Below are 71,611 nucleotides of genomic sequence, written 5' to 3'. Positions count from 1 at the left end.
TCGGTAGCACAGATTGTAACCCATTTCAATATATCATACAACATATTATTAGTAACATGAACGTTCTGCTAATGCCAATCTGGTGTCCTGCCCACACACTACATGTGACGAGAAAAAACAAGAGAGCATAAAATTAATCACAAGGCCTGAAAATGTCACGTCTGAAGTGACGAAGTTGAGCTTCACGATTGTTTTCTTGCCTTATCCAAAGTCAACATGTTGGTGTTCACTTTGGATTATGCTGCATTATTGGAGCATAACCTCGACTAGAGAGGTCCTTTCTGCATGAAATCTTCAGGACTTGAGATGAATCTGGTGACCTGCCTGCACACCAAATTTAATGCACCTTTAAAAACCAAAATTATGACAAAAAAAAAACCAAAATGACAGAGTTGAATTTGGCAAGAACACAGGGTTTAAACTCAACATCATAACTGGGCAGAGGAGTTCCGAATGAGGCACAGTTGCTTCAGTGAAAACAATAGAACACGGCTCTTATAGCCAGAATTTGATACTTAAAAATGCAACTTCATGAACTCATCTACGAGTGCTACAAGCTCAGTAACTTTCTTCTAGGTGACGGTTCTAGCAGAACTAAAAGCCAGTTGTTGCTGTTTCGGAGCTGAAGCACCACCGCTGTCTTGCTCCTCCTTGGGCGGTGTTGTGGAGCTTCGTTCAGCCTGAAGATGCTTCCTCAAATTTGAAGCAAATCTTAGAGATAAGTCATCACAGTCTGATGAGATTCTGGGTGTTTATTCCTCCAGAAGGGCTGGATCTGACCAGATCGTCCAACTCAATCAAGTCGATGATAAACATTTATCTCCAGCATGTTTTCTGGGGATCTTGCAGGCAGCTGTTGAGATATTTACTCTGCTGCTCAGAGCAAAATGAGCAGAGGACGTAGAATCGTAACTTTAAATGAAATAAACAACTTTCACTGCATTCAGAGTTTTAACTGAGGACTCCGGTTTTCAGTGACTTTCTTTGTGTAGTCTGCTACGTCCTGTGGAGTCCTTGTTTATCAGTGAGACCAGAATGAAGCTTTTCCTCTTGTAAAAACCTTTAACAATAAGTCTCGTAAAACCCAACAGCTCCGTGCACAGACCTGCACATTCCTGAGCGCAGAGACAAACTCCAGATGGAGCAGTTTTTTTGACGGCATAGCTGCGAGAGTCCAGGACTCTGATTGGTCTGCAGGTGTCTGATAAGGCTTGCCATGATAAAACCGCCAAGACCAACAAACTGCAGCTGACCGCGGGAACAACAGCGCTGCGTCAGGCTCGTATCGACTGTAATGATGCTAAATCACCTCAGATATCCTCTGTGTTTGTTTGGATTTGAGTTATTTTTTGGAAGAAATGTAGGTTTTCTTTACTTCAGTGAACTTCTGTCGGTACTGTCATGTGATTGTATTAAAATCTGAGATCTGAAAAACACTCTGCTGGAGATTCATGACTTCCTGTTGCTTCTCCAGAAAAGTTTGTGGACTATGACACTTCACCTGACTTTATGTCATCAGGAGGGAGGAGCAGAGGACTGGGTTTGTATTTGTAGGGGAACGTCTCCTTTAAGACATTCTGACTGAAAGCAAAGAGTTAAAACCGGGCTTAAGAGTGAAGAGCCTCGGGCTGTTGCTCAACTGCCGCTTATAAGCGTCCAAAAAAAAATAAAAAATTCATCTCTGGTAACCTTCACGTCTTGATGGCATTTGATCTGAGGACAGCAGCTTTACTCCTGGACCGTGGCTTTAAGGACGGACCAGTAGAAGACAGTTACGCAGCTTTGATTGGATGTTTTTTACTCCTCAGCATCTGTATCTGTTCAGTGACAGCTCAGATGTTTGGAGGCGTGCCAGCTCCTTTGTTCAGCCCACAGTCTTTCCCTTTCTCCTCCTTTTTAATCATTTCTTTGAATCTGACACTCAGACTCGGATACTGACCACATCTGAGAGGTTCCTGTCTTGTAGAACTGCTCTCTCTCACACTGGATTTGTCTGTTCCAGCTGTTTTGTCCACTTGCTCCTCTGAGACAAGCAGCGTATTGTCTTTCTCTTCACATTCTTTCAGACTTCAGCAGGAGGGATGGAGCCACACACACACACACTCACACACACAGGGGGTGTGGTCTCCTCTATTCGACCTATGGTAAACACTTCATAGATGTAGAGCAGTTAGAGAGGACACAAGATTTTAACATCTTTGTTGAGGTGTTATGATCCGCCTCCAACAACGTCATATTTCGTGACCTCATCGCTCATGTATGTCAGGCTGAGTGGGCACTACCTGTTTAACTGAAGGTTCAAAAGAATATTTTTGCTTTAATTACAGCAAAAAAGTTCCCGATGACAGGTTTTCTGTACTTAATCAGCTTTAGTGTACTTAGTATTAAGTAAATGCAGTCACTGCCAGGATTCTTATACTCAGTATCGAGTGTTTTGTCTTTCATATCAAGCTCTGTACTCTGCTTCCACTTGATACAAGTACAAACAACAGTTAGCATTGTACCTTTAAGGCCTTTAAACTGCCAACTTAAGAGCCATGTTGAATTCATTGGAACTTGAGACCCTCTTGACCCGAGGAGGCCGCGGGCTCGGGGGGGCGACGAGTTCCCCTTCCTGAAAATGTTACAACATCCATTGAAAGGAAACAGTTTCATTTAGGACAGAAATCATTTGAGCAACTCACATGACTCACTGACTGTTTTCACTGAAAGAGGAGGAAGACGATGAGTCCTCCTGGACATCTATCAGATTCATTCCACATTCCTGTTTGGATGACTAAGGAAAGTGGTTTTGAGTGTTTTGTGGTGTTTGGCGAACAAGTGTTTCTGATTCCATTCTCAACCTTTACTTCTACTACTTTGTTTAAACAGTCATACAAACGCAGGTTGTAACTGTTTTGGTAAGCCTGGTTTATTCATTGGAGTACACAGTTGATGGAAAAACGTCCTGAGCTGCTTTAGACTCTGTAGTGGACGTTGTGTAAGTGTGTGGCAGCAACACACACAAAAGAAACATAAAGGACTGTTGGCAAGGCCCCAAGCAAAAACAACAATCTTCTTCTGACACCTGAACAAAATAACCAAATGAATTCATTTCCTAAAATAAACAGATGTTTTCATTTTCCTCACAAGAACCTCACCTAACTCATGTTGGTAAAGACAGACTTTTTTCTCTTACACCGTAACCATAAAGAAGATTCAGTGTATCCAAGTCCTGATGTATCTTTCCTCCTAAAACTATTAAAAACACAGTGAGACACACTATTGCACTAAGTCACATGTTCCTTCATCACCGTGAAGGGAAACAATAATCATTACTAAAAGTAAAAATTTGTTCTCAAAGATCAGTGTATTCAGTCCAGTCAGAAAGACAGAAAAAAACAATGTAATTTGCCGTACTATGAAGAGAAAGAAAGTACACATAAGGAAGCAAGTGTGGATTCCTTTACTCTAGACCACTCGTCATTTCACTTGTGTGAAACCAAAACTACTGACTATTGTAAAAAGTACCCAAAAGTCAAACTTAAGTAAAAGTAAAGATTTCACCACCTCCAACGTGTTAAATACAGCAGACCCTCCTGTTTGAAGCATTTGAAGCTCTGTGCTAGCTACGTGAAAAGAGTTATTTTATTTTAATCAAAAACATCATTTTTTCCTAAACCAAGTTGATTTTGGAGCCTTAACCTGACCAGGTAGCTCTGGAGTCTGAACCTAACCAAGTGGTTTTGGAGCCTGAACCTAGCCAAGAAGTGTTGGAGTCTGAACCTAACCAAGTAGTTCTGGAGTCTGAACCTAACCAAGTGGTTTTGGACCCTAAACCTAACCAAGTAGTTCTGGAGTCTGAACCTAGCCAAGAAGTGTTGGAGCCTGAACCTAACCAAGTAGTTCTGGAGTCTGAACCTAACCAAGTGGTTTTGGACCCTAAACCTAACCAAGCAGTTTTTGTTTCAACAGTTTAACAACATTGATAACAGTCCAAACTATGTAAACTGTCAGCAGGCTTTATTTTGAAAGTCTAGTCCAGTCCAAAATCCACACCAGTGGAGGAGGTCGACCATCATAGAGTGAATCTTAAGGCCACTGACTGAGCTGCTGTGTCTGACGAGTAGGGAGTGAGAACATGTGGGCTCTTTATGCCATCCATCATGTTTGTTTTGCCTTTTTCATGGGAATGTGAACAAAAAAGTGTATCCATATCGACAAGCTGATCTCTGACAGCGACTTGTAAACTTCCTGTCCTCATCTGTCAGATATTTCCTTGTTTCTCACAGCAGACCCTCCAGACAGATAATTAATTAATTTTGTTCTGAACACTCTGAACTTTGTGCTTCAATCCCTAGATGTGGAATTACTAAAAGATAAACTTGATTTGCACAGGCCACAGTCAATTACCATCTTTTTAAATAGGAAAGTTTTTCCTCTCTTTCATTCTTCTTTGTGTGCTGCATCGCTATTTTGCATATTAATCATTTTTACCTTTTTGACCTTTTTATAATCAAATTAATAACAAGGTGTGTAAAGGTTATTATCTCCGTGTGACTTCAAGCTGGGACTTGTTCCTGAAAGTCTTGCGTGGGTCCGGTGAGGACTTCAGTTGGTTTGGCTGCAGATCAGCTCTGTGTGACGTAGTTCTGTGTGAACATTCACTCGCCAGGCAGTTTATCTCGGCACACACTGTGTTACATGCACACTCGTGTTCTGCTTCATCTCTGAGAGCCTTAAAAAACTGAAGATGGGGAAAATTAACGGATGCCTCAAATGCCTCTTTATCTTCTTCAATGTGGTGTTTGCAGTAAGTGGAAATACTTTTGTTTAGTGGTGATTTATGTTTTTTTCTTTATTTCTTTCCTCTTTTTGGTTGTTTTCCATGAGTTTAGTGTTTGTGTTTGGAGAAAAAGATAAAAAAAAAAGTAAGAAAAACAGAAAAGCACATATCCACCAAAAGCAACAAACAACAAGATTCTTTTTCCTGTTGTTTTTGTTAAATGAGTTTTTATCCAGGTGGAAAAAAAAAGTTTTTTTTCATCTTTTACAAGAAAATCGGTGTGGAAAAACTGTAGTGTGCTCCAAAAAAGCAAACAATACAGATTTTCTTAAAAGAAAGAGAGGAAAAAAAAACTTCTGTAAGTCTTCAAATTTAAAGTTTTAGTACTAAAATAAAAACATGTATATAAAAAAAACCCTTAAAGACTTTGTGTTGTTTGATGAAAATGACACTAATGTGATAAAACATCAAATTAGTTGTGAATTGTATTTTTATGACGGAAAGACATTTTTTTTTGTATTGTGTATGTTCTGTAAAGAGTCACTTCCAGTAACAGAAACAGAGAGAGTGTGTGTGTGTGTGTGTGTGTGCATGCGTGTGTGCATGTGTCTGTGCATGTGTGTGTGTGTGTTTGAGGTGCATCAGAGATCATATTTCAGCCCCACCGACTGACAGAACCGCCTTTTCTTCTCCCTGACGATGTTTCCTTCCTATCTGCTGGATGTTTTCAGCTGCAAAAAAAAAAAGAAAAGATTAAATTTAAAGAGGGTGGAGTTTGAAGAGGCCACTTTTTGTTTTAAGGATGCATTGTCTTTTTGTTTTGCTGAGAAAAAAAAATGCAGATAAAATAATTTATCAGAAAACTAAATGTATAAAAAGAGAAAAAAACTGGCTTAATTTTCTTATTTATTTATTTCTTACAATAGATGAGACATGTTTAGATTGGAGGATGTAAATGATGATGAAGTGATGTTCAGCGTCTCTGAAGTTAAACAGATGTGAGCGTCTGCAGGTGTGACAAGGGCGTTCAGTGTTCAGATCTCTGTCTCCCTCTAGTGTCTCAGTGCAGGAATCACAGACAGAGTCAATAAAATCCCAGCATGCATCAGTTAATTGCTCCCACATGTGGATGTAACAGAGATTGTAAACACAGTTCTCACGCTGCGAGAAACCAAACGATTTGTTGGTTTTAAGCCCTGAAAGAGATTTTGAAGAGATTTTAAGTCTCTCTTGTTTAATACTTTTTGTCTCTTGCAGTCTGAATATTTGTCAAAGTGCGTATTTATCAAAATCCCTCTGACATAACTTTGATGACTCTTCTTAAAGTCTTAATGATGTAAATCTAACCTATCACATGTGATTTTAGTTGACCAGCTGACCCTGCCTGAGAGCAGGAGGATGTAAATGTTTATATTGCAGCTGTGAATAATTTCTGCAACCAAACTGCCCATTTTCCTTTTCCTCTGAAACGCATCACGACAGCTGTTTCACTGCGACTCTTTAAACAAGTTGCATAATATCAAACACGCTATTTAAAGTTGGGATGAGATCCTGCGCGTGTTATTCAATCATTTAATGTACAAATTTGAACCTTTTAAAGACAGAAGAAATGTGAAAAGTCCCTTTAAAGCTGCTTCACAAACTATTTGGTAAATTCTTGCTCCGTCCTGTTTGTGCTGTAATCTAACTAACGTGATGTGTCCTCAGATCTTTGGATGTCTGATGGTCTACGGGGCGCTGAAGTCCAGCGCCTACAACCACCAGGTAAACAACAACAACAACAACAACAACAGCAGTACACCATTTCATGTTCCAAATGCAGAATTAATATAAACAAGTAATGTATTCATTTCTTTTCAAGTTTCCTTTTGGGTGCTTTCTCTCACTTTTGTTACGTACATGCAAAGTTACGTTTCGTATGTAAGTAACAAGTCAAACTGTCTTTTGGTTTCACACTGGACACGAGCAGCGACATCCTGGATGAACTGGGCTTTTTTAACCCGACCATCAACTTCGACCTCTTTCGTAATTCAGACTTCATCACCTGGCTTCATCCTTTGCTGCTGTAATACTGACTGCAGCCACTAGAGGTCGTTGCCTTACAATAAACTTCAATATGAGTTTGATAAGCTGCTTTCACGGATGTACCAGCACCTCCAACTCTCACTAATTAACTTTGTATCACATTATTTCACCTTTGCATCATAATGAAGTGAACGCTGATTTGGCACAAAGTCTCCCTGGGAAATGAAGCCGGGTTGGCACTGTCTCCATTTTGTCCCGTGTTGATATCAGCTGTAACTCTGAGGAAAATGGAATGATAAGGTTTTGACATTGCTTACATAAAATTGTAAAACACAAGTGGGGAGAAAGATGTTTCCGCACTGATTGTGGCCTGTACAGTTCTATTGTTTTATGTGTCAGACTCTTCCTCTCACGTCCACTTCACTGACGGTCGCTGGTCAGAAAAACATAACCACATGAATCTACCAGATGACCGTTATGAAACATTTCTTTGCAGCCTGCCATCGCAGGAAGTGTGTTGGCAGGACATGCTGCAGATTTACTGTAACGTGACTCGCAGGGAAACTCACAAGGGAAACTGAGTCACATGTCAGCAATTAAATCAATCAAGTGTCAGTTTGGGAAAAAGCAGAGGGGGGTTTGTTTTGCTGCTTTACTCAAACATAAACCAGCTGGGATTTATATTTTACCGTAACCTTAACCTTTTAAAACCACGTACACCCGGCAGAATAAAAACTGCATCAGTCCAGATATTGTTCTTAGGTCGTTAAATCAAAACAAAAGCAGCTGTTCTGTGAAAATAATGTCTGATTGTTTCAGTCAGAACATCTCGTGTGTAATCCTGCAGAACATACAGAATACCTGTTTAGAGCTGTCGAAAACAAATGAGGTGAAGGACTGTAAGTGTTTATAAGGCGACGACCGAGCTGCCAAGACGTAGCGGAGACTTTGATTACTCTTAATGAAGAACAGATGCAGCAGTTTTTCCACTCGCTCAGTCGACTCTCGCAGCAACAGTAAGAAACAGGAAAGGTCTGTGACAAAGTTATCAGATCTGAAATCCTCTCGGCAGCGTGACAAAAAGGCGCGCAGCCTTTGAGCTCTTTGTCTCAAGAAATCAAATTGACTTTCCATCACTGCTGCCAAAAGGAAACCAGCAGTCCTTAGATTTCATGCCCTCCGTTGGCCATTTTGTGGAGTGCAGCTGTACGTTGATGCAAACACTGGCGGTGCTCTGTGCAGCATTGGAACGTGTAAAAGAAAACGTTTTATGTTGCCAGCAAATCCTATGAAAACACCTCAACCAAGAATGGACTCTTCCTCTGTGAAGACATTCACTGGCAGTTCAGCGAATAAAATCCTTTGAAAACGTATTCTGTCTAAAAATATTCAAGGTCTTACAACATTTTATGAAGATGAATCATTCTTCATTTTAAATAACACATCTTCACAGCTTTAGTTGTACAGTATATGCCATGCAGCACAGTCTACTGCCCTCACGCTAGCTAGCTACAAGCCCCCAGGGAGAGCGCCAGGCTTTGAAGCCAGTTTCCGTCCAGGCTAAACAGTGCACTCACCAGAAATGACTTATTTCACTGTCGGAATTTGGGCTGTTCAGTCCAATTAAATTCAGAAAGTCTAGATGAGCCGCACGGTTACATTATTTTATCTCTATTAAAGTTAGCCAGCTCGGTCGGAGGAAGTCTCTAGTGCGTAGAGCTTCATAGGAATGAACGAGGCTCCACCTCAGATGTGTCCAGATGTAATATAACGTCCTTGGCTAGCTAGTGTTAGCTAATATAAGTAATGTTAACATTAGCTGCAGTTTTTATGTGAACTGCTGTGTGACCAGCCAGCGTTTCCTGCTCGTTCAGGGTTATAAATGTTAAAATGTGTGATTTCTTAAATTGTTCACAGGCTCGTTCTTGTAGCTTGTAGGTCTAATATCAGTTTATTAACATTTGCATCGTCACCTGAATTGCAGCTCTGATCGCTGGCTGGAGACCTTCGTTTCTAAGCTAAGCTACTCTGGTTAGTTAAATGAGCCATTTGAGATGCATGAACATGAAAGATATCTCTTATTTGGCATTAAACGACATTTCGGTTTATGAACTAAAGTAAACTTAAGTTTCAAGAAAGATGTTCTTAAAAACTGGAAAAAGCTGTCTCTAAATTTTCTTTTCTCAAACTAAATTTGAACTGTTTAGTTACAGTTTAAAATGAAAGCTTTGCAGTAATTCAGTGTTGATGTTTGTGATGTTGCGGAGCAGCTGTCGGTGGTCGGGAGTCCGAATATGGCGTGGGGTTGGGTGTTTGCCCTCGGTATCCTTGGCATCTCCTGCCTGGGAATCTACGCAGGCAGCTCTGAGAAAGTAATCTTCCTCAAAATAGTAAGTACCAGAGTCCACGTCAAACAGAGGAATTAACTGCACATGAGGGTTTTTTATTTTTTATTTTTTTTGTTTGCTTATTCTGTTGCAAATCAAGACAGGACAAGGTGTGTGTGATCAACCCGACCACTAGAATACATTTTGGACATGTGCATTGTGCAAACATGAACTGCCGGTATTTAATTCTGCCACTGGTCACGTTGTCTGTGAATATTGCTCATATTGTTTTCATGTACAGTTTGCAGGATTCATGGCGGTTGGAATGGTCATCATGATGATCTTTGGCATCATTATCGTTGTTGAACGGAACAAGGTCATCTATCTAGCTACCATCTATTGATCTATCAAATGTTCATCTCCGTATCTTCAGCCTAATATTCCTTCTCAGTATTTTGTCTGTGGGGCAATCTTTCTCTCTGTTTTGTCAAGATAAATAAATGAGAGTAATGGCATCATGATTTCAGATTATATTCTCTCCTTTGATTACTTTGACGACTTTCTTGATGCCAAAAATGCTAAATTGTCTATCTGAATGCTAATGACTCATCTATCACTGCTTACTCTTCTCTCTATGCTAATGTTTTTCGCTTCCATTAATCAGCATGCTCTTTTCGGTATGCTTAAGTTTTCAACTCTATCTTGACGCTACCATTGTTTACCCTTCTTTCTATGCTAACGTTTGTTTTAGCAAATTTTCACACTAACACTCTCATCTTGACCCTATTGCTTACTCTTTCTAAGCTAAAGTTTTTAAATCTCTTGATGCTAACCTTATCATTTCACTCACTCTTTTTGCTGACAGTTTTTGCTCCTACTTGATGCTAACACTTCTAACTCTGCTCGGTAGCCATATGCTAACATTTTTGGTCTAGCTTGACGCTACTACTGTCTGTCTTTCTACTGTTATACTAGTTCTTATTTATTTATTATCCCTTTCTCAGTGTACCTTATCCTACCATGATGCTAACATATTCTGTCTATTGTTAGCCACCGTAGTGCTAACATGTTCTCTCATTGTCTTGTCGACATTTCTTTCTTGATGATGACAATGTTTTTTTTTCTCCCCTTGCAGCTGATGTCAAGCGTTAAAAACGCCTCCCCTGAGATCATAGAGCCTGTGATGAGAGACCCGGAAATGAGAGAGCTGCTTAACGCGATACAGTCATCTGTAATGTCTTCTTTACATTGTAGATGTCTATCTAGCTGAATGCTTACAGAAAATCTTATGCTAAACTTAGAGTTTTTATTCAAAATATAGTCATAAATCATGAGAAAATAGTAAGTTAAAGTCTTACAAAAATATATAGAAATGAGCTAATCACACCCTCTGTGAGGATATACTAAAAAATACGTGGCAGCATTTCAGTGCCTGCTAACTGGATCTACTGTTAGCTCAGTTAGCTGTGCAGTTAGCATACCAGAAATAGCACTGGCACAGGAGTTTTTGGACCAGGATGGGCAGGGGCTAGCTGGTTAGCATGCTAACGTCAGTAGATCTCTCTGTAATACAATACAAAGATAGCCTAACATTATAACTGTTATTTCTTCACATGTTGTTATAGTTTTAGTGGATTTTTAAACTGTTTTCACCAAAAAATCTTACATATTGCACCTTTAATACTATTGATATCTAGTACAGTACCAGTGCAGGTCCTCTCCAGCCCTTTTCCAGCATTTAAAACTAGTTCTGGTGTGATCACAGATCCATTGCTGTGGAGTTGTGAGTGCCTCGGACTGGGGTGATACAATCCCCAACTCCTGCGCCTGCACTGGAGGTGGACTTTATGGAGGATATGGAAGCTCTGACTGTAAAGCCAGACCTCAGGTTTGTTCTCATAAAATCTTGCTGGTGTTAAATGGCGATGATTACCAGATTATTGGTTTTGGAAAGTTTGTAAAATTGTTGGACAGAGCACCCCCAAGAAAAGAAAAGTGGTTTCAGATGCTTCCTGACATCCTGACTCTAGTGAGCTCTCTCGTAGTTCGTTATATTTTGTGATATTTGACAGAAGATAAGCAGTGGTCTGTTTCTTTATGTGTTTAAATCAAATCAAACCTGTACAAACTGTAAAATGAACAACATTATCTGTCCTCAGATGACGCAAGTGAGGAAAAACTTGTTGAGATAAAAAAGAAAAAAATTTGCAGGGGGAGAAACAAAGAAGGACATAGAAGGAGTTATTAAAACAGAGGCGAGCAATGAACCAGGGTCTGACGATCCATCAGCATCAATATGTGTTTGTAATAAACTTATTGTACTCTTGTTTTCTTGCAGGGAACCTCAGGCCCAAGCAGGATCTATAAAGAGGTATTTAATAAATCAATCAACCCATCAAAGCTACCAGTCGGTGATGTTCCCAGATCATGACCGCATCTCTGTCTCCTCTCCTGCAGACATGCAGTGACTTCATCTTGACGTGGACCAACTTCTTTTTCCAGATCGTCATGGGCATATGCTTTGGATTTGCTGTTACCGCAGTAAGTGCTGCTTTAATTCTCTTTTGTTGGCAAAAAACACAATGAATATGTCAATATCCTCCTGGTCGCTGACTGAAGCTCATTTTAGTCAAATTTATAAAGAAACTTAAAGTTCTGTTGGTTTTCTGTCCAAAAACATCGGTCAGAAGCTCAATTCTGAGGCTATTCTATGAATACTTCTATATCAAACTTTGAGAAACTTGAGAACAGTCTCGATCAGTTCTCTTCCAGATTCAGAAGAGAAAGACGTGTGATGCTCCTGAGTCTAACAGAAAAGTCTTAATCTTAACTTTACTTTACAAGATTGTTTAGCAAGTCACTAGAAGGTCTTACATTTGTAAAGATGTTGTTCATTTCAAATGTATTTGGTTTTTCATGTGCAGCCAGCTGATGGCAGGGATGACTGAGTAACAACTGTTCTGCATCTGTTCAACCAACTAAATGATCTATATCCGTGTACATACTTGGGATGGGCAGGGTTAAATCTGGAAGAGGGTTGTACTTGTGACGGACATCTTCATTCATTCGAGGACCACAAAACAGCCTCAGAATCGAGTTTTGACTTTAAGAACTATCTTTAGAACAAGTTCTTTATTAACTTGAATGAATAAACTTCAGTCAGCTACCAGATTCTTGCAGATGATACTGATACTTATAAAACGTACATTATCTGTAGCTGATACTCATTTCAGCCTATTATTGTTCAACCCTTCTGCTTTTAGTAGAAGTAAAACAAAAGAAAAGTCTTTGGTCGGTCATGTTAATACATTTTAATAATTTGTTCACTCGACTCTAGTTGTTCTGATTGACCAATCAGTGGTCTGCAGGATTCTAACTCCATCATTCAGAGTCCGATCAGTGTGCTCTGTATCTCAACAGAAGGGTGATGATTACAAGGGATGCCACAGAGTGGTTCTTTTGGTACCACCCTCAACATTTGGTAATGAAAATGGAAAAATAACCAGTCTAATGTATAATGAACTGAACTCTTCGTGGAAACGAGGCTGCGTTATCAGCATTAACCCTTAAAACTATAATCCTTCGTACCAAACTAGAGGATGAATCTTCATTTATCGGATGCAAAGTTGTAATAATTTGATCCAATGGCCACAACATTTACCTCCTCTGTTTAATTATCCAGGACATCTCTTTATTAGTTGGAGTATCTCAGTAAAAGGCCTCCAGTCAGCAGCTGTACACAGATGGTCACCTCTGTGATGTTTGTCACTTCTGATGTGGATTTGAGGTGTCTGAGATCTCGTTTGTCTTCCTGTCTCTGTAGCTGATGGGCCTGCTGGTCTCCATCCTGATGATCCACCAGGTCAGACGTTACGACAGCGCCGGAGGAGCGTCCTTCCCTATGAAGAGCTACTGAGGGGACCCTCCGACCCCTGACCCCTGACCTTTAACCTGTGCAAAATAACAGGAGGTCACAGCGGTCAATACATGGCCTCTGCATTTCAAAGAGAGTGTCAGGGAAAATGGAAGGTGAGGTCGCGCTGCAGGAGGATTTGACTTAGGAGTAAAGGTGCTGTCTCCCTCCAGCTTTCTATCAGAGAAAATACTGCAAACATTTATTTTTTTGTGAGTCATTGTATATCTTATGTGTTATTTGATTGTAAGCGGAATGACAGTAGTCTTATGTAAAAGAGACATATTGTAGAAAAGAAGCTCAGCCTTCACCACATCTGACTACAGCTCGATTAACCTGACAAGGTCACGGCAGCAGAGTTATCATTTTAAAACCGAAAGAGTAACAGTTTTTAAAAAATACAAATTTTCCAATTTTTAGAACCAGTTGCGCCAGGAAACACACATAAGTTCATCAATGTGTCTGGAAACTAAATTGCCAGGATAAATGGTGACAGGTAGAGTTGCAGCAGGAACATTTCTGTTGAAATGTCATGTTTCTTTTAGCTTCATTTGAACTTTTTTCTGTTTAGGGTTAGGCTCGAAAACCACCTGGTTAGTGTTCACAAAGATCATGTTTTGGCTTAAAATACCTGTTTTGGCTGCCACAAAGACATATATAAGATAAAGATTTAGATTCATTGTTTCTGGGCTTGGTCGGTAACCTGGGCATTATTTCTGAAACAATCACCAACATTAAATTGAAATATTTTCTGACCTTCCTCGGGTTAAAAAGATTATGTCAGATAAAAACTTCAGCTGTCACTTGTTGCTGTGTTTGTAGAAAATGTAAGACATTGAACTTGTATATTTGCCAAAGCTATGTGTACGTCTACGTTAACACTTCAGTCGTGTAAAAACAGATCACTTCACAGATCCTCTGGGACCCATGAGAGTTTAAATGTATCTGTCGAGGGCATTTAACAGAGAAAAACACCTTTATAAAAAAAATGATTTAAAAGGAAATTAAATACTGTTTTATTGTGAAATCTGCACTCATCGCATTTCAAAATAAAGTCGACTGAATACGTTCAAGGTGTCGCTGTCTTGTGTTTGTTGTGATCAGTTTTTTTCTTACGTTCAGTCCATGACCCGACCACAACGTGAAGGGTTGAAGGAGGCCGATCCACAGGGCTAACAGGAGGTAAAGTGGGGCGATAAATGAGTTTGAAGGGTTGGGAGTACGTTACAGGATGAGATAGGATGGATTTGAGTGATGGTGGCGGAACAAAGCTAATGTGGATAAAAGGTATTTTTTTGAAAGCATATTTTTCTTTGTATTTTGGCCCGATCGGTCGGTTGATCAGTCTGTTACCCCCAGACAACTAGAGAGCCAACATATTAAAACACAACCTTCTCGGTGAAGGTGATAAATAAATACAATCACAACCATCTTCTTAGCATTTCCTATAAATTGGTCTGAACAGTTGGTCTTTTCCTGGAAATGAAGGTGTCTTCTAAACATTTTGTTTGTGTTTTCCTAAGTTGCAGTGCGATGATTCATCAGGTTCAACTGGACGCCAAATATCTGATCTGATATTCATCATTGTTCTAAATCTGATTGTCAGCCAGATAAATTAATTTAAAAATATGCTGCTTAGGCTTTGATGTTGCATGTAATCTGCAAAGTAATGAGTAACTAAATGTATCAAGTAAACGTAGTGGAGTGAAAAGTCTAAGAGTCATAGTGGAAGTATGCATGGAAATACTCAAGTAAAGTACAAATACCTCAAATGTGTACTTATTTACAATACTTGAGTAAATGTACAGTCATTTCTGGGTGTCCACTTACTTTTGGCCGTATACTGCTTCATCGCAGAGTAAACCAGCAGCCATCAGATGGCAGCAGAGACCAGAGAACAGCTGACAGGGCTGATGTGGAACCTTCATGTATCATCTGAACAGCTGAGTTAGAGTCAGACTCCACTTCCACTTCACTGATTCACTGAAAGCTCATGTTTGTCATTGTGTTTGTGGCAAAACTCCACAAATCTAAACCCTGATGGAGGATCTCTGAGCACAGGATTCATGTTAGCGGTTAGCATCTCTTATCTTTTTTCACTCCCACTGCTGTCAGGTGAGCCGAACGCACCTCTCTGTTCAGTCACCGCTGCTTTATTCATTCAGTTCATCAAACAAGACCACAACAAACACAAAGAGAGATGGTTTCAGGTGGTGACAGCGTGCTCTTTTAGAAGCAGCGAGGGAAAACACAAGCTGAGCAGGTGACAAAGATTAAAGTCTTGGACCTTTTCCCTGACAGATGAGTCCTCGCTTCAGTATTTTTTCTCGTACACCTGCTTCACAGCTTTACCTTGATCTTGGATATTTTCTCTCTATCTGAACGTCTTTTTTAAAACGCAGTCTTACAGGACGATAATCCAAAAGTACAGTTTGGGGGATCAAGAAATTTCAGTTTGGGCGTCCTCATGATAAAACATCCAGGTATTAAAACCATCCACATGCTTATAGAAGAAATAAATGAAACTCAAATCAGCAAGAGGCCGCAGACTTAATAAAAACACAGAGAGCTGCTCGTGTTTGGGATTGTGTCTGTCGCTGTACGTTGCACCGCCTGCCTTCAGATGGAGATTAATGGACATCAAGTCGACTGCTGCTCAGAGTGAAGTGAGCAGGACAGTTCGGTTCAGGTACGGATCAACAACGATGACAACGCAGTGTTTTCAGACCATTCGTATGAACACATTCACACGAGGAAACCGTTGTGAGAGGTTCCATCCCTTATTAAGATGGAATCACACCGATACCCGTCAACATGTTTGTCTGTGAATTTGAACTCACGATCGCAGTTTAGAAAATCTTTGCACAAACGGACGAGGTGTGAACAACAGCAGCTACGCTTTACAAACATAAAACTGACTAACAACCAGAAAAGACTCCCAACACAAGCCATGTTATTTAAAGAGAGGCAGAACATTACATCAAATTCAATTTCTTTTCTATTATCGATTATACTTGATAGATGATATTCATCACCCAGACAATCATCAGCACATGAAGTACAAAATCTTTTATTCCTCTCCAGATATTTGTATCAGAAAAGTGTTTTTATCTGCTCTCAACTTGGATAAACTTTTATGTCATCCTGTTTGGACGATGCAAGTGAGCTGATTCCTCTCTCATGGCTGAAGCTGGTGCAAATTGCAGCAGCGAGGATCTTATATGATGTATAATGCATGTCAGTGTGATGGCAGCCGAACAATTAGAGTCAATGAATGCTGGCAGCAGCAGCAGCAGAGAGATTGCCACTGCAAATTCCTTCATCCTGCAGACTGTCTACAAACGTACAGTAGTAAGTGAGGAATGTAGCAGAACGAGCTTCAGACCAGGAGACTAAAACAGACCGTCTTATCTTAAAGGATGTGAGTGACAGTGAAAGTCAGAGGAGAATGAAGGCAGAATTCCATCTTCTTTAGTTTCAGGATCCTTCCACGCTGGCTCGCTGCCAGGCTGTCCAAGCTTAGTGAGAACAGAGCGAAGTCATCGTCGATGTTGTTGGTAAAACCTGTGATTTTCCTGCTCGGTGACATATCTTCTGTAAGAGAGGCCGGATCAGAGTGCACCGCCAGCATACCTGGAGTTTGTCTTCAGACAGGTAGATATTATATGTTAAATCATAATCTGACATCAGTGTTGTCTTCTCCTGGTTTAAAAGCTCATTACAGTAAAGTATTTTCTGAACCTACCCAATTGTTCTATTTGTTCTAATTCTTGTCTTCACACACTTGGTCATTATATCCACATTACTGATGGTTATTGATGCGTCATCCCTACACTATTGTACCGACAGCCAACAAGGCAGCCAAACAATTTCCCCAGGGATTAAAAAGTATTCTGAATCTGAATCTGAATCTGAATCTGAAACGACTGACTGCAATTTGAGTCGCACCACTGGATTTTTTTAAGAACGCCTGGGAACATTTCCAGCTGTTTTGGCGACTAAAACATCGGACTTTCTCCATCCACGACCTCAGCAACCAAAACATGTATTTGAGGCGAAACCATGATGTTTTTTTTAAACCCTAACCAGAACATAAACACAGCGCTGTGACAAGAGAGAAACAACCGAAGCAAACAGACAGAATTCAAGGAAACGTTTAACTTGCACTTACGTACTTAAATAAAATCAATTCTCTCAATTGGGTTGAAAAATATCACAATATCAGTTTGAGGCTGTATCGCCCAGCCCAAAAAACAAACAGTTAATCAATCTTCCAGCATTTTAATTGCCAAACAAGCAAAAAACTAAGCAAAACACTTGAACACATTTCAACATGCATTACAGGTCTTTTCTATAAGATGAAATCAGCAACAATCCCTGAAAATCATGCAAAATCATGGATTGACAACCAAAAACCCAACTTGTTAATCGCAAGAAAATGTCACAGTCGTTGAATTCTTTTAGAAAACAATGGCAGGGTAATTATTAAATCAGTTCTATAAACCCTGAAGAGTTACATACAGCAGGTTTCCATTGCACAAAAACATCTGTTTAACAAAATATGAGTCAAATCTGCCCTTAGCTTCAAAGAAAAAGACAATTTATCAATGACATACATTTCCTTTGTTGTTCACTGTATTACATCAAACACAAACAGAATCCTTGTATTGAAAGTGCCCTCTTTGGAGCCAAAACGCGCGCTGAAGTGCCCTCTTCAGTGGCGGGAACGCGCTGTATTTTCTCCCCTGCCCTTCAAAAATTCTGTGCACGCCACTGGTCAGTTGTTGTTCTGCCTTCATGTGTTATATTTTGCTTGTTATTTCCTCCCTTTGTGTGATTTCCCACCATTTCTTTTGTGTTCACCTGTGTCGTATTAGTTAATCAGCCCTTGTGTATATAGTCTGTGTGCTGCCTGCTTGTCTTTGTCAGTTTATCTGTTCCTGTGTTCCTTCTCCCGTGATTTGTTTCTGGCTTTTTCTCTGAGTTTGTACTTGTACTTTGTTGGTTTGAAGCATTTTATGGTTTTGGATTTTGGCTTTGTTATTAAAAGCTTGCCTTTTGTTCAGCACTTGTCTGCCTGCGTTTGGCGTTTTGGTTCTTTTCTGTGCACCTTGACAAATACTTGGTTCAGTTTAAGAAAACAAGCTTTGGGTAAAAAACTCCAGGGGGGAAAGGATAACTTCTATCTGCTTATTTCAAGTTGCTAAGCTATGACCCAACAAAAACACGATCAGTCAGTTTCAGTAATGTTCCTGGAACAACGTTAATTATGATGTTCTGGGAACAAGGTCAACGCCTCAATATCAGGTCAATCGTATAGAGAAAACAAGCTGAAACCTATTCAGCCAGACTAAACAATGCATGTTTTAAATCGCCATTAGAAGAGGAAACAGTCTGAGGGTGTTGAACAAGTTCCAATCCACATTCCTGGGTGGCAGCATCGCCCAAAACTGAAATACCACAGTTGATGTTGAACTGCCCTTCTTCGGCCCATAAATTTGTATGAAGGCTGCGTCACACAAGATCAAATCAAAACATCAGTGTGACTCACTTTAGAAATGATCAAAGGGGCAGAGTTTATGCCATCATCATTAAGACCGGGACTGAAGAACGGGTACAGTTTCTCAGCGAAGGAGAAGCCAGCAAATGTGTAAAGAAGATCCATTGCATTTACGTCATAGAAGGAGACCAGACCCTCGTCATAATCCACAAACACTCCCACCTTCTCAAGCTTCGAGTTTACAGTGAGAGGTAGAGGAGAGCCAACCAGAGCGGCGTACTCTTCTCCATTCTTCAGCCACACAGTCCAGTGGCCGTTATCTGGGCACATCGGGATTATTCCCTTCCTTTTGATCGACTCTTTGGCCACTCCCAAAGTCCATCGAGTCTTGTCTTTAACGTCGGCCTCGAAGTAGAATTTTCCAGAGGAGAAGCTCTGTTTGGCTAAGACACAACAACTAGGATTAAATCTCTTAGATGTGTCTTTGACGGTCTTCTTTTTAACACCATGATATACTTGTTTGCCATCGTCAGACAGGACGAGAGCAGCATGCGCTGTATCAGGATCCAGAGTCAGATCCACTGCAAACTGCTGGGCCCTGTGCAGCTCGGCCAAGTGCTGCAGCTTCTTGATCTGTTTGCCAAGAGTCTCCTCCAGTTGATCCATTGCGGTCTTTACAGTCCCCTCATATGACGGCAGATCCACGCTGACCTCTGTCCACTCTCTGGTGGGTATTGAGGCATCCAAGGACGCAAAGTTTTGGATTAAGTGGAGGTGGTCTTTTGAGCGTGAGAGCTGCTCCAGCTCGGCTCGAGTCTTCATCAGCGCAGAAATTTCCTTCTCCAACTTTTCAATGACACTTTTGACCTCTTGCTCCGTCTCTTCCCGCGTCTCTTCAATCGTCCCGATGAGGTCGGCCTGCGCACTTTGCAAAGACTCCATCAAAGCGGTGAAGACCTGAACACCATCGGCCATTTCCTTCTCTGCAGCTTCCTTACTGAGCTTTAAAGCTTGTTTGATATCCAGAATCTTCAGTTGTCTGTCCTGGATCATTCGATGGATTTCGATCTCTCTCCTCCCCAGCTCGGCCCTCTTTCTCTCAAATTGTTCTTTCAGCGGGACGACTTCGTGTGACTTGTGGTCTAAAACAGGGCAGAGCATGCAGACGCAGGTCTGGTCGGTCTTGCAGAACAGCTCCAGAGGTTTATCGTGGATCGTACACATCCTGCCCTCCAGGTTCTCCACAGGATCAGTCAGCTGATGTTTTTTCAGGCGTGAGGCGGTCAGATGAGGCTGCAGGTGAGTCTCACAGTAGGACGCCAGACACACCAGGCAGGACTTCACAGCTTTCATTTTAGTGTCGCTGCAGACGTCACAGGGAACGTCTCCTGGTTTGGCGGCCCGGCTGCTGCTTCGTCCGGCTGACTTCCTGAACTGACTCGCCATCTCCGATATGAAAGTGTTGACTCGCAGGTCAAGCTTTTTATAGAAGGATTCTTTGCACGAGGGGCACTGACAGTGGACGCTGCTGTCCCAGTGCTGCTTGATGCACTTTTTGCAGAAGTTGTGTCCACATGGTAAAGTGACTGGAACATTGAACACATCCAGACAGATTCCGCAGAGAAGCTGGTCCTCAGTCAGCAGACAGCTGGCAGCCGACATGGTGACTCTCTAAAACCAACAAATTAAAGCATTACAACACCGTCACATCAATACTTATATCAAACATAATCTAATATGTCTGCTGCAACATTTTAAAGCTGGATAATCATTCAGTTTAGCATGTTCACTATTTCAGTGTGAGTACAAAATAAAACAGGATTCTCAGAGACGTGTCCACATTGTCAGTTGATTATTTTACTTGCATGCCCTTGTTTTAGAACAAAAGGTAACCCGATGTTTACTACGACTGGCTGCATCCGAATCACTTCAATAAATGCAATCAAAAGACCTCCCTAATAAATGTGTTTTTTAAATTGTATTTTAGGTTAATTTGTTTGTTGAGTCTGTGGATAAAAAGACCAGTAAAACGATCAGCTGAATAAAGAGATAGAAATGTTATTATGCAGATTTTAATAACATTGTACCTGTTAGATTTTTTTTTTCTGTGGATGAAAATACATTTTTGCACTCCTGTGGATGTTATGCACCAAAGGGAACATTGTCTGTATTTAGTCTGTCTGTATTTCCGCCTAATGTTGTATGTTTTATTAAAGATTGATATATAATTTACGATTAAATAGCCTTATTTCACCACAATATTCAATAGTCTCCTGATTTCACTTAAAAATTGGTCGAACAGGCAGAATTCACCCTGTCTCAACAGTTAATGTATGATGTCAATTGCACTGGATATTTACATAGTTCCTTCAAAATATTACTTTTTCTTTTTCATTCATCAAATCATTCACTTGTTTACAAGGAAAAAACAAACCTGAATTGTTCTTTATGACTTTGCGGTTTAGTAATCCATACATAAAAGGCCTAAAACCAATAAAATACCAACGTTACTCACCGATTTTCAATGAAGATGTCCGAACGGAGTTGATTCTTTCTCAGAAATAAGTCTTTCCTTGTTGTGCAGGACGACAGCTCTGTCACGACAATGAAGAATGTCTTGAGTGTTGCTGCGCCTTTCTCTCTGCAGGCAAACCAGTTTAGGGTGTTGCTGCCGGGAAGCTTGTCATATTTGCTTCCTCTTCTGTTCTGGTTCAGGTCCAAGTTCAGTGAAAAATGCTCCTGTTTGATTTGTGGTTTTAGTCTGTCTCAAGATTTGTCTCTCAAAGAGGTCCCACACAGACATTTTTTTGTTATTTTACACTATTTCTAACCTGTATTTTTAAATGGTGCCATTAGTAAGTGTGAGCTACACAAAGCACACAAACACAGACACACAAAACAACAAACTTTTCCCAGTACTGGTATGAAATGGTAGCGGACCATTCAGATTACAAACACCCTCAAACAATGACATTTCATTTCATAACAAACAAAAGGAAACTCACTGCTAAAAAGTAAGCAGGCAGGGCTTCACACACACACACACACACACACACACACACACACACACACACACACCTTGCTGTAGTCATTTTGGACTGTCGGTCTCGTTCATGAATGGAATTAATAACCTCTCTGTGTGCTTGTGTGTGTGTGTGTGTGTGTGTGCTGACCCATATTTTTCTAATGGCTTCTCTAATATGTTGTGAATTTATAACGACATCGACACCTCTAATATATTCTTAATGACCTCTGTAATGTATTTTGTGTGCGAGTGTGTAATAGGTTTTAAATGGATGAGCTCCCTCACACTGAACTCGTACCGTAGGCTACTGGCCATCGAACCGCTATGCTAGCTCTCACACATCAGAGCTAATGAGCGAGGGTGAGACGGAGAGAGAAGAATCACTGAGTGTATCGTTTGTGACTGTTTGGGTTTGTTTGGCCTCTTCAGGCTCCCATCAGTGTTATTACTATGATAGATTTCTGTCCTTTTTATCCTCCTACGTCAATATAAAACACCAATACTGCTGACGTACATTGAGACAGAGGTTGGGAATATGCTTATGTTTCTGTCTGGCCTCCTACAACTAGTTGCTAGTTAGCTTAGCTTAGCACAGAGAATGGAAACGGATACAGTCTGTAAACAGCAGTAAGGTTGTGTGTATTTAAACATTCATTTAATTCAATTAATGAAACTAACGCTTAGTCCTTTTGTTGATGATAACAAATAATGTGAATTACTTTTCAAGTCCTACAGAAATAAAATTTTTTACTGTGGTAATATTATCTTTTTTATCGTTTATTATCTAAACAAAAAAGAAACATGTTACCGTTATGGATCCTATTGCTTTTCCTATAGGCCGTGCCCTTCTCTGCCTCTGATTGGCTTGTGTCTATCGTTTATATATGATCAAAGCTTCAAACTCGTTGTCTTAGTACTCGATGATAATTACATCCAACAGGTATTTTGACAGGAGAAGGCAAAAAAAAGGATGAAGTTCAACTGACAAGTGCCTTCCTCCCCTTGATAAAGCAGAAAAAAATAAAATAATTTGCGGCCGTTGTTGTCTACTGGACAACAAGAGGTAGGTTAATCACACCACAATTCAGACATGAATAAGCTAGCATGCTATTTCCTAACTATGTTCAGGGGTGATCTGGTAAAGATGTCAGCCAGCCACAGAGCTGATACAGCTGATCTGAGCTGCAGTTTCCCCGGTAAACACCCCAACCTCTTCAAGAGGCAGTCAAGAGGAAATTGAATAGGTCGGTGTGTTTACTGGGAAAACTACAGCTCATACACCGCTGTATCACAACTTCTAGTGAATGAGACGTAACCAGAGCTACTTAGTTTAGTGTAGAGAATGCAACCACTCAGATACTGAATTGCAAAATTTACACCTAATTCTGTGACAGATAAAAGTGTGCATATCGTTTCTGCTCTACCAGGAACCAGGCCTTCATTTTAATCTCACCTACTCAGCTGTAAAGTGTTGTGGCTGTGTGTTGTGCTGGTTGTGATGATGTCACACTGACAAAACTATGCACAGAGAATGTGAATCACTGGACTTATTGGTGATGCGTGCAGGAATCAGGCGAGACAAGATTGGCAGGCAGATTAAAGATCGTATCAGGTTAGTTTGGCGAAGCCTGAAGACAAAACTTTAGACTTACACGTTGATCTACATTCCAGCTCTCGCCAGCGGTCATGAACTTCGTATTGCGACTTCAAGAATGAGACACTGGATCTACTGTAAACAACCCCGATCAGTTTTTTCTCACAGGGCTTCAGTGGCTTATAATTAGGAGCAGGACGAGGAGCTTGAAATAGAACAAATAAACAGCCTTTCTTTGTGCACAGTAATCATAATTCAAGTGTTTTTCTACTGAAATATTGGACTGGCTGCTGAGATTTTACAACCTCAGCTCAGTATACTTGCAGGAAACACTCGTTCAGCTCCTTCACAAATAACTCGTACTACTTCAGTTTGTTGTCGAGACTTCACACATGAGCAAACATCAGCTTTTTTCTTTGTGACTCGTAGTTTCTACTTGTCCGTGTCAAACAGGAGGGATCGGCGGATGTGTTTTCTAAAACACTTCTATGATATGAAGCTTCTCCTCAGCATCAGGAGGAGCCAGTGAAAGTGGTCTTGGCTCATTAGGACCCCCCCCTCATGCCTCTCTGCGGACTCCAAGCACATCCAGCTCAGGGGGAGACCCCGGGCAGACCCAGAACACACTGGGGGATTATACATCCCATTTGTCCTGGGAGAGCCTCGGGATCCCCCACGAGGAGCTTAAGGAGGTGCCGAGGGAGACGGGTGACCAGGCTGAGCTGCCACCGCGACTCTGAGCTGGATAAGTAGCAGGAAATGTTTGGATGAATGGATTAAACTGCTGCAGCTGGTGTGGAGTTATTTTAACTGCCATTACCACATTAAATCCTCCTAATTTAATCACAAATATGTTCTTCCCTATGACACATAAGTGCATAATGTAAGTTAAACCAATCTGGGTGTTATCTCCTGGTCCATTCAGAGCCACCAGGAGCACCAGGACCTGCCAACTGCATTCAGGAAAATACACTGTGTTTCACCGAGGAGGAGGAAGAGGAAGAGGAAGAGGAAGAGGAGGAGGAGGAGAAGAAGAGGAGAAGAGGAAGAGGAGGAGGAGGAGGAGGAGGAGGAGGAGGAGGAGGAGGAGAAGAAGAGGAAGAGGAGGAGGAGGAGGAGGAGGAGGAGAAGAAGAGGAGAAGAGGAGGAGGAGTGCTGGTGTGCGTCCCTGTGTGTGTAACAGTGATGCGCAGGTCAGAACGGGTCATAGAAATGATTATTCTGATTAATATCTGGTGGGATGTGGGTTAAAAATGAATAACATTACCTGCAATGATGCTCCAGCTGCAGAAACAACAAGTGTCTCTCTTTATTAAAGCCGCTGAGTGATTTATTCATATTAAAACACGTGTTAAATAACTCTGTAGTCCATCACTGTTAAAGAGGGTTTGCTCAGTAACAACTGTCTCTGCTCATGCAGTAAAAAAAGAAAAGAACAGTTCTGGTATCCCTGCTCACTTTATCCAATCAGGACAGAGAAACCCATTAAGAGGCGGTCCTGGTTCCTGATCCGTGATCATGTGATGACGTAGAGGAGGAGACAGCTAACAGCAGGATGAGCAGGAAGTCAGCTAAAATAATGACAACACTGAGAAAACACATGACCAGCGACACAGAAGCTTCATTTAATTGATTATTTAAATCACCTGACTCGTTCTCTCTCTCTATATATATATATAAAGGTAATATTCTGGCAGCAGGGGGCGCAAAAATACTATAAGATACGAGAAAAAAAAAAAAAAAAGACTATATGAGATTTGCTTTTGGCCTTTTAATGTTTAGCTAAGTTGATTTAAATGTACAAAAAAATAACGTGACCTTTGGATATGGTTAAAAATTGTTTTAATACAAATAACCAGGCTTAAAATTGACGAATATCTTGCTTTTTGTGATTTTTATTGATATTTGGTGCATTTTTCTTATTTATTTTTCTTATTATTTCTTTTACAGTGTAGTGAAGGGAAGTTACTCCTAACTCCTCATAGTAATGAAATAAACACATGAGGTTTAAGTATAAGTCTGCTTTAATCAAATTAATGGTGATGGTGAACAGAATTAGACATAACATATTATATAGATTTAAAAACAGAAGTTAAACAGTGATATTCATCAGCTACACACACACACACACACACACACACACACACACACACACTCTGCCTCCATGACGACGGTTTTCACAGCTTGTGTTTCTGAAACTGATCTGAGGTCTGAATGTGTTCTTGTCGTATCACAGAACACCTGCGACGTTCTCTGACTGTAATCGAGGGCCGTCATTGGTTGATTGACAGACCTCATTCATCTCTGTGATTGTTTCACCCCGTCATTTAAAACCATTACCTCGCCCTCAGAGTGTGTCTGTGTGTGTGTGTGTGTGTGTTTTGTCAGAAAGCAAAACTCGCCTTGAGGTATTAACCAAGTCAGGCCTCATTTCACACAGACACACACACACACACACACACACACACACACACACACACACACACACACACCTTTCCTCCCCTTTCAGCTCTCACTCCTTTCTTTCATTTCTTCTTTCTGTCAAGCGTGAAATCTGTTCAATCTTTTTTCTTAGTCTGACTGTACAGTGAGAGCAAACACACACACACACACACACACACACACACACACACACACACTGACACTACACTTGTCATGAACTCGATTTAGTCGTTCTGAACGTGAACAGATTTAAAGTTTGGCGGCTGTGTGACTGGTCGGACGACAGGAAGAGAGAGAGAGTTGTGTGTTGTCGTCCTCTGTTGCCTCAGTAACACCTGAACAGCTTCTGGTGCTGAAGTGACGTCATCATCGACCGGGTCGGGTCGGGACGGCTCCAGCTGTGTGGAGCTCCGGCTCAGATCGTCTGGGATGGAAACACTAATGAACAGTTTCTGGTGTTGAAGTGTCCGACTCCACTCAGAGTATCTGATCCACGTGGTCCTCCAGCGATCGTCGTCATGAAGAACACGTCACTGAAACGACTGATGTCGTCTTTATTCTTGTTCTCACAGGGTCTTACTCTCTCTTTTTGTTTCTGATATTCACAATTTAAACATGTTAAAAGTTCGCAGCCCGTTCGGCCAGTAGCCTACAAACAAAAACTGTCTTCTCTTATTCCAGAATGTTGGTATTCTCTGATTAACTGGTGACAAAATTGCAAAAATCTCCAATCGCAGATGCTTCTTTGCACTTTCATCCGTTCAAAGACTCCTCACTGGTGCAGACTGGAGCTTCTATGCCCGCCCTAGAGCCTGCAACAACCAATGAGTGACCCACTCTCTCTTCTTTCTCCTCTCTCCTGAGCCAATCACACGCCAGCTTCCTGATGACTGATGCATCATGCAGCCAGTGGGATTGTAAATCCAGTCATATATAGTTTATATATATATATACGTTTCAGAAATGTTCTGTGGATTATGAGACTTCACTGTGACTTTACATCATCATGGAGAGAGGAGAGGACGAGCGGGTTTCACTCTTTGGGTGAACTGCTCCTTTAAAACATAACAGGCTCTTATAAATGTGCTGCTGTTGTTTTGACCTCTTACATGTTGGACAAATTAGAAATGATGAACGACGTCAGACGACCTGAGTATTCTCCTCAGCATTCAGACTGCTGATAAAACCCTCTATGAGTTGTGTCCTTGTGTGTGTTTCTGCCTGTGTGTATTGTTTGTATATGTGTGTGTGTGTGTGTGTGTGTGTGTGTGTGTGTGTGTGTGTAGTTGTGAGTATCGCTCACAGAAAGAACTACTATTTATTTCCCCCACGGGAGTCATGAGAGCTTCATCTGAGCTTTTGTTCACATGAACCTGAGTGGGAGAGTGTGTGTGTGTGTGTGTGTGTGTGTTGTGTGTGTGTGTGTTGTGTGTGTGTGTGTGTGTGTGTGTGTTGTGTGTGTGTGTGTGTGCTAGCAGTCTATGTTTAGCCGACAATTTTCATGACCAGGTGTTCCTGTTACCGTGGCAACCCTCGGAGACAAGAGGTCAGGTAGAACTGGATCGGAGCGTCTCTCCGTTTCCCTCTCGCTGATTCTTTTTTTCCATTTTTATTTATTTATTTGTTTGTTTTGTTTTTTTTTTCGTGGGGAGTTTTTCACTTTAACCCTTCGCAGGCTGTCGGACACGACACGCTGCTGGTTGGATGATTTTAAATGCAGGTGTCACCTGTTTGTTGTTTTTTTTGCATCCTGAAGGTTAAAATCATTTGTTCTATTAGAACCTGATTGATTTCTCTCAGACGGTGAGATTTCCTGAGAAGAGAACGCATTTTCTCCAGCAGCAGGTGAGTGTGATGGATCTGCATCGTCCCTCCACACATCCAGATGTTTCCTGCTGTCCGTCAACACCTGCAGGAACATTTGACCTGTGAGTGACCACCGATAGTTTCCTATTAAATCCAGATGTTTGTGGGAAGTCTCTGCTCGACAGAACTGTGAGCACAGCGGACGATAATGACGCCAATCAGCACTGTGAGCTTCAGGTGTTGTTGATGTGCTACTGAGGGACAAAACTGCTGAACAGACTTCAGTTTATGGTGTTAATTGTCCTCATAGACACCTGAACATGCTGGAGGCTGACTCAGGTACAGTTAGCAGCAGGTCACATTCTCTGCTTTGCTTTCATTCCACTTTCTCCAAACGGATCATGTGAGGACAGCAGCACACATGTGGAGTCAGATTAATGACTCTTATTCTGCTGTCACAGCGGGAACACAACACCAGAACAGACTCACAATCAAAGCAAACACAGAACACAAGCAGTAAAAACACAGAGGGGAGAAATATGCGACAACAACAAGCTCGTTCTCGTCTGAACTAATGAAGGAAGTCGAGGCTTCGTCACTGAAGAAAGACGAGCTGCAGGTCGGTTGATCCGATCGTCCTCACCAACCGAATCTACTGTTCGGCGCTCTCAACACGACGATGCCTGAAAACGCACAACGCTATTTGAGATTTTATGTTTTGGAGGCTGTTAAGTTTGGTTTGTAGACCTCAGCAGAGTTATATTATACATGAAGAGATCAATAATGTTGAAGGATATGTTTCTGATGTGAAGCAGACACAGTTACAGAGAAGTTTCATTGTGCCGCTTCATAGAAAAACACGCGATCAATAACGGAAATCTGCCGCCTGCAGAGTCCCCGCTATAAACAAACAGCGGAAGGAGAAGTAGTGTGTGTGTGTGTGTGTGTGTGTGTGTGTGTGTGTGTGTGTGTGGGTGTGTGTTATTAATTGGCCCTGGGGTGAAAGTTAGAGCACCTTTCTCAAAGTCTCCGTAAAGAAAACTTTGATTAATGCCGCTAAGAGACGGAGACTAACTAAATCCTTTATTGATCCCCGAGGATAAAATTCATCCAATCAGGGATTCATCAGATCTTATCGATACTGATTCATTACCGGTGTCGTCCTAACGAAAACCTCATCAGTTTATTTAAAGCTTCCATCTATTTCCTGGCTGTTTGTGTTTCAGAGAAAAGCTCCTGCGCAAGTTTTACAAAGTTCACTCGAGTATATTTACTCAGACAGGCCCACAGTTGTGAGGTATTTGTACTGAAGTGCATCAAATGTATGATACTTTTTACTTAATTTATTTAATTACTTTAACTTTCCAAACCAAACCTATGAGAATTTAATGCTTTGTTACAGATTAAACGCCCCTCAGACGCTCACAAGTGTTTCTAGTTTCCATCATAATAACTTGAAGGCACATCGCTGGAACATTTTTTACACAAAGACAGAAAGAAATTCATGTAGAACATTTGCTGAATTTACCAAAAGGTCCAAATAATGCAGAATGAGTCAGAGACAGAGTTTCACAGAGTTTAAAAAGTGTCTCCAACTCAACAACTCACTAAATTGAGCGTTTTTTAAAGGAAGTCTGGGGACTTTCTCCACGGGGACAAAGAAGGAGCCTATATTGTTACTGTTTAGTGTCTTTGTAACATGTGACATGTTTAGATCAATAACATCATTCTTCTTTCATAAATGGAGTGTAAATGGTGAAATCAGTGTAAACAGTGTGTTCAAAAAGCTGATCAATGTTGGCAGGTAAGACTTTAGCACTTTAGACACAGAAGCAGACAGGCTGGTACAGACATGCTGCCACAAACTGACACTTTTTACAAGGAGACAAACAACTTCAGCTGAAAGATTTAATGCTGAATTTACAACAAGGACACAATCACTTACAATCTGTCACACACACAGTTTCATTATGTTTATAAAGTTTTACGCTACACAACAACTCCTTAAATTAGCTGATTTGTTAATGGAGTCTGGTGAAATTGTGGTTAATAGTTGGCTTCATGTATTACATTTAATGCTGAGTTTACAAGGAGGAGACAATGAGTTACAATCTGTCAGAGTTTATCTTTCACTGTTTCACAAGTTTCTCGTAATTCAACAACTCACAAAATTGAGTGTTTTTTAAAGGGAGTCTGGTGACTTTCTCCAAGAAGTAGCCTATATTGGTTAATGTGTCTTTGAAAAATGTGACATGTTTCGATCAATAACATGTTGCCTTATTTAATACATTTTGTGTAAATGGTGAACGTTGAAACATTTGAAACATAATGACATCATTCCTTGTCTCCCCTTTTGTTTCCTCCTCCTCCTGGTCTCCTCCTCTTCTCCTCCTCGTCTCTCAGGTGCTGCTCATCAGGTAATTAGTCCTGAGCCATATTTAAGAGAGGGAGGAGGAGAAGGAGCTGTGTTCTTCTTCCACAGATCAAACTGTCCTGACTGGTGTGAGCTTGTCTCTTTTATCCTCAGTTGGTGTTTTCTTTCCTTTTGACGATGGAGATCTGGTGGTCCTTGTTTTTAATGGCTTTGTTTGTTAGTTTAATTTATGTGGTCTTCTCTTAGTTCTGGGTCCTACGGCCACCATGTTGCTGGCCCAGACTACCTCCATCCTTTTTGTTCATTTTGGCCTCCAGACCCTCAAAGTTTTGCTTAATTTTGCAATTATATGCAATAAGCATTCATTTTCTGTTGCAACCTTGTCCTCGGGTATGGCGTCCTTTTTAATATGTTGCATTTTACAAGGTGGAACCAGTTGTTCTGTATTCTGCAGATTATCTTCATACACGACTATGTCAGTATTTGAAATTGAGCAGACTCCCTTAACAAATCAGCTAAATTTAGGAGTTGTTGTGTAGTGTAAAACTTTATAACATTGTGAAACTCTGTCTCTGACAGATTGTAACTCATCGTGTCCTTAACTTCAACATTAAATGTAATACATGAAGCCAACTATTAACCACAGTTTCACCAGACTCCCTTAACAAATCAGCTACTTTAAGGAGTTGTTGTGTAGCGTAAAGCTTTATAAATATAATGAAACTGTGTCTCTGACAGATTGTAACTCATTGTGTCAAAATTTCACCATTTACACTCCATTTATGAAAGAAGAAACACGTTATTGATCTGAACATGTTACATGTTACAAAGACACTAAACAGTAACAATGTAGGCTACTTCTTTGTCCCCGTGGAGAAAGTCCCCAGACTCCCTTAACAAATGTGTCAGTTTAGTGAGTTGTTGAGTTGGAGACACTTTATAAACTCTGTGAAACTCTGTCTCTGACTCATTCTGCATTATTTGGACCTTCTTGTAATTTCAGCTGATGTTCTACATTAACATTATGTCTGTTTGTCCCAGTGATGCACATGTTAGTTCGGTTGCCACCAGACTCCCTTTAAAAATGTCTACATTCTGAGAGTTCTTGAGTCAGGAGGAATTCATAACATTTTTGAAATAGTGTCTCTGACAATTTCCTGTTCATTCAGGCCTTCTTTTCAATTCGGCATGTGTTCTACATTAAGTTCTTTCCTTCTTTGTGTAGAAAACATTGTGTGTGTTTGTCTCAGTGATGTATGTGTTTATTTGCATATAGAGTGGGGAGAGAGATTGAACTACCCGGTCTGATTGTGCTGCTAACATGGCTTCATTCACGGTGGTGTTGCAGCTGTAGCAGCATCACTGATGGAGTTTCTCCACAGTGTAATTCTGCTGGTGGAGCAGTCGTAGTATTAACAGTAGTATTACAGTAGAATTACTGTTCCTGGCAGGCGTTAAAGCCGTACGGAGACGAATGAAAGCAGATGAGAATGTTTTAATGTGTCGTTTCTCTTTTCATTTAATTCCTCCGTCGTATTAAATGTAATTTCAGTGAGATATTAAACTTCCATCTTCATGCTCTCCCTCCTCCACCTCTGCCTTCTCCATCACTTCCCCTCATGGCCGTCCTCCCTCCCTCCATCTGTCTCTCTCCAGCTAAATGCCAGCTGAAATGAATATGTTAATGCAGAGGGCTGCTGGCTCGTAGCCGTGTGATCAATGAGGCTGCTGGCTGTTGGTTCAGTTTCGCTGAGGATCTATAGGGAGTGCCGATCATTAAAACACCAGCGGGACCGGGCCTGAGCTGCTTAATGAAAAAATTATCACTCATTATGTATCGCAAAGGTAATATTATCTTAATTTAAATAATTTTTCAGTTCAGCTTTCTAAAATCTGGATCAGCTGGTTTCCTGTCGGCGCTCAGGAACAAACAAACAAAGTCTGTTTTTCTTCTATTTTTCATCAGGAAGGAGCAGCTGAGGACAACTTTCATTCTGCTCCTGGGTTATTCTTTTAATCAACTCGCTAAATGAGCAATTAATGTGCAATTAAACCTAAATCATTAACGGGGGCTCAGTTTGATGAAGCGTGAGTCAGCAGGACCCTGGAACTGACTCACCTGTTACACCTGTGCTTTCCCTGCAGCGAGACGACAAAATGTCTGCAGTGAAAAAGTCTTACTTCTTGTTTTGTCATCTGAAACCTGAAAATCAAGAGTAAAAGAGCAAATTTGACTAATCAAATCAAAACAAGTGGACTACTGTGTGGAAAGTATTATCGACATATGCTTTAACAGCGAATCGGTGCAGAGCCAGACGTTCTGGAGGAATAAAGACCCGTTTTGTGTCAGTATTTGTGCCACATACGATAAAAAAATCAGGGATTGTGGTGTGTTGTTTCCCCAGTAAAGACACCACCCTCTTCAGCTGTTCCTGTCCCTTCTGACCGGCCGGCTGCTGCTATTCTTGGATCAAACTCCTCCGTTGTATAAATGCTCACTGCGGTGTTGGTTCGATCCAAACCTCCTGCAGGAATAAACACGCAGAGTCACATCAGATTCTGCTCCGATCTAAAGCTGTTCACTGACGGGAGGAGAGTTCAGAGATTACTTTTGAACTTGTGGGATTATAAAGGTGATTTATCTTCACTCCTGTTGATCGGCCTGACTGCAGCAGTGATCCAGAGTCAAAACTAACATTTTTCGGGCACTAATGTTCACAGACGAGGAAGTGTTTTAGTTTTATTCACGTTATATTTAGTCACACTTCCGTCCTCACTCTCCGACTCTCCTGGAAGTTTTAGCGACAGACGACCAAACAAAACCAATCGTTACCTTGAATTAACCTGCAGATTTCTTTCCAACGTAACTCAACAACATATACAACAAAGGTCTGGTCGTTTTTAGACATTTTAATGCAGAAGTGATGCAAAGGAGGAAGATGACATTAAGCAAACAGTGTAAATGAAAGGGAGGATTTAAGGAGAGAAGGGGCAAAGTGAAGGAAAGTAATCAAGAAGTCAAGGAAAGACAAGAGGAAAGAATGAAATGTAGACAGAAACAAGAAGAGAAGAGGGAAGTTAAATGAAGTAGTAAAAAAAGGGGATAAGGCAGCAGGAGAGGAGAAGCATTAGTTACAGAAAGACAGAAGGAGGCAGTGAATTAGATGAGACGGCAGTTAATGAGAGGAGGAGCTGGCAAAAAGAGGAATTTTAATGGAAATGGAACCGAGCCGAGGCAAAAATGTAAAGAGGAGAACGGGGAGGGAAGATAGTGGGAGAGTTTCAGACGGCGTCATTATCGCAACTCAGCAAAGTGTTTTGCTCCCGAGAGTTAGTGTGTGTGTGTGTGTGTGTGTGTGTGTGTGTGTGTGTCTATGTAAGTGTGTGTGTGTGTGTGTGTGTGAGAGAGAGAAACTAAAATAGGTGAGACAGTTTTTTCTCGTTGCCAAAGGTCGACGGATCAACAGCTCGTCTGCTGCTCTGATAACACACTCTAAATTAGACTGCTGTGTGTGTGTGTGTGTGTGTGTGTGTGTGTGTGTATGAGTGTCTGATTGGACGACAGTGATTTATGGAGGTGAAGTTTATCGTCATTACGTTGAAGGATGAATATTCACAAAATTCTTCTTCCTCTCTCTCCTCCTCCTTCTTTGTCTAGTTTTCTTTCTTCCCACCTCGCGCTCTTTGTCTCCTCTTCCTCCTCCTCTTCTTCCTCTCCCTCATTTTCCTCCTCTTCCTCCTCCGCCTCCTCCTCATCTTCCTCCATTCTTCAGGTGGAGGGCTGTTTAACAGCGGCTGAAGGATTGAACCTCCTCTCTGCTGGAATAAACTAAAAACCAGTCAATAGGACGTTAATGGAAACACAATTTATGACTTTAATTTGACCAAACAGGGTCAAACTTGTGTGTGTGTGTGTGTGTGTTTTATTAAAGGTCGGTCAAAGATCATAAATTAAAGGCACATTTTGTGTGTTAAAGCAGCTCAAACTAAACGAGGCTTCAGACAGAAGTCATTGATTGTTGCTGACACTTCACAATAACCATCGGGAATAAATGGTCATCAAACTTTAGCCGACGGTGACACAAATAAATACATACTGAATATTAATATTAATGTGTATATGTTGTTCTTTTTTGGAACCTGGATTTTGAATTCATCCGATGTTAGTTTTCAGCTTCATTTAACAACGCTCGCTCTCTGTTCCTTTACCCGCCGTCATGTGTGTCTTGTGTTTCGGTCCTGCAGATAGTTTGCTCTCCGTGGATCATAAACGTCACTCTGAGGTCTTTGTTGTGTTCTTGGTGTCAGACATATTTTCTCTGTGAGGCAGCATCAAAGCAGCGAGAGAGAGAGAGAGAGAGAGAGAGAACCAGAGATTCAGGTCAACTAATGCTGTTTGTTTCTGGAGGAGAAATAATATCTTAACACGGCTAACGTTAATGCATCACGGTGGAGTTAGCTCACAGACAGACTCTGTGTCTCCTGCAGCTGCTTTTGTTTCAGTCGACACTGAAGTAATACAGATGTCAGAGCTTTGGGGTCTTTGTTCATCTGGTTGCTGTTTCACGATTCATTAAGTGTAATTTTTTTCCTTTGCACACTTACAGTTGAGTACAGATATCACTCTGATATGATGAGAGCTCTATTTACTGATAACAAACAATGAAATGCTCTACAAACCATTTATTGCGCAGTTGTAACTTCATAATGGCCGTCTAAATTATATTCATAGGTGAACTACAATATTTATCAAGTATTATAAACAGAAGATTAAGATAAAGATGAGATTATGCATCATGTGACATCCTTAGCACCACTAAGACGCCTCCCAGTGAAGCTGTCATCCTGCCTTTGGGTTTAATTTCTGCTGAGTTGCCTCCTGAAGAGCCAAAATCTGCCCAGCTGTGGCTCACCAGGAAATGCCTTTTTTGATCTTGGTAATGCTCCGACTGGTTCCCTCCCTCCCCTCCTCGTACACTGTAACAGCTACAACACACAAGATCTGACAAGAGAGGGAGTCACGGGTTGCCAGTCGGGAAAATTGGGTCTGAAAAATGCTGCTTTGATGACAAAATTTAGGCAGTAAGTGTGAGAGTACCGATGAAAGTTCTCATTAGCTGTGGTTGTAGCCACGTTAGCGGCTCGGTTCTAGGGATGACAGAATCGGTACATCAATCCATCACTTTGGTCCAAATGCCTCAACAACTGTTCGATGAATTGCAATGAAATTTGTCTCCAGAAGATAAACCCTACTGACTTTGGTGATTCCTTGACTTTTTTCTATTGCTACTTTTGGTTTGGTGAAATATCTCAACAACTGTGGATGATTTGGATGAAGTGCAACAAAATGTAGTGAGGACATTCATTGTCTCCAGAGAGTTAACCCCAATGACTTTGGTATTTCCCTGATTGTTCTTCTACTGCCAGCACGAGGTTGTCATTTGTGGTTCAGAGTGAAATATCTTGACAACTTTTGAAAGAATTTCAACAGATTAAATCAATACAGAGATTCGTGGTCTCCAGAGAATCAATCCTACTACCTTTGGTCTTCTCCTCATCGCATCTATCAGCACAAAAACTTTGTAAAGCTAATCATTGTTCCCAGCAAATGAACCCTAATGACTTTGTGATGCCATGACTTGACTCTGGTGAGATAACTTTTTAGATTGTTATTGAAATATCTCAACAATTTAATTGGTGCTGACATTCATGTTCTCCAGCAGATGAATCCTCCAGACATTGGAGATTTATCTGACGTTTCATCGAGTGCTGCTGTGACGTTAACATTTGTGTTTCAAAATGAAATATATCATGAAAACTGTTTTTCCTGAAATTTGCTTCAGTCATTCGTGCTCCCCAGAGGATGATATGTAGTCCCTTTGGGTATCCCTTGACCTCTAGTGCCACCAGCAGGTTTGTGTTTACACACATTCATTTACACTTCTTGGCTGAATGGGCACAAAACATGTATAGTTTGTCATGGTTTCCAGTTGATGCATCCTACAGACTGCTACAGATATTCATGCTCCCCACAGGAAACATTTTTAGTGCCCCTGGCTTTCCCTCTTGTTTCACCAGCAGGTATGTTTTTCACATAGTTACTTTGAAATCTATGTATCAGCAACATTTTTTAACAGCTATTCATGGTTCCCAGCTGATGATCCCTTATGACTTGGGTGATGCCATGACTCGACTGTGGCACCACAAAAGTATTACATTTTTGATCGTCATTGTAATATCTCAACAATTAAATTTAGAACAGACATTGACGACTCATAACATGTAATTTTGATGCCGTGATTCTCCATCTAACATCTAATACATTTAATTAACACGGTAAACATCTTACCTGCTGTAAGTTACATTTACGTTTACATTAACATTGTGAGCATCATCTTAATATTAGCATTTTGCTCAACTACACTATGCCAAAGAACGGCCTCACAGAACTGTTAGCGAGGTTTTGTTGCACCAACAAAAAATTATCTTATACCAGATTAAATCATGGTTTCATTTAACATATTGATTTAAAACTTATCTCAAAATAAAGAAAGACTTATGTCCAGATGAAGATATGTTAACAATTATTTTCCAGATTTTCAATAAACATACAAAACTTCCAACATTAACATGTGAGTTTGGTTTTCTTTGACCCTGATCAGATCGTGATGAGGAGGATAATGTCAGGATAAGGATCTTCTCCACAGATCTGCTGAAACCAGGAAAAATGTAAATGCAAACTCAACACTTTGTTTAACTTCACTCTGCTGCTTTGTTTATTAATGTTCGGTTTTACCCTCTCGTCTTCTGTTTATTCTTCAGAGCTTCACACAATGTTCCCCTTTTATTTATGACTGCTTTTATGTTTGCTGTGTCTTCTTTTTCCCCTCTGTGTTTTTATTTGATCTCCTACATGAGTGTTATTTTTTTATGCACTAGTTAAAGAGCTCAGATTTAACAAATGATGCTGAATATGCATGATTGATTGGTTTCATCTGTAATTCTCTCTCTGACTCAGTATGTCCCTTTGAAGAGGACTTATAAAACCACATCACGCTGTGTGTGTCCTCCTGTAGTTCAATCGATTTCATACCTACAGAGTGAGGACGTGCATGCAAAGTGGGGACATTTTGCCAGTTTGTCACATTTTTAAGACCTGTTGTTTTAGGGTTGACTGTTATGGTGAAATTCAGGCTTAAAGATGGAAATGTTCATTTCCAGGAAAAGGGTTGATGTAGTATCCAAGATTTCACCCATCAGAAGTGGCTACGTTAGCAAAAACAGTGTGAAAATGAGGCACACGCTTCTTTATCGTAACGTAAATATATATCTATGCAGTCTGAAGTCTTCTGGTCTCCCTTATTGAATGAGGGATACAGATTACTTCCACCTGGTGGTACTGAGAGTTGTTTCCTCTTATGTAGTCACAGAACGTACAAGCTCGTTGGCTGTTAGCTGTCTGCTGTCATCTTTGCGGTGTGTTCAAGTGCAGCTTTTTGGTGACACAACAGTCAGCTTTCGTTGCTGTTGTGGTGTGTCTGGGCCTTTATATCATTGTTCAACATTAACTGTTGGACTTTATATAAGTCACAGTCTTTGTTTTCTTTGCGATCAAACTCTGAATTAATCAGTGTGATCTTTGGAAAACTTTTCCCTCAGACTAAAGTGCTCACATGCAACCAGTTGCACAGGGCGACATATTTTAGAAAACAATTTATTTTTGTTTTGACCTTGACTACGCATCCATGATAAGCTTATACATTAAAAACACATTCTTCGTGTATGGCAAAATATTAGATTCCAATATCTTCTACCCTTGATTAGTTTAAATTTTCTTAATCTAAACTCGACATTTTCGGATGCCAGAGGGCGGCTAGTCATACGCAAGAAACATCATTAAATGCTTGAAATGAAGCTGCGGCGACACACACACACACGCATACACACACACACACACACACACACACACACACACACACATGCATACACACACTGCAAACATGAATAAAACATTTCTCCAACATTTTGTCCAGCTTGGACTGAGGACAAACAGAGGCCACTGGGAGCTCCAGTATGATGACAACAAACAAACACACACACACACACACACACACACACACACACACCAGGTTTCTGAACGCTGACTGTGTGTGTGTGTGTGTGTGTGTACCAACCGCATTCTTGTTTTTGTTGTCATTGCATGTCGTATTATTGTAATAGTTTGTGTTTGTGTGTGTGTGTCTGCCCCCTGGGGCCGGTTGCCATGGGGACAGTGATAAGGGTTCTAAATGGAACTAAATAATTCATGAGCTCTTGATAAGATGCACGACACGACACACACACACACACACACACACACACACACACACACACACACAAACACACTGCACACTCAGATACAACACACGCAATTACGAGGGAACAAGACAGACCCTCTCCAGACAAACAAACACAATGAGAAACTGAAGAACAAACAATACAAGAACACACACACACACACACACACACACACACACACACACACATACACGCAGGTCTATGAGTGTGTAAATGTTGGACAATGCAGCTTCATTACACCCACTTCAGATTTCACAGGTTTTCTATTTAAATTTGTTGACGCATCATCAATAACTGACTGACATCTGCGTTCTCTCCTATAGTTTTACATGAAATTGTGCGTTTGAGTGAAGATCAACGTGAGAACAGACATGAGATTTTATATTCGGACTCCTTGATTGGAAATGCCAAAAAACTTGAAAGAAATGAAGGAAAAGAAAAAATCGCAAAGAGGTTTTTTTGGCTCTTCCTCATGTTCATTGATCCGATCACAGTGATCGATCAGAGCGACCAGTCTGACCAATCAATCCCCGACTCGGCCGTCAGCTGACCTGCAGACAGACCCCGATAGAACCGATCAATCGGCCGACCAGTGAGGTCATCTGGCCCGGGGAGGAGGACAGCTAGCCAATGAAGGCTCGGTGCCGTCTAGGGCTCCGATCTCAACGATTGATCAGGTGATTGATCACGGACCTGAGGTGGCCAAGTTATTCTTCCTTCATCCAATCTTCTTAATCATTCTCCTCCATCCATCCATCTCTTCTTCTTCTCATCTTCTTCTTCTATCATCTGTTTCTTCTTCTATCCCTCCTCTTCCTCCGTTTCCTCTCTCCTCACCGTCTCCTCCTGCTCCTCGTCTACACAAGTGTTTTCTTCTTACTCTGTACACATTTTCTGTTTCCCCTCCACCTCTTTCATTTTCTTCTCGATGTAATAAAAAACCTTATTCTTCTCCATCTACTCCATCTCATCCGCTTTTCTCCTAATCCTCCCTCAGCAGTGATAAAACTTGTATTTCTCCGTCGTCTCCTCTTCTTTACACAGTAATAAAACCTCCTCACCCCCTCCATCTTTTAATCCCATCTCCTCAAGTTCTGCTTCACTTTCTACTGAAAATAAACTTTTCTTTCTCACCTCCTAAACCCTTCTTCTCCTCCCTCTCCCTCGGCAGTGATAAAAACAGTATTGCTCGTTCATCTCCTCTTCCTCCTCTTCCTCTGCTGACAGTGATGAAGAGTGTTTCTCTTCCTCAGACATTCATTTGTCTCAGAGGCAAACTTTTTAATTACTTTATCGTTTGGATCCGGGAAAACAAGCTGCGTTAATATGGACACACTCAAACGCTGATTGCTTTATTCACAGGTGTTCCAGCGACAGATAAGTGAAGCTGAAATCTCATCGTCGTCTGGGTTTGGATGAGGCAGGATAGGCTCACTGTCGCCTCTTGTGGCTGCTGTGGAAAACACACCTGTGGTTTTCAACAATCAGCGACCTAAATGTTATAATTCAGTGTCTTCTTGTTCTTGTTTTTCTTGTTTTATTTTGATATTATGCCCTCTTGTATCTCTTCTTGCTTTTCAGTTCCTCCTGTGTGATTTTCCCTCTCAGTGTTTCTTTGTTCATCACTTCACCTGTCCTTCCTGCTCCTCACTCACCTCACCTGTTCCTCATCCCACCATTAGTGTGTCTGTGTCCTTGACAGTTCGTTCTGTCTGTCTTGTTCCATGTTACTCTGCCTTGATCTGTTGTTCCTTGTGTCTCCTGTTTGGTATGTTTCTGGTTTTGGTTTCTTGCTTCTCTTTTTGATTTGAAATTGCTTCATCTTGCACTTTGTTTGAGCTTTTTAGTTTTAGCTTTTTGTGTATCCCGGATCCCTTGGTTTTGTATTCATTCAGCTTTTGTTCAATAAAGCTTGCTAATTGTTCATCCATTTCCTGCCTCCTGTGTGTGTCTGCATTTGGGTCCTCACATTGCTTAAACCATAACCTAACACTAACAGCAGCTGCAGTAGATGTTTCTAATCTTTAGTGAAAAGATGCAAGCAAATTACCGGGACGACTTTAAAAAAACTTGTGGACTTAGTATCAACAGTTTGCACACAAATGACACGAATTTACACACGGATTTAGTACTATTTATGATAATAGTACTCCTAAAAAAAGATTTAATAAAAGAAAAATAATCACAAAAAGAAAGAGGCAGATCTTGAGAATTGCACCTTTTAATTATGGTCTGGTTATGTTAAGCACAAAAAACAATTGGATGATGACATATAGAAATTTGAACATAAGCACCTTTTGCAGAAATGTTACGTGCAAACATTTAGTGTGTCATCTAACAAGTCAGTTTCAGAAAGCAAAAGGACTCCTGCTTTTCTTGTGTTTCTACAGTTATTTTCAAACTGGACCAGATAGTTTCTGTTAGAATAATTTCACCTGTTTGCTGCTTATTCCTAAACCCCTCACCTTGGGCGAAATAACAGGCCAGATCAATGATTTATTTCTAATACGACTTCGAAAGACCACTGTGAGCGGCAAAATATAGCCCCTACCAGCTGTCTATGTAACAATTTCTTACTCTTTATTTCTCAGCAGACTCTGAAGATGTGATTTCGTTCATCACCATGTGCAGCCTGCAGAATGTGTCTCAGGTAATTGACTCATCGCGGCCCCAGTTTTTATTCACTGAGTGATCTAATCAGTGCAAAAAAAAAAATCCAATTCAGTGTACAGGGATTGACTCGTTACTAAATTATAAAGCAATTTGAGCAACAACAAGCAAAATCAATTTCAGGCCAATATAAGAAAAGAAACCAGATTTCTTTTCAACATGTGAAACTGGACTGTGCGGATATAAAACAGGACATCTGGTTCTATGTGGTCGAAGTGAAACCAAACGGATGTCGATGCAGAGTCCTCACAAGAGTGACAAACCGCTGTACATGAGTGTGTGCGCTGCAGGGTGTTGTGTAAACAGGGAGGCTCTGTAGCGTAAATGAAGTGCCTCCCGGCTGCTCTGGGCTCAGATGGTGCGTTGGGTTCGTCCTTCTGCTGCCGCCTTCAGGGCACCGGGAGCCGGGTGGAGCTGAGCAGAAAGGAGGAGGAGGGAGGGAAGAACTACTCAGCATCTGGGACCGCTCTCTCCCTCTCTCCTTTTGTTTCAGATGCTCACTCGCTCTCTTTGTTTTAACTCTGTCAAGATCATTTCTGCTTCTTTCTGACGGTTTAAAATTCTGATATGAGAAAGATAAGAGCGACACACATAACGTCACAGAACAAGTAGTGCCAAAAACAGCGAGACGATTGACAATAAAAAGAAAAAAGAAACCTCAAAGGCTTTGAGTAGTGACTGAACCCTCAGCTGATTCAACTATATGATCAAGGAACCTTTTATTAGCAATCACAAATGTTTCCATGTCAAACAACAGGCCAGCAGTGATGAAGGTAAATGACACTCATGTTCTATTTACTGTAGAACAGACACACACCTGTCACTAACCATAGCTGTAAAAATAAGTTAGACAGGAGTGTGTCATCAACAAAGAAGCTACCATGGGATACAATTTGTACATATATAGCATTAAAGGAAATATACATTTTTTTTGTTTTTGATTAAAATTGCTGTATTTAAAAAAAACGTCTTTGTTGAAGACATTCACACAAGAGGAAAGTTTAATTAAGCTCAACTGTTTTTGTTTTTTGTGCGGTTTAACTATAGCAGAAAAACACGACAGAGCTATGTGAGTGCCTCTGTGGGCTAAATGCTAACACCTACTTATCATTCTATTATTATATAATAGTTACTGCTTAAAATGACACACACTTGCACAATTTCAACAAAGTTTGATGCACAACTGAAACTTCCACAAATGGTAAGTTGTTCAAACTTTGTATGTGCAAGTTTGTGAGCGGGTTTGTTGTTGTTTGTCGTTTTTTCAAAAACGTACCCTGGATCAAAAAATTCATAGTTATGAGATAAAATGTCAAACTTATACATTTTTTATCTAACAATTTCCATCTTCAAATGATGACTTTGTGTGTCATTTGACTTTTTTCTGATAATTTTGACTTCTCATAATCACGACTTTATCTTACAATCTCAACTTTTTATTTAATAATAAACCTTTTTATCTCATAACTGAATTTTATCTAATCATTCTGACTTTTTAATCATAATTGAGTTTTTGTCTCATACTTGTGACTTTCTAAATCATAATGAGAACCTCTTACCTTATATTTATCATTTTCAATATCAATATACGTTTGTTGTCGTTATTTAATATGTCTCAAATTCTTTAACTTTATATTTATGAACTTTAACACATTTTAGCTCTTATTTACGACAAAACATAGTATTTTGTTTGTATTCTTTTCTTAAATTGATCAATACCTGAGTTTAGTTGTGAATTTTTTTTAACATTGTGTGTTTATCTAAAACATTAGCTGTAGAAAAAACATACACCTGTCGTCTGTCATTAACATAACTGTAAAAATAATTTAAACAGGAGTGTGACATTAACAAAGAAGTTGCCATATGATACAATTTAGGAAATTATAGTATTAAAAGAAATGTAGATGTGTTTGCTGTTGTTTAAATATATATATTTTTTGCCTTGCCCAAGTTTGTTTATGGGTTTGGTGTTGATTGTACCTTGCTGATGTTTTTTTTTTTTTTTTTTTTTTTACCTCAAAGTGTTTTTTCATGAAGAGAATCACAAGAATCTAAGCTTTGTAATGATGTGGGTCCCTGAACAGGTTAATCTACAGTTAGGAGTATTATTGTAAATCATGTTAGTAGATGACAGTTTCTTTATTGTCTCTATCCTTTAATTCTCTTTCTCTCTCCCCGTCTATTGCTGCCTACATAAAGCCGACTGTATTAATGTTGTCGTCATTCACATTGATGTACTGATGTATCATTGCTCTTCATTCTGCTGACATCATTGCTATCCATTCTGCAACAACACACAGAGGCCAAAAACTTGTCTATGATCCCTTTCTTCATGAAAACATATAGTAATAAGTCTGCGAGGGGACTCAGCAGGACAGGGAATGAAGACGGACTGATGAGACTTTCAATTCCCACTACCAGGAACGAAATGATGAGGGGCAGGAACAACAGCGTGTAAATAAGCAGCACCAGAACCAAAGTTCCCACAATTCGTCGTTTTTCATCAGAGGGTACAGAGATGGAAGCAGACAGAGCTTTAACAGTCCCGACCAGGAAGAATATGAACAATGGGAAGGGAAGAAGAAAGAAGTAAGGTATAGCATTTGGAAATGCTAACATGAAAACAGGAAGGACCCAGACGACAACACAGATGGCCACAGTGCTCTTGATGGTTCGTCTGAAGCGGTACCACAGTGGGTGGGCGATAACCAAATACCTGTAATACAAGATGATCTATGATGAGCTTCATAATGTTATAGTAAAAAAATGGTCAGACACATAAATACCTACAGACATACTGGAAATCGTTACCTCTCCATTGCGACACACACCATGAAGCAAACGCTGGCCCCCATACAATGGTGGTATATCCAAATGAAGATGAGGGTTACTAGATGACTTATATCTCGAGCTGGCCAAGCAATCATGCAGCAGAGCTGAATGAGGTCTGTGATGAGAAGGTTGATGACGTAGATCGGAGCAACATGATCATCTCGCACCTGCAGGAAAACATTGGCGAGAGTGAACAAGTAGTTGTAAACATGTTGTGAACTTCCTCCAAAATATGTAAATGTTCTGCCCAGAAACTGTCAGTGGTCAGACACATTTACATTATTCATCCAACTGTCCTTTGTGCTGTCAGAAATAACTGTGGAAGCCCATTACTGCCCATTAGTTTAACATACCCTTGATAAAACAATTAATAATAATAATAATAATAACAACAACAATAATAATAATAATAATAATAATAATATTATTATCATCATTATTAATCAAAATCATTATGTTTTAGCTCATAACTTCAAGTTTCTATCTTAAAGTTATGACTTTCTGTCTCATCACTTTGACTTATTCTGTAATAATTTTGACCATTACAAGATTATGACTTTTATACAATAACCTAGTTGTTTTATCTCATAATTATGACATTTTAATCTTAAAATAGAGTTTTTTCTGTCAACCAATTACTTTTTACTTTTACAATTATGACTTTCTATAACAGTTTTTATCTCATAATTATGATATACCACGGAAACTGGTTGAATGGGCTCCCATTAGTATCAGATACAACACAGGCAGATAATGAAGGACTCTGGGTCATGATGTGCAGTACATACCAGTAAATACAGAGCATAAATCGCCACAAGGGTGAGAGGAAGTCCAATAGAAACGATAATGTATATCAGAACATCCCTGATGAAGAAAACTTCTGTGTCATCAGAGAAACTGAAGGTGACGTTGCTGTTATTAAAGCTTCCATCCAGTGAGGTGTTCATGTAGAAATCTTCCATTGTTCAGAGTGAAACCTGCTGAGAGATCAAATTGTGCAATAACTAACATTATTCATTGTTCAGTAACAAGTAATACAAAACAGAAACATTCATAATATAATGATATTAATAATGATAATAATGTTTTGGTCAGTTTCTTTTGGCTCAGTACATTTTTTGACAGTTTTTGTGTTTCCAATGATTTTCTGATTTTCAACATTTTTGTCTTTGTTACACGATCAATAACACCAAATTAATTTAAGAAATGTCTTGAACCATAATATAATGTACACCAACGGTATGCTTTTAACACATTCCACATTAACTTTCACGAACATTACTTAACCCTTTTTAATCAACATAGAAAAAAAAGTTGGCTAAATCACCTTTGAAAGTTGCGAGACGTCACCTGAAGTCGTCCTGTCACCAGCGTTTGATGTTTCGTTGTCTGCATCCAGCATAACAATGGTAAGAGTGAACAAGTACCTGTAAACATGTTGTGAACTTCCTCCGAAATATGAAAATGTTTGCGCCAACTGTGGTCGGACAGATTTACATCATGACCTAATTTCCCCTCGGGAGTAAATGAAGTTATCTATCCATCTAATAACAATCCAACTGTCCTTTGTGCTGTCAGAAATATCTTTGGATGCCCATTACAGCCAAATGGGAACAAACTAATGATGAAAAACAAGCATTAATCAAACAATTTTCAGTTTTCCATCTTAAAATTATGACTTTCTATCTCATCATTTTTACTCTCATCTCATCATCTTATCCGTGATGGTCACGGGGATGTAACTGCTTCATCCCCTTTATCAAGGATTCGCGGGGGTTGCTGGAGCCAATCCCAGTTATCTCTTTGGGCGAAGGCGAAGGCAGGTAGCTTGCTCAAGGATACTTCTGTTTTTACAATGCCTGAGTTTAGGTGTTGATCTCGTTCAATCCTTGGTAGTCGATGCAGGGTCGTAGTGTGCCATCTTTCTTTCATACAAAGAAGAACCCTACACCGAGGGGAGAAGAGAATGAACGAATGAGACCCGAAGCCTTGGAGCTGTTAATGTTCTCCTCCATCGCCTCCCTCTTGGGGCACGACAGATTGTACAGGTGGCTAAAGGGGAGAGTGGCACCAGGGAGCAGGTCTATTCCGCAGTCGTATGGGCGGTGAGGAGGCAGGGACAGGTCACGTTCTTTACAAAATACAGGAGACAAGTCGTGATAAACGGGAGGCACTAGTGACAGATCAGGGGGTTTGAGCGCGGGCGGATTTTTCGCCCCGTCTGAGGGAATCGCAGAGCGAAGCAATGAGTGTGGCAAAAGGGGCTCCAGCTGGAAATGGTAGCTGCGGTCCAGTCTATGTGGGGGTTATGAAGTCGCAGCCAGGGGAGTCCCAAGACCACCGGGGAACAGGTGGAAGGGATGACGAACAGTTGAATTACCTCCCGATGATTGCCAGAGATTATGAGGGTGATCAGTAAAGTGCGCCATGTGATCACTGCCAGCCTCTGCCCGTCTAGAGTGTTCACAGTTCTGGGGCTGTCGAGGGTTTCTACCGGGATGAGAGCTTGTGCGACCAGGGTGCTGTCAATGAAATTATCGTCTGAACCCACAAACACCTGGATGGGTATGGAATCATGAGTACACTGGAGCGACGCGGGGAGATTTATGCAAACTAAAGGGCTGGGGCAGGATGATGTTTGGCCCACCAAGGTGCCCTCTGTCAATGGCGAGCTGGACCTTTTGGCAAAGCAGGGCAGAGGGCGAGGAAGTGACCAGCCTGGCCACAGTACATACACAGCTGGAGGGCTCTTTGGCGTTGCCGTTCCTCCGGCGTGAGGCGAGACCTCCCCAGCTGCATCGGTTCCTCCCCACCAGCAGAGGGAGCGCTGGGAGCGCCAGAGGGACGTGAGGTGTTCATTGGGACTGGGGGAGTGTGCGGGGACTGACTGGGGTGGCGATAGACACTCTGCGACTGTTGGAGCTTCTCTCTCTTGTCCTCTCTCTTAAGTGATTATCAAGACGGATAGCTAAGAAATAAGTTGCTCCAGATTTGTTGACTCTTCTCTGGCTGCTAACCCATCTTATAAATTCTCTGACAGTCCACGTTTAAAGGAGCTTATGAGCGCAGGCTCGTTCCAGCCGGTCTCTGCCGCCAGAATGCGGAATTCAATGGAATACTCTGCTGCAGACTGAGACCCCTGCCCTAGTGTGAATAGTCTGCTAGCTGCCACAGAACCCTCAACTGGATGATCAAACATCTTCTTCATCTCTTCTACAAATGATGCGTGGGAGTCGAGAATACTAGAACCCCCCTCCCACAACGCGGTCCCCCACTGTGCCGCTCTACCTCCCAGGAAGTTCATAGTGTGGGATTTATCAGAGGCATAGCTAGTGGGCTGGTGGGGGCACAAATGGCTCCTTGATGGTGGATGGAGAGGGCAGGGCTGCAGGTGTAGCGGGAGTTTGACTCACAGAGCCAGAGGAGGTTGATGGAGACTCTGGTGGTTGGGTAAATAGCACGGAGACTTGCTGGCCCAGCTGGGAGACGTTGGTTGTCAGAGTTTGGAGGGCCTCCATAATCTGCTGGAGCATTTGGTCATGCCTCCCTACGAGAGCTCCTTTAGCATTCAGCGCCTGGGCGATCGATGATGGGTCCGCCGGGTCCATTTCTTGGCCTCTTGGAGTGGGAGCAGATCGGGCGGTGCGCAGGCAGTGGGGCTGGAGCGCTGCAGCCGGGCTGAAGGGACGTGTAGTGACGGGTCGCTCGGAGGAGCGCTGGGCTGGTGCGGTGCTGCAGAGGTGCAGAGGTTCGCTAGAGCAGAGTGGTGGGCACTGAGGTGGACACTGGAGACAGATTGATATTAGTCTTCATTCAGGAAACACTGGAGTTATAACACAGGGACAGAGCCATATACCACGTGTGGTTCACGAAATCATCTGGCAACAGGCGGCGCGATGACCAAGGCTTACAAGCGGGCGGTGATTGTAGATCTGCTGCCGGTGCGTGTGATGGTCCGGAGGCTGCAGCTCCGCCCAGCTCTCCAATGCACCTCTGCAGGCAGACAAACACACAAGCACAAAAACACAACACCCACACACAGACACTGCAGCCCTGTGATCATGACATTATTATTATTATTAATCAAAACCATTATTTTTTAGCTCGTAATTTCAAGTTTCTATCTTAAAATTATCACTTTCTGTCTCATCACTTTGACTTTTTCTCTAATAATTTTGACCATCACAAGAATATGACTTTTACACAATAACCTAGTTGTTGTATCTCATAATTATGACATTTTGATCTTATAATAGAGTTTTTCTGTCAACCAATGACTTTTTACTTTTACAATTATGACTTTCTATTACAGTTTTAATCTCATAATTATGACATTTTAATCTTATAATAGAGTTTTTCTGTCAACCAATGACTTTTTACTTTTACAATTATGACTTTCTATAACAGTTTTAATCTCATAATTATGATATACCACAGAAATTGGTTGAATGGGCTCCTATTGATATCAGATACAACACAGGCAGATAATGAAGGATTCTGGGTCATGATGTGCAGTACATACCAGAAAATACAGACCATAAATTGCCACAAGGGTGAGAGGAAGTCCAATAGAAACGACAATGTATGTCAGAACATCCCTGATGAAGAAAACTTCTGTGTCATCAGAGAAACTGAAGGTGACGTCGCTGTCATTAAAGCTTTCGTCCAGTGAGGTGTTCATGTAGAAATCTTCCATTGTTCAGAGTGAAACCTGCTGAGAGATCAAATTGTGCAAAACTTTTACTTCTAATATTATTCATTGTTCATTAACAAGTGATACAAAACAGAAACATTCATGATATAATGATGATAATGATAATAATGTTTTGGTCAGTTTCTTTTGGTTCAATACATTTTTCGATTGTTTTTGTGTTTCTAATGATTTTCTGATTTTCAACATTTTTGTTTTTGTTACGTGATCAATAACACCAAATTAATAAAAAATGTATCTTGAATCATGATATAATGTGCACCTACAGTCTGCTTTTAACACATTCCACATACAGTTTCACGAGCATTATTTAACAATAACAATAATTTAATCAACATAGCAAAATAAAGTTGGCTAAATTACCTTTGAAAGCTGAGAGACGTCACCTGAAGTCGTCCTTTCACCAGCATCTGATGTTTCGTCGTCTGCATCCAGGAAAACAATGGTAAGAGTGAACAAGTTCATGTAAACATGTTGTGAACTTCCTCCGAAATATGAAAATGTTTGCACCAACTGTGGTCGGACACATTTACACTATGACCTAATTTCCCCTCGGGGGTAAATAAAGTTATCTATCCATCTATTAGTAATCCAACTGTCCTTTGTGCTGTCAGAAATAACCATGGAAGCCCATTACTGCCAAATAGGAACAAACTAACGAAGAAAAACATAGCCTTAACCAAACAATTCATATTTTTTATTTTCCATCTTAAAATTATGACTTTCTATCTCATCATTTTGACTTTTCCTTGATAATTCTTTCTCTAATCATTTCCTATCGTATGCTGATCAGTATATCAGTTTAGTTGTGATCCTTATTTAACATGTTGTGTTAATCACCACTTCGTGGTCAAATAGTTCCAAACTTTCTGTTTTGATTTTGTTATTTTACTATTTAATTTTTGCTAACGTCTTAATTGTGACAACTATGATAAATTATGAGGGTTTATTTTCTCAAGTATGACCTCAAACAATTTATTTTATCCAGTATTTATCACTTTTTAGCTCATAATATGACCTCTATCTCATATTTTCGTATTTTTATCTCATAATTTTCACTTTCATCTCATAATTTTATCTCCTCTTTAAGATGTTTTATCTCTTAATTAAGACAAAACATGGGAACCTATTATTAGGGCCCGAGCAGGGAACCTGCTGCTAATTTGCAAAATGTCGCAAACCTACTTTTTCCAACTCCTTCCAGGCAAGTTCACCGATTTGCAACAAACTTTTCACACAGCATCTGTGCACTCTCCTGACAAAATATTATTAAAAGAATTTTGATTTTCCAAAGAATACTTAACTTTTTAAATAATAACTTCCTCTAGATTTGAGTCAAAACAGGAAGTATTGCACATCTCCACATTAGCATGGAGTCCCTAAGGCTCTGTGCAAAATTTTGGCCAATGACCACTAAGTGGCGCTCTTTAAATTGAAGTATTTTATATCTCCACATCAGTTTTGGTACAACTTGGTACAATTATTGTCAATGCCCTCCTGAGGATATCTTACGAAGGACTTGACGATCCACCACTAGTTGGCGCTCTGGTGGCAGTCTAATATAATATTTGGCACTGTGGCTACACCGTACCACTTGTTATTGAAGTTCATGGGGTGGTATATGACCAGCAGATGGTGCTATTTTCAATGCAAAAGCGATTTTGGCCCTTAACTCCCACATAATATGTCTCACATTTTATAACCTTATATCTATGTGTTCCTAAATTGAGCTGAATTGTGTGATGTAGGTCATGACCACTTTTGCTTTCCATTCGCAAAATTGTGAACAATTTAAAACTTTCTTTTTCGAACTCCACCTAGGCGATTTGACTGATTGTACCAAACTTTCATGTAGCATATGTGGACCCACCTGACAAAAAGTTATCAAAACAATTGTGATACTCCAAAAAATGGTGCCGCTTTTATGGCAAAATGACGAAAGTACAGCTGGAATGCCTTCTCTTTTGAGTGGACAGACTTTCTCCACCAGAGGGCAGTGCTGCCTTGCTAATGGATACAAACCTCTGTTAAACAGTCTGCAGGGTCACACAGAGGTAGTCCTCTCATTATTTGTTCTTTATGTAGATTGCAGGGATTACTTTTGCCTTCAGCGTACATTGTTTAATACCGACAGAAGCATGAACAAGCCCTGACGGCAGCATGCCTCGACGCACACGGACTGCGAGGGCCCATTCATCGCTGCTTTGTGCTTTAATTTGTAATGGTTTTTGGACAATCATAGAACATAGACTTACAGAAAACATCAACTAAATAATCTTTAATTTCATGCAATGTATGGCCTAATGGTATCGGAGTATGGTATCTGTGAATTTTTGTATTTGAGCGCAGTGATCGGCCTGATACCCGATGCCAGTATTGGTCTTGGTGCATCCCTAGTTTTAACTGTTTTTTATCATATGTAAGCTTGAGAGATAACAGGAAATGACATGGTCAGATTCAAACTCGGGGGCAGCTGTGGCGAGGACACTGCCTTTGTACGTGACTCACACTTTACCAACTGAGCTACCTTTAACTTTTTATAATTATGTTGCATCAAATAGTTCCACACCTAATATTTTCTTGACACTTTTATGACACAGTAATTACTTCTTATCTCATAATTTTGGATTTTTATCTCATACTTTAAAACTTTTATCTAATACTTTACATTTTTTAGCTCATAATATAACTTTTATCTCATAATTATGTCCTTTGTCTTAACTCTTTCAAACTTTTATCTCACATTCATTTTAGCTCTTATTTAGACAAACCATGGGAACCTATTATTTAGTTTTTCTCCCTACCATACACTGATCAATACCTGAGTTTAGTTGTGATCCTTATTTAACGTATTGTGTTAATCACCAATTAGTGGTCAAATAGTTCCAAACATTCTGTTTTTTTGAGTATATTTATGTCATAATTATGACTTAATTATGACATTTATGATACAATTCTGAGTTTTAATCAATAAAATATATAAATACATAAACAGGTTTATAACTTGGACTTTTGATGATTTTTAATAAAATAGACTCGAGTCACATGACTTGACTCGAGTCGGACTCCAGTCGCAAATTTGAGGACTTGAGACTTACTGATTAACACTGATGAAAGACTCGATTTGACTTTGACTTGGCATTCATAACTTGAGACTTGAGTTAGACTTGACACAGATGACTCGAAAGTCTTGGCTTTTCTTTCTTTCTTTTTCTTTTGCGCATCTTGAGACATTAGTTTTGTTTTTGATACTTTGCCCTGTGCCACTGTATGACGCGGTGTGTGCCAGAGTGGCACTGTGGCCGACAGGATCAGAGGAGGAGAGGCAGCATGGAGGGAGCTCCGAAAATCATCAAATTTGGATTCAAAAATTATTTCATTCCTGGGTGATTTTGGCTGCTGTCTTGGTTTAAGCGCGTGTGTGTTTCAGATATAGCCTATAGATATAGTCTTCAGTGCGCCCAAAGCCATTATTTTAGATGTAGGCGCACGCTCACAACCCAACACGCCACCATATGGGCACCCATTTGGTGCAACGCACTTGTTTTTTCGTGCACGTCCATGACAGACCTGCTTCTCCCTCAGGTGTGTCTGTGTCTCTCCTACTGTTTCTCACGGAGCTCTGCCCCGTTTGAAAGGAGAAGGAGGACCGTATGTGTAAAGACGTCGCCCCAAGATGTAGAATGTGTTTTATAGAAGACAAACACACGTTTCAGGACAGAACATGTCCTGTGATTTTCGGCCTCCTTTTATAGAGGGGGAACAATACCTGAGAGTAATATTCTCAGCTGTCAGGATGTGCAGTATTCTGCAGTTCCAGGGTTGATATTAATCTAATCTTATTCTTGTGTTCACGGGTTTAAAAAAATGCTTAAGACTTGAAGGTTAAGACTTGAGACTTGCTATGACTTGCACATATGTGACTTACTCCCATGTCTGCTTTTAACTAATAATATGACTTCTATCTCATATTTTCTAACTTTAATCTCATAATTTTTATCTCATCCTTAAGAAATTATAACTCTTATTTGTGACAGATCATGGGAACCTAATATTTGTATTTATTCCTTTCTTAAATTGATCAATACCTGAGTTTAGCTGTGATACTTAATTGGTGGAATTTGACTATTTATCTAAATATGTTGGCTTAATTGTGACATTTACGATGAAATTATTAGTTTCTATTTCATAATTTAGATTTTTTTATGTAATAATTTCAAACTTTGATTTAATATTTATAAAAAAACTTATCTCATGATAAAAACTTTGATCTTATATTGTCAAACTTTTGTCTAATATCTGTCTGTAATTCATCTCTTAATTAATTATTTTTTTTTAGCTCTTAGTTAAGACAAACCATTTGAACCTATTATTTTGTTTTTATTTCTACCGTATGCTGATCAGTACCTGAGTTTAGTTGTTATCCTTATTTAACCGGCACCAAAGGAGCAAAATGGATCAATAGCAGCTCTTCCTCACCTCAACGGGTCAGAACCAGGAGCGTTGCACAGTAAGGGCCTCTGTTGACTTTGGTTATATTAAAAGTTTTAGTGTACTTGATATGAATGAAAGTTTTGTTTTCAAAAAACAAGGCATCCATATTTCTTGTATTTCTATTACATGTACTTACTCAAAAATTCTAGCACCAGCTAAGGTCCATGTTGTGCCCGCCGTGCTTTCACTGAAATGTTCAATTCAATGCCATTCAATTCAAAATAGTTTATTTGTACCCCAGGATCAATTAAAGGCATGTTGAGTAGTTGTACACAGACACAAACAAGTCATCACATTAAGTACACAAGTCAGCATGTTAAGTACACAGACACAAACATCTCAGATAGAATCAAAGAGACTAAATAAACTAAATAAGATAATTACAGTATTTACATTATTAATGTTGCATAAAGAGTAAAGTTTTCGCTCTCTGCAGTTTTAATCAAACAAATGGGAGGAAATAGCACATTTATCAGGGACTATTTTCAGTGGCGGATCTATACACGTTTTTGTTTTTAATAGTCTTTGGACAATAATGAAACAGAGAATGACAGAAAACATAAACTAAAAACACCAGAACAGATGGATAAATGAGATAATAAAACTAACTGCAAAGCTGACAAAACTCTATTCTTGTCTTGTCTATCTTGTCTTACTCTTTCTACTGTTTCTCTCCTCATTTCTTGTCATTAAATAAAGCTTTATTTTGTGGAAACAGTCACTAAACTTCAAGCTAGCAGGAATGCTAACATGAAAAATGTCGACCCATTGTGCTGTTTAGCTTTCATTTAACTCAGAAAGTGGAAGCTAACCAGCTTTCTAACTATGTGGGTCCCTGAATAGGTTAATCTACAGTTATTAGTATTATTGTAAATCATGTTAGTAGATGACAGTTTCTGTATCGTCTCTATCCTTTATTTCTCTTTCTCTCTCTCCGTCTATCTCTGCCTACATGAAGCTGACTGTGTTAATGTTGTCATCATTCACACTGATGTACTGATAGTCTCATTGCTCTCTATTCTGCTGACAGCATTGCTGTCCATTCTGCGTGTATCGTTGCTGTCTACTGTGCTGATATCATTACTGCCTGCTCTGCTGATATCATTGCTGTCCATTCTGCAACAACACACAGAGGCCAAAAACTTGTCTATGATCCCCTTCTTCATGAAAACATATAGAAATAGGTCTGCGAGGGGACTCAGCAGGACAGGGAATGAAGCCTGATTGAGTAGACTTTCATATCCCACTGTCAGGATCGAAGTAATGTAGGGCAGGAACAACAGCATGTAAATAAGCAGCACCAGGACCAAAGTTCCCACAATTCGTCGTTTTTCATCAGAGGGTACAGAGATGGAAGCAGACAGAGCTTTAACAGTCCCGACCAGGAAGAATATCAACAATGGGAAGGGAAGAAGAAGGAAGTAAGGTATCACACTTGGAAATGCTAACATGAAAACAGGAAGGACCCAGACGACAACACAGATGACCACAGAGCTCTTGATGGTACGTCTGAAGCGGTACCACAGTGGGTGGGCGATAACCAAATACCTGTAATACAAGATGATCTATGATTAGCTTCATAATGTTATAGTAATAAAAAATAGTCAGACACATAAATACCTACAGATATACTGGAAATAGTTACCTCTCCATTGCGACACACACCATGAAGCCAACACTGACACCAACAGAATAGCAGTATATAGGAAAGATAATGGATATTAGCTGATTTTGATCTCGTGCCGGCCAAAAAATCATGCTGCAGAGCTGAAAGAGGTCTGTGATGAGAAGGTTGATGATGTAGATCGGAGCAACATGATCATCTCGCGCCTGCAGGAAAACATTGGTGAGAGAGAACAAGTAGTTGTAAACATGTTGGGAACTTCCTCCCAAATATGTAAATGTTCTGCCCAGAAACTGTCAGTGGTCAGACACATTTACATTATTCATCCAACTGTCCTTTGTGCTGTAAGAAATAACTATGGAAGCCCATTACTGCCAAATAGGAAAAAAAAACTAACAAAGAAAAATGTACTCTTGATCAAAGAATTAATAATTATGAGAAAAAAAGTCGAAATTATACATTTTTAGCTCATAATTTTGACGTTTCATCTTCAAATTATGACTTTATATCTCATCATTTTGACTTTTTCTCTAATAATTTCACAAAATTATGACTTTGACCTCATAATTTACACATCTTGTCTTATTATTCCAATTTCATTTCTCATAATTATGACATTTATCCAATAACCTAGGTGTTTTAACTATGGTGACCCTGAAGTGCAAAACACGACGGCAAATCAGAAAACACAACAACAAATCAGAAAACACAACACATTAACCACAACGGAAAAGGTAGGTACCCTCAGGCGACATGAATTGTCGCTGTTTGGACCCCCAAGTACTAATGGCTGCAGCCTGCGGGAAGGTCCAGCCCCGCCCACATTCAGTACCTTAATCGTGCTTCGTTCAGGACAGTGGGGATTTTGGACTTCTATGAAACTTGCTGCATTTATGAAACCTGCGAACTGTAGGACTTAGTAATTTTCTTTTTAACGTACATAAATGTTGTCATCTATAAAACTAAATGGAAAATCTATAATTAGATCAGCCAAAAAAAGACAAATGCATTTATATTTTGTAATATACATCGGCCTGCCTCTCTGGGTCATTAAGCATCTTCGTGACATGAAATGGCAACAGCATTTAAAGGCCTACTGCATTATCTATCAATTTAATATGGTATCTGATTGTATTAGGCAATTGTAGGCAATCCAATAAACACTACTTTATATATATATATATATTATATATACATGATTTTTGCTATTCTGAAATATCCCAATGGTGCACTTCTACAAAAGAATATCTTTCAGGCGAAACTCCATCAAGAAGTTGTAGTTTATAATGTGAATATGGTTTACATATCGCAAATCTTGTTCATAACCTAAAGCCAATGTAGGCTATATTAAAAGATTCAATATATGTTACTACCACATTCTGTATGATTCTATATGAGGCGGAGTTATGGAAATGAAGGACACATGAATGTAATTATTACACTCACTGTCTCCCCTAAAAACTCAGTTCATGTGAATAATATATCACTATTCCTACAATGACTCCTTTGAGTTGATACGCATATAGATACCGGAGCTCGGGAGCACCGGGACAGACACAGAAACAGATACACAGAGACTTGGACAAAACAGGAGAGAGCTTGAAGAAAAGTCAGCGAGGAAGTTGGACAGAGACGGCGGGCACACGGATCCTAAAATGGTATTGTGGGCGGGGCTGGACCTTCTCGATTGCACTGTCCGTCCTTTGAACCTGAAGGACACGGTTTACATGTTTTCAAAACAAGAGCGCCGCCAGTGACGACTTACGCGTTGCTATTAAAAAATATTTTAAGACAGGACATGGATATGATGATGTTTGATGTTTTATGATGATTTACCTATTTCGGCCATAAGCAGTCATATTGACCGCACATTATTTTGCGTGGTTTGCTGCTTGCATTTTCTCTCTTGTCTCTAACTTTGTTAGCGGTCTCAAGCTGCGCTTCTTTGTGAATTTACCTGTAAGTTAATAATTATATAGTTGTATAATATCGCCTGTTTGGCACCATGGGCAAACAAAAACGGGAGTTTCCCCCTCCGTGAAACAGCGAGCGGAGCTGTTCAACAGAAAGTGTTGAAGTGATGCGAGTCTGACTGTGTACCAGGGAAAGCCTAGGAAGAATGTCTGCATCCTGAGCACCGTGCACACAGGTGTGGGCACCTTTAGTGGGGCGAAGGCAACCAGTGTCTGTGATTTACTACAACAACACCAAGTACAGCGAGGACCCGGACCAGATGGCGAGGCCGTACTCTGTATAAGGCGGTACGGAAGTTGGCCAGTGGCGGTCTTTTGTAACATCCTCGACCTGGCTGGGATCAATGCCCGTATCTTATTCAAGGAGCAGCAGCAGCAGGAGAGGCCGGAGGAAAGTCCTGCAGCAGCTGTCAGAGGAGCTGAGGGCAGAATACATGGAGGGGAAAGCGGCCACGGCAGTCGGCACAAGGTGGGCAGCAGCTGAAGCAACCACCGCAGCAACAGCAGCAGCAGCAGCAGCAGCAGCAGACACGGACACTGAGGCAGTGCCGGGCCAAAAGAGCTGCAAAAGGAACCAAACGTCGGACACTTGAAATGCTACAAGTCCGTGTGTGAGGAGAGCGGAGGTAATCTGAGTAGACTGTGACCAGTGATCACAACGGCTCTTTTTTGGTTTAGATCAGCTCGTTTCCAGCTTTTTCGATTATTATATTTTTTACATTTGTATTATTAAGTGTCAAAATGAAATATTTCATGATCAAATAAGTTACTTTTAATTTTAAGAATTTTTTCTATTAAAATCTTGTGTAAATTTATGCAATAATTACGGTTTACTATGTGCGACGATATGAATATTGATGAATGTATAATTGAACTTGTTAAAATGTAAATTTTGGTGTAATTTAGTTGTTTTTTTTAAATATCATGACACAATGAATTAATTCATCACTCAGTCGGGTATTTATCAAAGTTAGAGACAAGAGACAATGAAAGCAGCAAACTGCGCAAAATAATGTGCGGTCAATATGACTGCTTATGGCCGAAATAGGTAAAACATCATAAAACTTCAAACATCATCATATCCATGTCCTGCATCAAAATATTCTTTAATAGCAACGTGTAAGTCGTCACTGGCGGCGCTCTTGTTTTGGAAACATGTAAACCGTGTCCTTCTGCTTCAAAGGACGGACCAGTCCAATCAGCGACAATTCCTGTCGCCTGAGGGTACCTACCTCTTCCTTTTTGGTTAATGTGTTGTGTTTTCTGATTTGCCGTCGCGTTTTGCGCTTCAAGGCCACCGTATTTATCTCCTAATTATGACATTTTAATCTTATAATTTAGTTTTTGTGTCATATTTAGGACTTTTTACTCCTTATGACCTTCTATCACAATTTTCATCTCATAATTATGATATACCACAAAAGTTGGTTGAATTGGCTCCCATTAAAATCATACACAACACAGGCAGATAATAAATGATTCTCAGTCATGATGTTGAGTACATACCAGAAAATACAGAGCATAAATCGCCATGAGGATGAGAGGAAGTCCAATAGAAACGATGATGTATGTCAGCACGTCCCTGATGAAATAAACTTCAACGTAATCACTGTGATCAACGTGATCAACATGATCAACGTGACCAACGTAATCAAAGCTTCCTTCCACTGTGTTGTTCATGTAGAAATCTTCCATTGTTCAGAGTGAAACCTGCTGAGAGATCAAATTGTGCAAAACTTTTATTTCTACATCTTTCATTGTTCAGTAACATCACTAAAGCTGTGTGGTGCAAGTTCACATAAATACACTGTACCAACTGTATCAAATGAAATCAAAATATATACTGTATATCATTTTGTCGTTCTTCAGTATTTGTTACATTATCTGCTAATAATGATATTTAAACAAATAACACAATGTTAACAATCTGCTGATATACACACATGCCTCTGAGTGCATGATTGTTGGGTCAGAACAGACAGTAAATACAAAACAGAAAATGTATAATATAGTGATAATAATAATGTTTTAGTCAGTTACTTTTAGTTCAGTCTAAATATTACATTTGCTTGTCTGTTTTTGTGTTTTTAATGATTTTCTAAAACAACACTGTTGTCTTTGTTACACGATCAATAACAGCAAATTGATAAAAAGAATGGCTTGAACAATAATATAATGTATTCTGTCAAAATAGTTGAGATCCATTTACTCCTGTCTAACACAAATACCAGTATATACACACTTGGAGACAGTGTCAGAAAAGTTGAGATACTTACAATCCTGCCAGACACCAGACATCATACATAGTCCTGAAATGATTCTGCAATATATCAAAGCTTTGCCTGCTGAATTATGTTTGCCATAAATCAATTTGAAAAAGTATTGAAATCTTTATATCGAGACATTAGAGGGGGATGTGAAGAGGAAATGGTGACACTGCTGTGTGCCTGTGTGAAAAGAGAAAGTGCTGCACTCAAGGCTTTATCTGTCACTCTGTCTCTGAGGAAAAGAATGAGAATTAAGTACCGTATTGACCCGAATATAGGACGAGGTTTTTTTATATGAAAATTACGTGAAAATGTGGGGTCGTCTTATAATCGGGGTCTAACCGTTGACACATGCTGATAGTTGTCTGGGTCGCTACACGACCGCAACAGCAGAGGGCGCCAGCTTATTGTAGAGACGTCACTGACACTGTGGCTGGGTTATCTGTCAATCACAGCGGAGAGGAAGTGACAGGAGATGAAAAATGGAGAGACGCGGTGATTTTACAGAGCAAAGTGGGTCAAGTGTGGCAAGTTAACAGACATCTGAGGTGGAGCTATGATGCTAATTTTAAGAGAATGGTGTTCAATGCAGTGGAGGCGCCAAACAACTGTCAGCCAACCAAGAAATATGGATTTACGGAGTGTAACGTCCGAAGGTGGCGGGTGTAGTGTCAAACTACTTGTTGAACTTGCAATTTTCTGACTTATCAACTATAAAACACTCACAGGTGGAGTCCTAAATCAACGATGAAACAGCTGGTCTTCAGGTTAAAAAATATTTATTTCACACAGCAGGATACATGCAGTGAACTCTTTCGGGATGAACTGAACTCTCTGTCTAATGCTCCAACTTATATACTCTTCTGAACTGGGGGTTTCCACGCCCCTGGATCCTCCTTCTTTTAGGCCTGATCAATATCCTCATCCTCGATTATCTTTCATTTTTAGATTATACCGGTGTATTTCCCTCCAAATAAGGCCTTAAAAATATAGCCAGACACCCCGCTCTTGGCCCCCTCCCTCCTCTGGGCCTTGGGCGTGACGTGGCAATAGTCATCTTTTGTTTATTTCATACATAGCATTTATAATTTACATATACAGCAATTGTGACTCTAGTGGCCTTCTTTAGGATTCCTTCTCCAGTGTTTTCTGCAGAGCAGGTCTCCTAGGTACTTTCTGGCCCTTACACAACACAACTGAGCACTTCTAAATAGGGTGATGGTATTGCAGCTCAGATTTTATACACTACACAGGTCCAAAAAGACCGTCTGGAAACGCTAACAGTAAGGGAAAAGCTTATCGTGGTCCTCTAAGCGGCCGCTTCCAAGAGATTGACAGGAGGGTAATTGAGTTTGTTATTGAGAAACAAATTTTGGTTATCAGAGTCTTTTTCTGAAGATTAGTCTTGAAAAGAGGGGTCGTCTTATAATCAAGGTCATCCTATATTCGGGTCAATACGGTATTATCTTTGCAAAGTAAAAGGGTGTGTAAGGTCTAACCAATGCATTGAAGTTTAGAGATCTGATGAAAATCAGTAAGAAACAGTGTTGAGCTGCGGTTATGAGAAAGTGCAAAAAGACGGGCACAGACCGTTACGGCGTGTTAGATCATTATGAAATCGTCAGCTGTCATCAAGGGACTATTAGTCATTGAACGGAGAGATGGTGGGAAAATGTCCTAATAAGGACATAAAACCAAGCCACTGTCCAAAGCAAGAGTTTATTTATTTATTTATTTATTTAAGTTGTTTGTTTCGGACATGTCAATTCATAAGCATCACATTTCATCATTGTTCAATGAGAGTGTATATAACCTGAGGAGCACGGACTGAAGTGGTTCTTCCACTCACTCAAGACTTGAAGAAACACCTGAGACGGAGAATATGAGCAGCCTAAACATCGCAGAAAGGACTTCAAGAAATCTTTAGCTTTAACAGACCAAGGAATTAAGAGCGCAACGGATTAACCATTTTTGCCAACATGCTGTGGATTACGATTTGGATATTGGAATACTTTTGTTCATTCTGCTGGCGTGAAGTTTGGATTTTGAGGTTATGAGAACTCGGCCAGCGTTGTGATTTGTCTCAAGGACTTGGACTTTTAGCAGGAAGGGAAAGGCAAGCCATGGAAAGACCTGACCCTCTCCATCTCACCTAAATTTAAGTATTTCTAACCAGGCCTCAGCTCTTTAAGGTTAATTTGTTAGCTAAAGTGTGGTGTTTTATCAATAAGGATTTTTGATAATGAATGATAGCAATCGAAATAAGTATTGCACTGTATGCTTTGCCCTTGCTAAAGTCTATGCAATAAAACCTACATAATATAGTTAAAGTTGTGGACATTGATTTTATGTCTCTTTGATTGGAAGTGAAAGTCAGGTGTTAAGTGTGTAAAATATCTTAAAGGTTCAATTTGGTAGACTGGAGTAACCTTTAAGGTTACTCCAGTCTACCAAATTGAAACAGGCCCTTAGGGTTTACCAAAAGCCCTTAAAATCCAACCTAGCACCAGACCAAGTGCCCAGATCATTTAGAGGAGAGCTGCCATAACGGGCGTGGCTGGTGGCTGTATCTGACTCAAGGGCTTCATGTCAGGTGCCAAACCAGAGAAAGCAGGTAGACGTTCGGATTCAGGCAGTTAGAAGCTAGACGAGTCTCCTCGTTACCAGCTTAGGAAATCACTATTTAAATTCCCAGTTTTTAAGCAACCTCTTGCAGGTTTAGGGATCTAACCCTTTAAACGGAGAGCTGGTCAAGTGCCTCCTGGACAGAGGTAAAACTCGGGATCTAACAACACCTACCGTCTGCTTTTAACACATTCCATATTAATGTTCATGAGCAGTTATTTTATCCATTTCAATCAACATAGAAAACAAATTAAAGTAGCCTAATTACCTTTGAAAGCTGCGAGACGTCACCTGATGTCTTCCCTTCACCAGCAACTGATGTTTTGACGCCTGCATCCAGGAAAACATTGGTAAAAGTAAACATGTACCTGTAAACATGTTGTGAACTTCCTCCCAAATATGTAAAAGCTCTGTCCAGAAACTGTGACCAGAGACATTTACATCATTCATCCAACTGCCCATTACTGCCAAATAGGATAAACTTAAGTTGAAAACCGTCGCCTTGTTCAAACAAATCATAATTATGAGATAAAAGGTTAAAAATAATAATGTTTATCTCATAATTTCAAGTTTCCATATTAAAATTATGGCTTTCTATCTCATCATTTTGACTTTTTCTCAAATAATTATGACTTTTATCCCATAACTCAGGTGTTTTAGCTCATAACTATGACTTTATCTCACAGTCTCGACTTTTTATTCAATAATCGACTTTGTATCTCATGACTATGATTTTTTTCTCAAAATTTTGACTTCTTAATCTTATAGTTTTCTTCTCATATTAATATGTCATATCTCATGTCATAATTTCAAACTTTTATCTCATATTTATGATTTTTTAATCTCATATAATAACTTTCATCTCCTAATTATGTCTTTTCTCTCAACTTTTCAAACTTTTATATCATTTTTATGAGTTTTTAGCTCTTATTTATGACAAACCATGGGAACCTATTATTTAGTTTTTATTCCTATCTTAAATGGATTATAAAAGTGGCGATATACTGTCTGATTTTTATCTCGTGTCAGCCAAACAATCATGCTGCAGAGCTGAAAGATGTCTGTGATGAGAAGGTTGATGAGGTAGATCGGAGCAACATGACCATCTCGCACCTGCAGGAAAACATTGGTGAGAGTGAACAAGTAGTTGTAAACATGTTGTGAACTTCCTCCTTTTGTTTTTATTCCTACCGTACATTGATCAATACCTGAGTTCATTTTTTATCCTTATTTAACCTGCACCAAAGGAGAAAAATGAATCAATGGCAGCTTTTGCTCACCTCAACGGGTCAGAACCAGGAGCTTTGCACTGTCAGGGCCTCTGTTGACTTTGGTTGTATTAAAAGTTTTAGTGCGCTTGATATGAATGAAGGTTTTGTTTTCAAAAAACAAGGCATCCATATTTCTTGTATTTCTATTACACGTACTTACTCAAAAATTCTAGCACCAACTAAGGTCCATGTTGTGCCAGCCGGGCTTTCACTGAAATGTTGAATTCAATGCCATTCAAAATAGTTTATTTGTACCCCAGGATCAATTAAAGGCATGTTGAGTAGCTGTACACAGACACAAACAAGTCATCACATTTAGTACACAATTCAGCATGTTAAGTACACAGACACAAACATCTCAGATAGAATGAAAGAGTCTAAATAAACCAAATAAGATAATTACAGTATTTACATTATTAATGTTGCATAAAGAGTAAAGTTTTCACTCTCTGCAGTTTTAATCAAACAAATGGGAGGAAATAGCACATTTATCAGGGACTATTTTCAGTGGCGGATCTATACACGTTTTTGTTTTTAATAGTCTTTGGACAATAATGAAACAGAGAATGACAGAAAACATAAACTAGAAACACCAGAACAGATGAATAAATGAGATAATAAAACTTACTGTATAAATGATAAAACTCTCTCACCTCTCCCGTCTTACTCTTTCTTCTGTTTCTCTCCTCATTTCTTGTCATTAAATAAAGCTTTATTTTGTGGAAACAGTCACTAAACTTCAAGCTAGCAGGAATGCTAACATGAAAAATGTCGACCCATTGTGCTGTTTAGCTTTCATTTCACTCGGAAAGTGGAAGCTAACCAGCTTTCTAACTATGTGGGTCCCTGAACAGCTTAATCTACAGTTATTAGTATTATTGTAAATCATGTTAGTAGATGACAGTTTCTGTATCGTCTCTATCCTTTATTTCTCTTTCTCTCTCTCCGTCTATCTCTGCCTACATGAAGCTGACTGTGTTAATGTTGTCATCATTCACACTGATGTACTGATAGTCTCATTGCTCTCCATTCTGCTGACAGCATTGCTGTCCATTCTGCGTGTATCGTTGCTGTCTACTGTGCTGATATCATTACTGTCCATTCTGCAACAACACACAGAGGCCAAAAACTTGTCTATGATCCCCTTCTTCATGAAAACATATAGTAATAAGTCTGCGAGGGGACTCAGCAGGACAGGCAATAAAGCCAGGCCAGAGAGATGGCTAATTCCCACTATCAGTATCAAAATAATGTAGGGCAGGAACAACAGAGTGTAAATAAGCAGCACCAGAACCAAAGTTCCCACAATTCGTCGTTTTTCATCAGAGGGTACGGAGATGGAAGCACACAGAGCTCTAACAGTCCCGACCAGGAAGAATATGAACAATGGGAAGGGAAGAAGAAAGAAGTAAGGTATCACACTTGGAAACAAGACTATGACAACAGGAAGGACCCAGGCGACAACACAGATGGCCACAGAGCTCTTGATGGTTCGTCTGAAGCGGTACCACAGTGGGTGGGCGATAACCAAATACCTGTAATACAAGATGATCTATGATGAGCTTCATAATGTTGTAGTTATAAAATGGTCAGACACATAAATACCTACAGACATACTGGAAATCGTTACCTCTCCATTGCGACACACACCATGAAGCAAACGCTGGCCCCCATACAATGGTCGTATATCCCAATGAAGATGACGGTTACAAGCAGATTTTTATCTCGTGTCAGCCAAACAATCATGCAGCAGAGCTGAAAGAGGTCTGTGATGAGAAGGTTGATGACGTAGATCGGAGCAACATGATCATTACGCACCTGCAGGAAAACATTGGTGAGAGAGAACAAGTAGTTGTAAACATGTTGGGAACTTCCTCCCAAATATGTAAATGTTCTGCCCAGAAACCATCAGTGGTCAGACACATTTACATTATTCATCCAACTGTCCTTTGTGCTGTCAGAAATACCTGTGGAAGCCCAACGAAACGAAAAAAAATACAGTTTTTATCTCATAATTATGATATACCACAGAAATGGGTTGAATGGGCTTCCACTGATATCAGATACAACACAGGCAGATAATGATGGTTTCTGGGTCATGATGTGCAGTACATACCAGTAAATACAGAGCATAAATCGCCAAGAGGGTGAGAGGAAGTCCGATAGAAACGATGATGTATGTCAGAACATCCCTGATGAAGAAAACTCCCGTGTCATCAGAGAAACTGAAGGTGACGTTGTTGGTATTAAAGCTTCCATCCAGTGAGATGGAAATGTAGACATCTTCCATTGTTCAGAGTAAAACCTGCTGAGAGATCAAACATTCATAATATAATGATAATAATGTTTTGGTCAGTTTCTTTTGGTTCAATACATTTTTTGACAGTTTTTTTGTTTCCAATGATTTTCTGATTTTCAACATTTTTGTCTTTGTTACACGATCAATGACACCAAATTAATTTAAGAAATGTCTTGAACCATAATATAATGTACACCTACAGTATGCTTTTAACACATTCAACATTAACTTTCACTAACATTATTTAACCCTTTTTGATCAACATAGAAAAAAAAGTTGGCTAAATTACCTTTGAAAGCTGCGAGACGCCACCTGAAGTTGTCCCTTCACCAGCGTCTGATGTTTCGTTGTCTGCATCCAGCATAACAATGGTAAGAGTCAACAAGTACCTGTAAACATGTTGTGAACTTCCTCCGAAATATGAAAATGTTTGCGTCAACTGTGGTCGGACACATTTACATTATGACCTAATTTCCCCTCGGGGGTAAATAAAGTTATCTATCCATCTAATAACAATCCAACTCTCCTTTGTGCTGTCAGAAATATCTTTGGATGCCCATTACAGCCAAATGGGAACAGACTAATGATGAAAAACAAGCATTAATCAAACAATTTTCAGTATTTCCATCTTAAAATTATGACTTTCTATCTCATCATTTTTACTCTCATCTCATCATCTTATCCGTGATGGTCACGGGGATGTAACTGCTTCATCCCCTTTATCAAGGATTCGCGGGGGTTGCTGGAGCCAATCCCAGTTATCTCTTTGGGCGAAGGCGAAGGCAGGTAGCTTGCTCAAGGATACTTCTTTTTTTACAATGCCTGAGTTTAGGTGTTGATCTCGTTCAATCCTCGGTAGTCGATGCAGGGTCGTAGTGTGCCATATTTCTTTCCTACAAAGAAGAACCCTACACCGAGGGGAGAAGAGGATGAATGAATGAGACCCGAAGCCTTGGAGCTGTTAATGTTCTCCTCCATCGCCTCCCTCTTGGGGCGCGACAGATTGTACAGGTGGCTAAAGGGGAGAGTGGCACCAGGGGGCAGGTCTATTCCGCAGTCGTATGGGCGGTGAGGAGGCAGGGACAGGTCACGTTCTTTACAAAACACAGGAGACAAGTCGTGATAAACGGGAGGCACTAGTGACAGATCAGGGGGTTTGGGCGCGGGCGGATTTTTCGCCCCGTCTGAGGGAATCGCAGAGCGAAGCAGTGAGTGTGGCAAAAGGGGCTCCAGCTGGAAATGGTAGCTGCAGTCCAGTCTATGTGGGGGTTATGAAGTTGCAGCCAGGGGAGTCCCAAGACCACCGGGGAACAGGGGGAAGAGATGACGAACAGTTGACTTACCTGCCGATGATTGCCAGAGATTATGAGGGTGATTGGTAAAGTGCGCCATGTGATCACTGCCAGCCTCTGCCCGTCTAGAGTGTTCACAGTTCTGGGACTGTCGAGGGTTTCTACCGGGATGAGAGCTTGTTGGACCAGGGTGCTGTCAATGAAATTATCATCAGAATCCACAAACACCTGGATGGGTATCGAATCATGAGTACACTGGAGCGACGCGGGGAGATTTATGCGGACTAAAGGGCTGGGGCAGGATGATGTTTGGCTCACCAAGGTGCCCTCTGTCAATGGCAAGCTGGACCTTTTGGCAAAGCCGGGCAGCGGGCGGGGAAGTGACCAGCCTGGCCACAGTAGATACACAGCTGGAGGGCTCTTTGGCGATGCCCTTCCTCCGGCGTGAGGCGCGACCTCCCAAGCTGTATCGATTCCTCCCCACCAGCAGAGGGAACGCTGGGAGCGCCAGAGGGACGTGAGGTGCTCATTGGGACTGGGGGAGTGTGCGGGGACTGACTGGGGGTGGCGATAGACACTCTGCGACTGTTGGAGCTTCTCTCTCTTGTCCTCTCTCTTAAGCGATTATCAAGACAGATAGCTAAGGAAATAAGTTGCTCCAGATTTGTTGACTCTTCTCTGGCTGCTAACTCATTCTCTGACAGTCCACGTTTAAAGGAGCTTATGAGCGCAGGCTCGTTCGAGCCTGTCTCTGCCGCCAGAATGCGGAATTCAATGGAATACTCTGCTGCAGAATGAGACCCCTGCCGTAGTGTGAATAGCCTGCTAGCTGCCACAGAACCCTCAACTGGATGATCAAACATCTTCTTCATCTCTTCTACAAATGATGCGTGGGAGTCGAGAATACTAGAACCCCCCTCCCACAACGCGGTCCCCCAACCAGAGCAGGTTGTAAGGTTCTTTATTGAAACCGAAGAGCAATCAGATGAGGGAGTGAGCTGAAAGCGGCTTTAGAGCGATGTGGTGGCTCCGAGTGGGAGCAGATCGGGCGGTGCGCAGGCAGCGGGGCTGGAGCGCTAGAGCAGAGTGGTGGGCACTCAGGTGGACACTGTAGACAGATTGATATTAGTCTTAATTCAGGAAACACTGGAGTTATAACACAGGGACGGAGCCATATACCACGTGTGGTTCACAAAATCATCTGGCAACAGGCGGCGCGATGACCAAGGCTTACAAGCGGGCGCTGATTGTAAATCTGCTGCCGGTGCGTGTGATGGTCCGGAGGCTGCAGCTCCGCCCAGCTCTCCAATGCACCTCTGCAGGCAGACAAACACACAAGCACAAAAACACAACACCCACACACATACACTGCAGCCCTGTGATCGTGACATTATTATTATTATTATCATTATTGTTAATCAAAATCATTATTTTCTAGCCCGTAATTTCAAGTTTCCATCTTGAAATTATCACTTTCTGTCTCATCACTTTGACTTTTTCTCTAATAATTTTGACTATCACAAGATTATGACTTTTATACAATAACCTAGTTGTTTTATCTCAAAATTATGACATTTTAATCTTATAATAGAGTTTTTCTGTCAACCAATGACTTTTTACTTTTACAATTATGACTTTCTATTACAGTTTTTATCTCATAATTATGATATACCACAGAAATGGGTTGAATGGGCTCCCATTGATATCAGATACAACACAGGCAGATAATGAAGGATTCTGGGTCATGATGTGCAGTACATACCAGAAAATACAGACCATAAATTGCCACAAGGGTGAGAGGAAGTCCAATAGAAACGACAATGTATGTCAGAACATCCCTGATGAAGAAAACTTCTGTGTCATCAGAGAAACTGAAGGTGACGTCGCTGTCATTAAAGCTTTCGTCCAGTGAGGTGTTCATGTAGAAATCTTCCATTGTTCAGAGTGAAACATGCTTAGAGATCAAATTGTGCAAAACGTTTACTTCTAATATCATTCATTGTTCATTAACAAGTGATACAAAACAGAAACATTCATAATATAATGATAATAATGATAATAATGTTTTGGTCAGTTTCTTTTGGTTCATTACATTTTTCGATTTTTCGATTTTCAACATTTTTGTTTTTGTTACATGATCAATAACACCAAATTAATAAAAAAAATAATCTTGAATCATGATATAATGTGCACCTACAGTCTGCTTTTAACACATTCCACATACAGTTTCACGAGCATTATTAAACAATAACAATAATTTAATCAACATAGCAAAATAAAGTTGGCTAAATTACCTTTGAAAGCTGAGAGACGTCACCTGAAGTCGTCCTTTCACCAGCGTCTGATGTTTCGTCGTCTGCATCCAGGAAAACAATGGTAAGAGTGAACAAGTTCATGTAAACATGTTGTGAACTTCCTCCGAAATATGAAAATGTTTGCACCAACTGTGGTTAGACACATTTACACTATGACCTAATTTCCCCTCGGGGGTAAAAAAGTTCCATCTATTAATAATCCAACTGTCCTTCGTGCTGTCAGAAATAACCATGGAAGCCCATTACTGCCAAATAGGAACAAACTAACGAAGAAAAACATAGCCTTCATCAAACAATTCATATGTTTTATTTTCCATCTTAAAATTATGACTTTCTATCTCATCATTTTGACTTTTCCTTGATAATTCTTTCTCTAATCATTTCCTATCGTATGCTGATCAGTATATCAGTTTAGTTGTGATCCTTATTTAACATGTTGTGTTAATCACCACTTAGTGGTCAAATAGTTCCAAACTTTCTGTTTTTGTTATTTTACTATTACATTTTTGCTAACGTCTTAATTGTGACAACTATGATAAATTATGAGTTTTTATTTCATAATTATGACTTCAAACAATTTATTTTATCCAGTATTTATCACTTTTTAGCTCATAATATGACCTCTATCTAATATTTTCGTATTTTTATCTAATAATTCTCACTTTTATCTCATAATTTTATCTCCTCTTTAAGATGTTTTATCTCTTAATTAAGACAAAACATGGGAACCTATTATTAGGGCCCGAGCAGGGAACCTGCTGCTAATTTGCAAAATGTCGCAAACCTACTTTTTCCAACTCCTTCCAGGCAAGTTCACCGATTTGCAACAAACTTTTCACACAGCATCTGTGCACTCTCCTGACAAAATGTTATTAAAAGAATTTTGATATTCCGAAGAATACTTAACTTTTTAAATAACAACTTCCTCTAGATTTGGGTCAAAAGAGGAAGTGTTGCACATCTCCACATTAGCGTGGAGTCCCTAAGGCTCTGTGCAAAATTTTGGCCAATGACCACTAAGTGGTGCTCTTTGAATTGAAGTATTTTATATCTCCACATCAGTTTTGGTACAACTTGGTACAATTATTGTCAATGCCCTCCTGAGGATATCTTACGAAGGACTTGACGATCCACCACTAGGTGGCGCTCTGGTGGCAGTCTAATTTAATATTTGGCACTGTGGCTACACCGTACCAATTATGTTATTGAAGTTCATGGAGTGGTATATGACCAGCAGATGGCGCTATTTTCAACGCAAAAGCGATTTTGACCCATAACTCCCACATAATATGTCGTACATTTTTAAACCTTATATCTGCGTATTCCCTAAACCGAGCTGAATTGTGTGATGTAGGCCACGACCACTTTCGCGGTAATGTTGACCGATTTGTACCAAACTTTTATGAAGCATCTGTGGACCCTCCTGACAAAAAGTTATCAAAATAAATGTGATCTTCCAAAAAAATGCCCAAAATATACAACGACAATTTCCTGCACATTGTGGTCATAACAGAGAGGCTTTCTCCACCAGAGGGCAGTGCTGCCTTGCTAATGTTTACAAACCTCTGTTAAACAGTCTGCAGGGTCACACAGAGGTAGTCCTCTCATTATTTGTTCTTTATGTAGATTGCAGGGAGTACTTCTGCCTTCAGCGTACATTGTTTAATACCGAAAGAAGCAGGCCACCAAATCATAAAGGAACGACTTCCTCAATGGAAGGTGTTGCATGAACAAGCCCTGACGGCAGCATGCCTCAACGCACACAGACTGCGAGGGCCCATTCATCGCTGCTTGCAGTTTTAATTTGTGATAGTTTTTGGACAATCATGGAACAGAGACTTACAGAAAACATCAAATTAATAGTCTTTAATTTCATGCAATGTAAGGCCTAATGGTATCGCAGCGTGGTATCTGTGAATTTTTGTATTTGAGCACAGTATAGGCCCAATACCTGATGCCAGTATTGGTCTTAGTGCATCTCTTATTTTTTACCTAATTATGTCCTTTGTCTTAACTTTTTCGAACTTTGAGCTCACATTCATTTCAGCACTTATTCAAGACAAACCACAGGAATTATTTTTTAGTTTTTTTCCTTACTATACACTGAACGTAATTTTGTTAATCACCAATTAGTGGTCAAATAGTTCCAAACATTCTGTTTTTTTGAGTATATTTATGTCATAATTATGACTTAATTATGACATTTATGATACAATTCTGAGTTTTAATCAATAAAATAAATAAATACATAAATAAACAGGTTTATAACTTGGACTTTTGATGATTTTTAATAAAACAGACTCGAGTCACATGACTTGACTCGAGTCGGACTGCAGTCGCAAATTTGAGGACTTGAGACTTACTGACTAACACTGATGAAAGACTCGATTAGACTTTGACTTGGCGTTCATAACTTGAGACTTGAGTTAGACTTGACACAGATGACTCGAAAGTCTTGGCTTTTCTTTCTTTCTTTCTTTTTCTTTTGCGCATTTTGAGACATTAGTTTTGTTTTTGATACTTTGCCCTGTGCCACTGTATGACGCGGTGCGTGCCAGAGTGGCACTGTGGCCGACAGGATCAGAGGAGGAGAGGCAGCATGGAGGGAGCTCCGAAAGTCATCAAATTTGGATTCAAAAATTATTTCATTCCTGGGTGATTTTGGCTGCTGTCTTGGTTTAAGCGCGTGTGTGTTTCAGATATAGCCTATAGATATAGTCTTCAGTGCGCCCAAAGCCATTATTTTAGATGTAGGCGCGCGCTCACAACCCAACACACCACCATACGGGCACACATTTGGTGCAAAGCACTTGTTTTTTCGTGCACGTCCATGACAGACCTGCTTCTCCCTCAGGTGTGTCTGTGTCTCTCCTACTGTTTCTCACGGAGCTCTGCCCCGTTTGAAAGGAGAAGGGGCCCGTATGTGTAAAGACGTCGCCCCAAGATGTAGAATGTGTTTTATAGAAGACAAACACACGTTTCAGGACAGAACATGTCCTGTGATTTTCAGCCTCCATTTATAGAGGGGGAACAATACCTGAGAGTAATATTCTCAGCTGTCGGGATGTGCAGTATGGTGCAGTTCCAGGGTTGATATTAATCTAATCTTATTCTTATATTCATGGGTTTA

At 40.2% G+C, this 71,611-nt stretch overlaps 5 protein-coding genes across 5 annotated transcripts; 1 reads left to right on the top strand and 4 right to left on the bottom strand.

The window, feature by feature from the left end:
- Window positions 1–4,640: 4,640 nt before the first annotated feature.
- Window positions 4,641–14,094, top strand: LOC115595589 (23 kDa integral membrane protein-like). Its single transcript, XM_030440245.1, has 9 exons — window positions 4,641–4,792; window positions 6,473–6,529; window positions 9,061–9,180; window positions 9,419–9,493; window positions 10,253–10,348; window positions 10,883–11,005; window positions 11,456–11,488; window positions 11,575–11,658; window positions 12,941–14,094. Exons 1-9 carry the CDS (start codon window positions 4,733–4,735, stop codon window positions 13,031–13,033), a joined length of 741 nt encoding a protein of 246 aa, XP_030296105.1. The 5' UTR covers window positions 4,641–4,732; the 3' UTR covers window positions 13,034–14,094.
- Window positions 14,095–17,295: 3,201 nt separating this feature from the next.
- Window positions 17,296–21,141, bottom strand: LOC115595242 (E3 ubiquitin-protein ligase TRIM39-like). The gene is made up of 2 exons (XM_030439441.1): window positions 21,046–21,141; window positions 17,296–20,201 (listed from the first exon to the last, which is right to left on the bottom strand). Exon 2 carries the CDS (start codon window positions 20,190–20,192, stop codon window positions 18,555–18,557), a length of 1,638 nt encoding a protein of 545 aa, XP_030295301.1. The 5' UTR covers window positions 20,193–20,201; window positions 21,046–21,141; the 3' UTR covers window positions 17,296–18,554.
- A 21,857-nt stretch (window positions 21,142–42,998) lies between these two features.
- LOC115595943 (G-protein coupled receptor 4-like) lies at window positions 42,999–44,572 on the bottom strand. Its single transcript, XM_030440790.1, has 3 exons — window positions 44,399–44,572; window positions 43,590–43,777; window positions 42,999–43,494 (listed from the first exon to the last, which is right to left on the bottom strand). Exons 1-3 carry the CDS (start codon window positions 44,570–44,572, stop codon window positions 42,999–43,001), a joined length of 858 nt encoding a protein of 285 aa, XP_030296650.1.
- A 9,081-nt stretch (window positions 44,573–53,653) lies between these two features.
- LOC115595942 (ovarian cancer G-protein coupled receptor 1-like) lies at window positions 53,654–58,107 on the bottom strand. Its single transcript, XM_030440789.1, has 3 exons — window positions 57,919–58,107; window positions 54,461–54,645; window positions 53,654–54,363 (listed from the first exon to the last, which is right to left on the bottom strand). Exons 1-3 carry the CDS (start codon window positions 58,105–58,107, stop codon window positions 53,799–53,801), a joined length of 939 nt encoding a protein of 312 aa, XP_030296649.1. The 3' UTR covers window positions 53,654–53,798.
- A 5,316-nt stretch (window positions 58,108–63,423) lies between these two features.
- On the bottom strand, window positions 63,424–64,875 carry LOC115595685 (ovarian cancer G-protein coupled receptor 1-like). Its single transcript, XM_030440459.1, has 3 exons — window positions 64,692–64,875; window positions 64,206–64,393; window positions 63,424–64,110 (listed from the first exon to the last, which is right to left on the bottom strand). Exons 1-3 carry the CDS (start codon window positions 64,863–64,865, stop codon window positions 63,570–63,572), a joined length of 903 nt encoding a protein of 300 aa, XP_030296319.1. The 5' UTR covers window positions 64,866–64,875; the 3' UTR covers window positions 63,424–63,569.
- Between the last annotated feature and the right edge of the window lie 6,736 nt (window positions 64,876–71,611).

Source organism: Sparus aurata, chromosome 14, assembly GCF_900880675.1.
Source record: "Sparus aurata chromosome 14, fSpaAur1.1, whole genome shotgun sequence".
NCBI classification, from domain to species: Eukaryota; Metazoa; Chordata; class Actinopteri; order Spariformes; family Sparidae; genus Sparus; species Sparus aurata.
The sequence above is the reverse complement of the archived record's forward strand: the minus strand, read 5'-3'. Positions and strand labels throughout refer to the sequence as shown.

Bases quoted from the DNA above. Each gene is read 5' to 3' on its own strand.
- LOC115595242 (XM_030439441.1), bottom strand. From the start codon at position 20,192: ATGTCGGCTGCCAGCTGTCTGCTGACTGAGGACCAGCTTCTCTGCGGA.
- LOC115595589 (XM_030440245.1), top strand. From the start codon at position 4,733: ATGGGGAAAATTAACGGATGCCTCAAATGCCTCTTTATCTTCTTCAAT. The intron at 6,530-9,060 runs GTAAACAACAAC...GTTGCGGAGCAG, and splicing joins CCAGCGCCTACAACCACCAG to CTGTCGGTGGTCGGGAGTCC. The intron at 11,489-11,574 runs GTATTTAATAAA...CCTCTCCTGCAG, and splicing joins CAAGCAGGATCTATAAAGAG to ACATGCAGTGACTTCATCTT.
- LOC115595943 (XM_030440790.1), bottom strand. From the start codon at position 44,572: ATGGAAGATTTCTACATGAACACCTCACTGGATGGAAGCTTTAATAAC. The intron at 43,778-44,398 runs GTATGTACTGCA...GTTTTCCTGCAG, and splicing joins TTTATGCTCTGTATTTACTG to GTGCGAGATGATCATGTTGC. The intron at 43,495-43,589 runs GTAACGATTTCC...CTTGTATTACAG, and splicing joins GTGTGTGTCGCAATGGAGAG to GTATTTGGTTATCGCCCACC.
- LOC115595942 (XM_030440789.1), bottom strand. From the start codon at position 58,107: ATGGAAGATTTCTACATGAACAACACAGTGGAAGGAAGCTTTGATTAC. The intron at 54,646-57,918 runs GTATGTACTCAA...GTTTTCCTGCAG, and splicing joins TTTATGCTCTGTATTTTCTG to GCGCGAGATGATCATGTTGC. The intron at 54,364-54,460 runs GTAACTATTTCC...CTTGTATTACAG, and splicing joins GTGTGTGTCGCAATGGAGAG to GTATTTGGTTATCGCCCACC.
- LOC115595685 (XM_030440459.1), bottom strand. From the start codon at position 64,865: ATGGAAGATGTCTACATTTCCATCTCACTGGATGGAAGCTTTAATACC. The intron at 64,394-64,691 runs GTATGTACTGCA...GTTTTCCTGCAG, and splicing joins TTTATGCTCTGTATTTACTG to GTGCGTAATGATCATGTTGC. The intron at 64,111-64,205 runs GTAACGATTTCC...CTTGTATTACAG, and splicing joins GTGTGTGTCGCAATGGAGAG to GTATTTGGTTATCGCCCACC.